Source organism: Phodopus roborovskii, unplaced genomic scaffold, assembly GCF_943737965.1.
Source record: "Phodopus roborovskii unplaced genomic scaffold, PHOROB, whole genome shotgun sequence".
Lineage (NCBI taxonomy): Eukaryota > Metazoa > Chordata > Mammalia > Rodentia > Cricetidae > Phodopus > Phodopus roborovskii.
The window spans coordinates 10,145,477-10,215,000 of record NW_026126571.1 but is presented as its reverse complement, the minus strand read 5'-3'; the positions used below and the strand labels follow the sequence as shown (position 1 = coordinate 10,215,000).

The 69,524-nt window shown below is 47.6% G+C and overlaps 1 protein-coding gene across 2 annotated transcripts; it reads left to right on the top strand.

The window, feature by feature from the left end:
• Positions 1-10,346: 10,346 nt before the first annotated feature.
• Positions 10,347-53,361, top strand: St3gal5 (ST3 beta-galactoside alpha-2,3-sialyltransferase 5). Of its 2 annotated transcripts, none has more exons than XM_051202910.1 (7): positions 10,347-10,528; positions 34,454-34,577; positions 35,732-35,843; positions 43,330-43,673; positions 47,959-48,145; positions 49,732-49,890; positions 52,127-53,361. In XM_051202910.1, the coding sequence occupies exons 1-7, from the start codon at positions 10,450-10,452 to the stop codon at positions 52,373-52,375; spliced, it is 1,254 nt and encodes a 417-aa protein (XP_051058867.1). In that variant the 5' UTR covers positions 10,347-10,449; the 3' UTR covers positions 52,376-53,361. The 2 variants fall into 2 exon arrangements, with proteins under 2 accessions (XP_051058867.1, XP_051058868.1); XM_051202911.1 differs by having other exon boundaries at positions 10,394-10,741.
• The last annotated feature ends 16,163 nt before the right edge of the window (positions 53,362-69,524 follow it).

The window sequence follows — 69,524 nt, the reverse complement described above, 5'->3', positions numbered from 1 at the left end:
GGGTCTTCCTCACATCTATTAACCCCATTAAGAAAACAACCTCACCTAGACAATGCCTCCTGGAGGTATTGTCTCAGTGCCTTGGCCCACGTGGTTCAGATTGAGGTGAACAGGCAAAACTACCCATCAAAGCCACCAAAGACTGGATCAAGAATATTCATAGTAGCATTATTTGTAATCACCTCGAAACAACTCAAATGCCTACCAATTGGATTTTTGAACAGACCATGATACCCTCATACTGTGCCGCAATGAAGATGACTACAGTTCAGTGGTAGAGTGCTTGCCTAGAACGGGCGAGGTCCTGAGCTTAATCACCAACAGTGAAGAAAGAAGGAAGACAGACTACAAATAAAAACAAATTTTATATACTAAATGAATAGAAAATATAGTATATACAAAAACAAACAAATGCAAGCTTCATTCAGCATCCTAGATAGGCTCCACAAACCAAGTTATCTCTTCTAAGAGAACCAGACACAAGGTGGTCCTGTTGTAGGACTTCCTTTATACCAGGTCTGACAGTAAGATAAACTAACCTATGGGGTGACAGGAGAGTGATGTCATGGGAAGAGGAGGATTAGGGTGGTGACCAGAAGGAGCCACAGGCTATCTTCAGAGAAGCTGTGCTGTTAGGTCTTGACTTGAGTGGCCACATGACGTGTTCTCTGAGAATCCCTCACAATTTTGAGAAATATTATATTTGAATGTTTGAATATTTTTCTTTTTATATGTATATATGTGGTTGGTATACATGCATGTGTGTAGGCACACGTGTGTATGTGTGCATGTGTGTGTGTGTGTGTATATACAAGGATGTAGAAACCCCAAGTTAATTTTGAATGTCTTCATTAATCACTTTTCGCTTAATTTATTGAGGCGAGGTCTCTAGCCAGCTTGGCCCATGGATTCCTGCCCCTGCTTCTGGAGTGTTGGAATTTCTGGAAGCTGCCAAGCCTGCTCAGCTTTTGTATAGGCTCTGAGATCTGAACACAGGTCCTCATACTGGTGCAACAAGTTTTTATTCACCGAGCCATTTCCCCAACCCTTACTTCAGGATCTTTCAACAATATTATATTTCAATTCAAATGTTTATTATTCACAACTTTTATATGTAATTTTTGTATATCAGGAGTATGAGAGTAGCCCTTTGCAAATGGGAGTTATTTAAAATGAATTTTTATTTATTGTATGTGTGTGGGTCCTTTGCCTGCATGAGTGCCTGTGCCCCACATGTGTTCGGTGCCTACAGAAGCCAGAAGCAGATGTCTGGTCGCCAGGAACTGGGGTAATAGACCATTGTGAGCACCATGTGTGATCTGGACTTGCACCTGAGTCCTCTTGAAGAGCAGCTGGCCAGTGCTCTTAATTGCTGAGCTATCTCTCTAGCCTCTGAGACTAATTCCACTAGAAGAAATGGCAAAACCAAAGCAGTGTCTAATGTGGCTTCAGGGGGAGGAGGTGGTTGTACTTCAAACCCAGTCAAGGAGCTTGTGGCAATCTCTTTCAGATTTGCATCTGATTGTTTGGAGGTTTTCCCCATCAGCCCTGATTTTGCTCATTAGGGATGAGTGCTGACTGAGAATGTGAGACAGGAAAACGTTCTCCAACGTTATATCTTACAGGGCTCCGGTTTACCAAGACACCCCCTTACAGCCACAGAGACAGCAGCTGCTCATGCTTCAGTAACCACAGGAAAACGCGCTTCAACACCTAAGTCAGATGCACACCAGTGTCAGAGTGCAGCAGCCGCAAGATCAGAAGCAAACTGGGCCAAAGCAGCAACCTCACCATCGGGAGCCAACTCAAGCTTCGTGCACGGTACCTACAACTTGCCTCATGGCCCTTGCTGGGACAGCAGGCTCCACATGGGATATATACAAACCTATGTGCTTGGCAGAGGGATCTCTTTATAGACTGTTTTCTATAAGATCTGGACATCAGTGAGGGAGGTAAGCAAATACATCATCAGCCTGTGTTTCTATACCTATCTCCCCCCCCCCACCCCGTCCCCTTGATCCAAGTATTATGGTAAGGGCAGATGATAGCATTTTCCCCTGAACCATCAGAGAGCACGTGTCCCTGACTGAAGGCTTTGTTGTCATTTCTAACTCCTTCCTTGTACCCTCTCAGCCAGGGAGCACCTGCCATCAATCTCCATTCTTGATGGAGCATTTGCCATCCACACAGGTCTCACAAATGTCTATACGGCAGACATCAGTGTTCTTATTGCTAAATACAGTTTTCCAAGTCTGGGTCTATCCAGTTGACTGGATGACTCGTGTTAACCTCTAGGCTTGTCTAATGCCAGGAAAATAGGTCAAGGGACCTGCTCCTTGATTGTAGTTGGCATCTTCGTAGTGTTTGCCTTTACTTCTGGCTCTGGACAACTGCTATTCCAGGAGTCACGGAGCTGCCCTCATCATGGATGGTTTAGTTACAAGCTTGCCCACAGATCCTTTAGTATGAGTAGAGCTGTAGCATTTAGTAGTCAGTACCCAGCATGCATAGACTTCCCCAGTATAGATCTCAGGGGAATTGAGCATGGGAGGGACTTGGCCTCTTCAATACTGCTCCATCCTCCTCCTCAAGGGAAACCCAGCTCTTCTGGGGGCATGGAGGGCAAACCAATGTATCAGATTCTTTGGGAACGGGACATAGGTATGAAAGAAGAAGACAATAACTTCTATTAGTGCCATTTACTAAAAGCCAGGAATATTCTTTGTCCCATGGAATGATCAAGAACCATGAAACTCCTATCCATCAAGATCTGCTATCCCAGTTGGGGGAATAAGAGCATCCCCATGGTTAACACAAACTAACCAAGATGACCAAGCCAATGGATGTTTAAGGAGGCATCAGAGACTCGGGCTGGTTCCTGTAATCAAACCTGTCTCAGTGTGTCTGCACACCATCATCTTAACCAGCCTAAGGGAAGATTAGGAGACTTCAGTCCTGTAACTACTATACAATATACTACTCCACAACCTGTGAGCTTGGATGACTCTGAGTCCAAGTTAAGAGCTGAAGCCCTGGCCAGCACCTTGGTTGTAGTTACCCTGGTTGGAAAGAGTAAGTTTGCAGGTGATTTTTAAATATTTATTTCCTTTATTATTATTGTTGTTGTTGTTGTTAGTTTGGTGTGTGACAGATTTTCTCTGTAGCTTTGGAGACTGTCCTGGAACTCACTCTGTAGACCAGGCTGGCCTCGAACTCACAGAGATCTACCTGCCTCTGCCTCCCGAGTGCTGAGATTAAAGGCATGCACCATCTGTATCAAGGTTTAATAAAGATCAGGGTAAACAATTAGGCCGAACAGATGTTTATTCAAGGAGAAATAACTCACAACATAGACAGGTGAACACCAGCAGGTTCCTGCTTCCAAGAATTCCTCTGGATGCCCTCCTGTCCCTGGGCGGCTGGCAAGAGAGCGCTCTCCTGTGCCTCCTCCCACCTAGTTCCCCAGATCACTTCCGCCCCTGGCTCCACCCCCCACAGAAGGAGAAAAAGTGAATATCTCACTACACACCTGGCATATTTATTTATTTTTATTTTATGTGTATGAATGTGTTTGCCTACATTTACAAATAAGCAGTGTCTGGAGAGGTCAGAAGAGGGTTTGGATCCCCTGGAACTGGTGTTACTGATTGTTGTGAGCTACCAAATAGGCTGTAAGAATTGAATTTGGGTCCTCTAGAAAAGCCATTCACCACTAGGCCATCAAGTCCCAGATTTTTGTTGTTTTGATGTCAATGTGTGGTCGTTTGTTACACAGCAATAGACAACATGTCTATCATATTCTTGAAACCAAGTTCAATTTCACTGGTCCTTATGTAAAAGAAACTAAAAAGCAACAGGTTTGTTAGTAGATTTGCCTAGGACACATTAAACCATACAAAGTAGAACTCAGCCACAGGAGCACTGCCTCCTAAATACCCCAAAGCTAAGCAGTGTGCTAACCAGCCCATTAGTGACAAGCAAAGTTTACCATACCAGGTTGTGAGTGCTCATCAGAATTGGCCAGCCATTAGGCCCATCCCCAGAGACCACGCCTCTAACAGGCAGCTCCAGGGGACTGATGCCCAGGATCACAGCTGCCATTAAGTCCCCTGTGCTCTTATCAGGAAAAGCATAATTCTGCCAGGTGGGCAAGATGACCCTGGGTAGCTGCTATTTGAAAAGACATTATTTGTGTGTTTAAGAAATCTGACAATATCCAGACTTGCAGTCTCCTGTCTCTGTTTGAATTGTTCAAAGTGTAACCTGGGGCGGGGACCCAAAAGAGATTTAAGGATGGCAGTGTGTGTGGAATGCAGAAACCTCAGGAATGTTCGTCTAAGTAAAGTCTTCTGTTCCAGGCTGGCTCCTCCTTGGGCATTGGGCACAGCTGGACAAGCGAGTAAAGATCTTTCCCTTCATCTCTAAGTGCGAGGAATGATGCCACTCTGGACTAGCACGTTAGTCTGTAACAGTCCAAGAGGTGTCCCTGTGCCCTTAGCCAGCTCCTCGTGGGCCTCAATGCCCCTGAGGCTCGTAGTTAATGTGGCTTGTTGGTTTGCTTCCTTGAAAATGTCTTTCTCTTTAGTTATGACAGTTTTGTCCTTCATGACTATGACTGGGGAAGGCTGTGAACAAATCTGTATGTAGGTGCGCATGATGCACATGGATGTGTGTGGGCACGTATGTGTTTACTCAGAAGTAAACTTCAGGCATTATTCTAGAGCCATCCACCTTGTTTATCATTTGTTTGATTTTTGGTTCTTTGAAACATCGTTTCTCTGTCCAATAGCCTTGGTTATTCTGGAACTTGCTTTGTAGACCAGGCTGGCCTTGAACTAAGGGAGACCTGCTTGCTTCTGCCTGAGTGCTGGGATTAAAGTGCGCACCACCACTCCTGGCCACCATTTTTATTTTGTTTGTTTGTTTGTTTGTTTTTTAATGCATTCTCTCACTGTGAGCTGGGACTCCCCAGTCAGGTTTAGCTGGCTGGTAAATGAGCCTCGGGATCCACCTGTCTCTGCTTCTCCCGCAGAGGAGTTCCAAGCTTCTGTCCCCAGGTCCATCCTTTTCACACAGCGGGCCACAGATTCAGCTCACATCCTCGTGCTCTCCAGGCAACACTTTGTCAGTTGAGCCAGCTTCTCAGATGTGAGTTCAAATCTTGCCTTTACTACTTCTTAAACAGGTAAACACCTGCAGTTTCCTTCATTGCCCTAAATCCCTCTAAAATATAGGGATAGGAAGACGGCTGTACCTCAAAAGAGTCACGAAGAGAGACTGAACCAAGTTACGAAAGGACTGGGCACTCTGCCAAGGAGCGTAAAACATACGCAGATGAGGGGTGAAGACCTGGCTGAACGTGGCCAAGTCTAACCCTTTGGTCCCACACTTACCAGAGGATTGGGCCCATGTTGGGGCATTCCCTCCATCAGGGCCTCCCTCTGCCCCACCGGAAGTTCTCCATTGTGTCCCATTGCAAGTTCTTTTTCCCCACTTTGTTTATCTGGCTCACAGGAAACATTCCTAGTAAAACCTCAAGGGACCAACTTCTTTTGTGCTCCAGGGTAGCAGACAGATGGCTGCCGGCTACCATAGAACTCCAACCCCTGGGGGCCCTGAGGAAGGGACTCAGAAGTCAGTTGGGATCAATTCACACCATAAGGCAAAACCGAGCCTAGCCTGGCACCCCAGGATAAGGTGGAGTCAGAAGATAAGGGATTCCTTCCTTCCACCCTAGACACACACACACACACACACACACACACACACACACACACACACACACACACACGTGCCTCAGTCTGGGCTGAGGCACATTCAGTCCCCTTTCTCTCTGCCTTCCTGCAGAGCGGTCACACCAGCCGCAGCCCTAACTGCTTTGAAGGCACCAGCCTCAGGGGAAACTCAGCTCCTGTCTTGGTTGTGGGAACAGAGCCATTTGGCAGGCAAAAAGAAATGGGCGTTCTGGAGAAGTCCGAGACCTCCATGAATTACCCCAGTGAGACTCTCCCAGCTCTTACTTATTGTAAATAACAACAACAACAACAACAACATGATGGCAACATGCAAGAGAATTTTTAAAAAGGGAATAAAAGATGACTCATGATTGGAGAGCCCTGACACCCACAAGTGTCTCTTCTGAGTTTTGGCTATAAACTTAGTTGCATGCTATCTGTATCGGCCATTCGCTCTTTTCTTTCTTTCATAAAGGGCACTGTGTATCTCAGGCTGGCTGGAACTCTATGTAGACAAAGATGACCTTGACCCTCATGTCCCTGCCTATGGAAGCTATCTATGTGCCGCATGCCAGTTTATGTGATACTGGGGTTGAATTCACAGCAAGCACTCTAGCAACAAACTATATCCACAGTGACTTCTTTTTTAAAAAATTTGTCATTTAGCTGGATGGTGGTGGCGCACGCCTTTGATCCCAGCACTTGGGAGGCAGGTACAGTTCTGTGAGTTCGAAGTCAGCCTGGTGTACAGAGCAAGTTCCAGAATAGGCTCCAAAGCTACAGAGAAACCCTGTCTTGAAAAACCAAAATAAAATAAAATTATCATCTAATATACTCTTTAAGTCCTTTTTTTTAAGTATTAATACAATTGGTCTCCTCCATTGTTTCTGTTTTTGTTTTGTGTCTGTGTGTGTTTATTTTTTTTCCAACTGCAAATATCCCAGCCAATTTGATTCAGGCATAATTAATGATCCCTTATCCCTGGAGCACTCCTTTTCATGGCTGGAATCTTGGCAAAGCTGTGAGTGAAAGGGAGTTTGTTTTCTGGGCCCATGTGCACCGCGGAGTAGATCTTCTTTCTTCTCTGCTAACATGTAACCTGAGAGTTCCCCGGTCCTATCCCCATCTAAGCTGCCCTCTGAAGCTGTGCCCTTGGTCAAGGGCTTTTTAAAAGGTAATGCTATATGTTTGATTTGTTCCTCCCAGGAAAAGCAATGTAAAATTACAGGGAAGCCAAAGAGAATAAAAATGTCATATGATGGTTATAGTGGTGTAGGCCCAAGGAGCTTGAGGCAGGAGAGTTGCTAAGAGTTTGAGACACATCTGTCCCTCCTCTCCCTCTGCCTGGGCTGCACAGAGAGTTCCAGGCCAGTTGGGGTTACACACAGAGGCAGCATTGCTATCGGGCCTATATGCCACCGTTTGACTGCGTTTCTTTTTTTTGTTTGTTTTTTTCCCCTTTCATATTTATATTTTATTTTATTTTATATAACAAAGTCCAATTAAATGAAAACAAACATTTATACACAATATTTGGGAATTTGGGCGTCGTTCTTTCCAAACTACTTCCTGCTGGTAAGGGGCGCTGTCATGGGGGATCATTTCTATAGTTCGTTTGACTGCGTTTCTGTTCTTTTTTTCTTTCCACCACCTTCCCAGTTTATCCCAGAGCTGACTTGTGTCATGAACGATGGCAGAATAGAGGGATTCCAGGAGAACAGGCTGAGGTCTCAGGCACTTGTTAGTTAAAAACATGCACAAACAAGCACAGGGAATACCACTTGCAGGGCTTGGGTGGTTAGTTCAGTCCGCAGAGGAACCCAAAGCCTCATCTATGGGGATGTATGGAGGCAGAGAGGAAATGGTTTCTTTCGAATCTTCGTACTCTGTGTTTCCACAGCACAACTCTCTTCAGATCCTCCTTCTAGTCCAAATGTTATCTTTTCTACATCTTCTGAGGCTACTCACTGCTAGCAGGGAAACGGAAGCATTTCTGGAGATCTCCTTTAAGTCATTCTGGTTTCTGTGGCCAGTGATAGGAATCCTTTCTATTTCTAGAAATTACTGCAGATGCCAAAAACAAAACAAAACAAACAAAAACAACAACAAAAAACCCCACAAATCCAAATCCCAGCCTTTTAAATATAGAATTTACCTTGTTTGTTGCCCTATCATAAATTAAAACTGAAGATGTTTAAGAACATTTATTACACCAGGTTTACTGGCATACAACTTTAAGCCTAGGCCTCAGGAGACAGAGGCAAGCCAAGCTCTCTGTGAGTTTAAAGCTAGCCTGGTCTGCTTCTAAGTTTCAGGCTAGCCAGGTGAGACCCTATTTAAAAACGAACCTAAAACAGCAACACCTTCCCTCCAACCCCAAAAGAATATGCATTGCTTCGTTAAAAATAATAAACAGAGGCCTGGAGAGGTACAGCTCAGCGGCAGAGCACTGGGCAGTCCGAGTAGTGCCCATCTGTCCGAATATAGCCCTGGATTTGGTTTCCAGCACTGAAAAACTAAATACACTGTAGTTACTGCCCTTGATTTATTAGCAGTCCTACCATATGCTAGAGTCTGAAGCTTCTCTGAGGCCAGCAAGTAAACCTTTGAGATCTAGTAACTGATTCTAGTGTGTTATTTTGGGGACTTGAGGGGCAGATCTTATCTCCAGTAAGTGTGAACCAGGGGAATAAGCTTAAACAGATGTGAGGCCAAGGCAGCCTTCACATCCTACTCTTCATCACCCCAACTTAGACCCCATCCTTGCAAGTTAGGGTACTTCAGGGAGATGTCACCAAAAGCCAAGAGGCAGCAGGACGTCTGACCCTGCAGGCAGGCCCCAGGCTGGTCTCCAGGGGACAGAGGGTGAGGTGCTTAGCATTCTCCATGCAGCTGTCCCCGATTCCCCGGCAGCTGCCCTGTCTGACCAGTGGGGCCAACTCTCTTCCATTTCTCCCCTTCTAGAATATTCCCAATGTCCTCACTTTAAAATCATACAGATATTACTATTTTTAATGAAAGCAGAATCCACCCACCCTATTCTCGCCTGCGTTTTTATTCTTGGCATTGACTAGCCAGATAGCATTCCCACCCCCCACCCACATCTGCTCTCCACCCTGGGGAAAGAACAAAGATGTGTTCAAACCTGCTACTCGGTTCGAGCTGTTGGAAAGGAAACGGTGATAGCACTCTTGGCTTGGGGCTGGGGTCTTGCTCTTCAAAATGAGAGAGGAGGTATTGTTTGGTCGGGAAAAGGGGTTCCTAAAGCTAGCCCAAGTCCGCTTCCTGTTTGTACAGCCTCTCGTGCTGTTGTAAACGCCCAGCCTGCCCCCAGCCTGCCCTCACTTTCACTCCAAAGCTTCAGCTTTCTCAGCTGACACACAGCCACAAGAACTATCATGGGACCATGAGCAGCCTCAAAACAGAGTTTGATATGTAGTAACCAAGAAAATTGGAGCGGTATCTTGGAAGACATGTCTCCAGACTGTCAGAATACCCCTTGAGGCTGAAGGCAAGCCGTTCCAAGTAACAAAAAGGAAGGCATCTGTGCCTTTCCCCCTATACACGTGCAAAGGGTCCACATCCTCAGAAGACCTTGGCTTCCTATAATATCATTTACTTTGTGGTTTGGATCCCTTTCTTGTCGGCTTTTCTAGAGGATCATGGGAAGAAATATCCTAAAAGGGAGATCCAGTCCAGTTTTAAGTGTTTTAATGCTCCAGATTTGAGATTTACTAGATGTGTAAATTGTATGGCAGTTCCTTTCCAGAATAGGGTGTGGGAGGCGAGGGGATCAGTTGTTTTCAGGCAAATGGATTTGAGTGCGCCAAGCCCAGGTTCTGATCTTGGTTCTGCCACTAAATGCCTCCAGTGGCTTAAAAGCTATTCATCCCCTCCCCCATCTCAGTTCCCCCTTCTGTTAAACTAGGTTGACTTGGGTAAATAGTGCTATGCCACTAGGTACAATATAAGGCCGTTCTGGCAGGGCCCAAGCCCGGTGGTTCTCAACCTTCCTAAGACTGCGACCCATTAAAATCGTATAGCCCCAACCACAAAATAATTTTCACTGCTACTTCATAACTGTAATTTTGATACTGTTATGAATAGTAATGTAAACATCTGTGTTTTCCGATGGTCTTAGGGGACCCATGGTTGAGAACCGCTGGTCTAGCCTGTCTTGGACCTTGTGTCGCGGGCGGGACTCGGTACCCAGGACCAGTAACTCTAAAGACCCGAGAACAGCTGGCGAATAAAGCACTTGACTACGCCGAGCCCCTTCATTCCCTGGCTCCGTGATTCCTAATTGGATGCTCACAGCCAAAAGCCCCCAACTGGTCCAAAGCCGCCTTTGGTTCCCCGGGCCGCCTTCCACCATCTAATCCCGGGCAAGCCTGGAGAGAGTTGGAGAGAGCCCCAGGCGCGGGGAAGCCGCGTCCCAGGCCTCCAGGCGCCCAGGCTGCTTCCCGGCTGGAGGCGCCCTGCTCCCCCTCGCTCTACTGGGCGGAGGGGGCTGCCTGCTCCGGGGCGGGGCCACAGTGGGGCCCCGCGCACTGTGATTGGTTCGCCAAGTCCTCGTGACGCGCGACCCCGCCCCCTCTCCGCATCCGCGCCGGGGAGCGGACCGTCCGGGGCTGAATGGGCGCGAGCGCGGCGCCGGGGGCGGGCTGGGGCGCGGGGCCTGGGGCTGGCGTGCAGCCAGCGCTCCTTCCCTAGCATGCGCACGGAGGCGGCGGGCGGCGCGGAGCGGCGGCCCCAGAAGCCGCGAAGCCGAGCAGCGGCACCTGCCTGCCGAGGTACGTGGCGCAGCCCCCAGCCGGCATAGCGGACTCCGGCAACCCAGGCAGCGGCGATCCTCCTTTGCCCACTCGTTCCCGGGGCCCAGCGACTCCTCCCCAGCCCTGCGACGCCCGACGCGCCTGCTGGGGGACACGGGCGGAGGGTCGCGGCTCCGGGCCGCCTAGATCGGCGCCCCCGCGGCCGGCGCAGGTGTGGATGCAGCGCAGCGGGTAAGGACGACCCGACCCGCAAGGCAGGTCCAGCCGAGGTGGCCTTTTTCCACGCCGCTTGATTCGGCGGTTTTTAATTCATTGCTGGAATCTTCTCAGCCAGCAGAGCCGAACTAAGTGTCCCCGTGAGTGGATTGGGGAACCCTCTGCAGGGTCACTAGTGGCCCCTGAACCTTCCCTGTGTGTGCAAATGGGTAGATTTCTGCTGATAAAAATCAGCTTGTGACCTTCCCCGCCCCCTCTGCGGCCAGTCCTGCGGAGGAGACAGTTGGGGCGACCTTTTTGGTTCCTTGGAAATTTTAAACAGTGGTTTGCGGAGAGGGTGCGTTCTTTGTGCATGAGCTGTTTTGGTTTTTGTTGTTGTTTTTGTTTTTGTTGTTGTTGTTGATTTTTTTAAAAAGAGAATATTTGGCAGGACCTCAGTGAGTAGAAATGAACTCCTGTCCCTACCCCACACCAGCTGGATGACCTTGGCAGACAGACACTCATCCTTCTGTGGGGGGCTTGCTCTCCTGGTCTGTACTGGAAAGCTTGACCTACTGTTTGGCTGAAGTCTTTTCCAGGCCAATGGGTTTGTGGTTCTAACCATTTAAAATAAATCTATCATCGAAGAGAACTCTGCAGAATCATTAACTGACTTGAAAATGAAATTTTTATACCTCTCCGTCTTAATTCATGTATCTGGCCTTTGCAAAATTAGGTGTCATTTACTTAAGGGGGGGGGGAAGCGGTTTTATGTGTTATGCTTTTTCTGGGACTGATGCAGGTTCCTTCAGCCAAGGGCTGTGCTGGGTTTTAGACTCACAAAGGAAGAAGACTCTCGTCTTCTGCCCTCTGGTGTCTAGCCAAGCCTTCCCTTGGTTTATTACTGTAAATCCTCGTTTACCTGCAGATAGACACACATGCTGGAGCTGGCAAGAGGTATCCGTGTCTGTGGAAAGAAAGGACCAGGCAGGGCAGATGTTGGTTTCATTTGTGCAATTCCCTGTCCCTGGCATCTCCCAGCGGTAGCTAACATTTCTAGTTGTGGAGCTGGGAATCACCTACTTCCAAGTGTTGGGACAAGAGAGAATTAATACCAACTCCCAGAGCCCTGTAATCAGAATGCTGAGCATCTTGACACCCATGTCTGCCATGTGGTTGACACCATTTCTGTAAGGTGGAGATTTTGGTTAGTGTTGATAGTGTTTCCTTGAGACTTTGAAAGAAATGAAGACGATTGGGGGTCTTGATGGCTGTTTGGTATTTTTTGTTGTTGTTTGGTTTGGTTTGGTTTGGTTGATTGGTTTTCGTTTTTGACATTGGGTGTCGTGTAGCTCAGGTTGGCTTTGAATTCACTGTGTAGCCCAGCCTGGCTTTGAACACTGATCCTCTGGCTTCCCCCTCCCAAGTTCTGGAATTACAAGCCTGTGTCAACATGCCTGGAAGACAGAATGCTGGGGGCCTGGCAGGAAATTATAAAAGCACACAGATTCTGGAAATCCATTCAGTTTGACGAGCATTGCTGTTTACCCCATGTCATCAAAATAGGTTAAGTGCTGAATGGTTCGGGAGGCAGTCAAGAAGAGACACCTGCCCTCTACTCTCTGCTCCCTCACTGGGCTGGCGAAGCCGCAGGAGTTAGCCGCTGTCTCTTGGGACATTAATGGTGCGCCTGGGGTCGCTTTTAATGTCAGCTTGATACAAGCTGGGGTCATTTGGGAAAAGAGAACAGCAATTGAAAAAAGATGCCCCCACCAGACTGTCCTGTAGGCAAGCCTGGCCGACATTTTCTTAATTAGTGACAAATGGGGGGAGGGCCCAGCTCACTGTGGGTGGTGTGGGTGGGCAGGGATTCCTGGGTGGTAGAGGAAAGCAGGCTGAGCAAGCAGTGAGGGGCGAGCCTGCTTCTCCATGCCCCTCCCCCGCTTCTCCATGCCCCCCTTCTCTATGCCCCCCCACTTCTCCATGCCCCCCGCTTCTCCATGCCCCCCCCCCCCCGCTTCTCCATGGCCTCCGCTTCTCCATGGCCTCTGCATCAGCTCCTGCCTGCAGATTCCTGCCATGCTTCAGCTCCTGTCCTGACTTTCTTCATGATGAACCTGGATGTGGAACTGCACGCTGTAATTAAACACGTTCTTAGTTGCTTTTGGCAGGGTGTTACAGCAATAGAAACCCTAGCAAAGACCTGTGGGAAGTAGAAAGAGTCACCCTCCACACCGTTCTAGCATTGGAGGAACACTTTATCCTGTGCTGCCGGTGGAACCAGGAGGATGGATGGCCATCACCCTCTGAGGGCATGCTCTAGGTTCTTGTCTAGCTGGGAAGGTTTGGCACAGAAACAACGAGGAATATACACGGCAGCTGCTGAGGATCGAGAAGCAAGGACTGGGTCGGTGTGGGTGGCATAAGTTAGCGGAGGCATCCACTGGAGAGGGTGTGACTCACAGGCCCAGTGTGACAGGAAGCCATAAATATGGATGGTGGCACAAGGGCCGTCCTGGAAGGAAACCCCAGCTCAAGCACTCCCATAGAGGAGTGGGGTGGGTGAGGGAGGAGGGGAGAAATGAACTGAGAGGTTGAAACCAGCTTACCGGACACCAAACAAGGTACTTGCAGCTGGAGGTGGTGTGCAGGCTTGTCAATCTTAGCACATGGGCAAGAGAATCAAGAGTTCAAGGTCAGCTGGGGTATTCGAGACCCTGTCTTGGTGTGTATGTGTGTGTGTGGTGTGTGTGTGTGTGTGTGGTGTGTGTGTGTGTGTGTTTGTACACATGCAGGCACATACACAGGTAAAGCCAGTGACATAATGCAGTGGTCTGAGGTGCCTGCTGCCCAACGATCTGAGTTAAATCTCCAGAACCTACACAGTGGAAGGATCCAACTCTTATGACGGCGTCTTAGAAACGTGTGTGGGTTCGGGGGAAAATAGACTAACGTGTATTCCCGAGCAAATTTCCATCCTGAACATGCACCACCTTCAGTTCAAGGGACAGAACATAACCAGGACCTGTTCTGTGCCCAGTCACTGCCTCTGTTAGCATTACCTGGCCTTCCTTCCTTCTCTCACACTGCATGAATGGAGACCCACGGGGGTGGGGGGGTGGGGGTCTTCTTTTGTAAGCATTAAGTGTCAGAGGCCTCCCGGGGCTGCCTGTAGTTATGCTCACCGTGGTTGCTGATGAGTTTAGTGCGGCTTAATCTGTGATCAGTTGTTGAATGTTTAGGCAGCTTCTAGTGTTTGTCTGCCCCAGATAGTGCTGCTCTAACTGCTCTAGTGCCTAGCTTTGGTGAAGTGTGTGTGCATTTCTGAGAATCTGTGCTGTGCAGTAGGATTACTGGGTTATGGTTTTATTATGGGCTTATTGCTCACCTGGGGGATCCCCAGGCAGACTTAATTTATTTTAGTCATAGCATTAACAATGGTGGGAGCTCCTCCATCCTGAATGATGAAGGGGACAGTTGGCAGTTGATGGTGCAGGAGTTGCTTCTACAGTTGGTCCTATAGGCTCCAGGCTCTCCTCCAGTCCCAGCACAGGGCAGACTGAGCTCCAGCTCTGAGCTCCATGGTCCTGTGGTGTTGAAATGTCTCTAGTCAAACTACTTAGTTCAATCTTAGTCTCCATACATCTTGCTGCAAAGAACCTCCACCCAACCACTATGACTCTGTTTACCTATAGGAAATAGTAGCCTTTTTCTTACTTGAGTTTTGTGATACAAAGCATTTTTGCACTTCAGTTACAGCAGGGAAAAATACCCAGGGGTAAATTTTTGGATCATGAACCAACACCTATACTCGTGAATTCTCTTTTTTCCTCTTTAGACTTAATAACATCTGGGATTATAATAATTTAAGATTGAGTGATTGGGTTTGATCAGCTCAATAAATGGCATTTAAGAGGTCTACTTTATGAGAGACACTTAAGCTTTTTAAATGTTGCCATCAGTTTTGAAATCATTTGCTTATGTATTTGTGTTTCTTAGTTTATTTTTGTTTGTTTGTTTTTGGCTTTGAATTTTGAAAGTTCCTGCCTCCCCTTCCAAGTGCCCGGGCTACAGCCGTGGGCTACCACACTCCATTGCGCTGTTTTGTAAGACTGTCATCTTCACGACGGCAGGTTTGTATATATGTTAACGGAGCAGGTGCAGCTCTTCTGGTAGACAGAGAATGTGTCCTTCATGGCTCTCTCCGCCCTCCCGTTCTTCACTCCTTTTCTGGTCTCCTCTTTCTTTATCTTGACTCCAGCAGGCAGCAAGACAGTTAGGAGGACAGAGTGGCCTCTGATCTTTCCTTCTCTTAGCTTGTCACTCTCTGTGACCTTAGTCGGCTGGGGCTTTTCAGCTGGCATAGGCTTCCACTTTATCTTCCTTCTATTTTGGTGCTCTCCAGTGGAAAGAACCTGAACCTGTAATTTAAAATTGTTCTAGTAGCCTACCTTTAAAAAAAGTACGGAGAAGCTGACTGGGACTGAGGAGCTGGCTTAGTGCTAAGAGTTCCTTTCAGAGAACGGGATTCCATTCCCATCACCCACACTAGGCAGCCTACAGGCAGGGTATGCAGGGTGGGCATACACACAAAATTACAAAATAAAAATAAGGGGCTGGCAAGATGGTTCCGTGGGCAAAGGCCATTGCTGCCAGGGCTGACAACCTTAGTGTGACCCCCAGGACCCAGATGCTGGAAGGAGAGAACTCAGAAAAAAAAAGAGCATGGCCTCCACAGGCATACAATACACAGTCACAATCAAAATATAACGAAGAAGAAGAATGCAATCAATCTCTGAAAAAGTAAAAAGGGAACCGGCAGATTCAAGTCTCCATGTCTCTGGAAGATACCGACTTCTAAACTCACATGCACCTAGCAACGCATAGTGACATGCTTCCAACCGTAGGTGAAACATTACTGAATACTATATACTCCATTAGTCACACTAAACCTTCAAACCCTGCCCCCACTCTCTACACTGTAAAGCAGGAGAAGCCATCTTCCCACTCTGTTCTCACCTGCTGTAGAACTGTTACACGGATTAGCTGACCTCACTGTAACCCGGTTTGGTACCACTGTCCCATCCATTTTACAAAGGAGGGCATTGAGATAAAAAAGACATTTCAGAGTTTGGAGTTAGGATTTAGACCTAGGCCTGGAGGTTGTTGATGAGGCCACTGTTCCCACAGCTTGGCAGCAAATAATGTATTCCCATCCCCCGGAAGGGACCCTGTCGGAATTGGTGGCATTGCTTTGAGGTGGCTGAGGTAGCTCTGTCCAGGTTTCTACGTCTCTAGTGCAGCATCATTGTTCCCCTGGGTCTCCATGGCAGCCTTCCAGCTGGTATTGCCTCATGAGGGAGTTTCTTCTACATCCAGTTACACTTAGAAAACCCCTTTTATCCCTCTAGCGTAATCTCAACACCTACGCTAGGGACTGCTCGTTTCTCCCTTAGGCTCAGCGGATCATCCCTCCGCTGCCGGCACCAGATACGTACCCCATGTGTGACTGAAACCTGGTGTGTCTGTTTCGGAGCCTGCCCAGATGCTGGCTTAAAATATTTGGGGCCCCTCAACATTTTATCCTGGGTGGAGGATAAAGTCCCTCCCCAAGGGACCATTGGTAATTAACGGTTGTTGGAGAAGGGTTGTCATTTTCTTCAGTGGAGTAGCTACTAATAAGTTGTCTTTGCTGGGGCAAGAAACACTAATTAAACTCTGGTCCACAGCAAAAGCAGTCCTGAAAGTGGAAGGGAGATTTGTTGGGAGGCAGAGGCCTGGAGGCGTGTATAAAAATGAGTACCATTCACTTATGTAATGTGTGAAACTGTCAAATGTAAGTGTCTCAGTTGGGATTTCTATTGCCGCGAAGGGACACCGTGAGCACAGCAGCTCTTAATTGGGGCTGCTGTACAGTCTCAGAGGTTGAGCCCATTCTCATCATGGCGGGAAGCGTGGTAGGGCACAGGCGGACGTGGAGAAGGGGCTGAGAAAGTTCCCCTCCTGGACCAGCGGTAGCGGGAGGGTGGCACTGGGCCAGGCACACCTACCAGTGCCGCTGCCCCGCCATTTTCACTCAGACTGCCACAGTAAGAAAATGTCTAATGCCACTCACTGCTGCGGCCATTTTCACTCAGACCACCACAGTAAGAAAAATTTGTAAAAAAAAATAATAATAATAATAATTAATTAATTAATTAATTAAACAACAACAATAATAAAGTGTTCAAGATAAAAGGCTTCCTGCCAGGCATAGTGGCGCACGCCTTTAATCCCAGTACTCTGCAAGCAGAGGCAGGCGGATCCCTCGTTCAAGGTCAAGCTGGTCTACATAATGCTTTCTAGGATACCCAGGGCTGTGTAGAGAGACCTGACTCAGAAAACAAAAAGTAAAATAAGTAAACAAAAGGGTGCACGGTTGGGGTGTGAGAGGCCACCTGTGTTGTGTCTCAGTCACTTCAGAAGTGGGGGCTGATCTGAGTTTGACCTGGCCCAGACACCGTCTCTTGCCTTTCATCTCCCGTTCGTTCGTTCGTCAGTTGCCAGGTCCTGCACTGTGCCTGTCACTTCATTGTGCTTCCTGATTTGGGGTTTAGCTGATGTGTTCTGCACCTGCCCGGCGAACTCGGTTTTTATCGGCACTGGTTAATGTCCCAACTGCCTAGCAAACCCCCAGCGCCCGTCCCCACCAGCCTGGCTCCCTCCGGAGTATATCTAAGGTCTGTTTGGTAATGTTATGGTCATACTTTACCATCTCAAGAACCTGACCTTTGCCGCTGCTTTCTGGGGTGGGGGATGGTGGCATCATAGTGCCTTGTCCATTGTCTCATCTGTTTTCCATTGTCTCCGAGCATGCGGGGGAGGTCCTGATGCTGGACCTTTATTTGTGTTGGCCTCACAGTTGTTTTTTCGAACGGTCTGTCCTTCTGGCTTTCATTTTCTCCTATGAAGTATGATTTATTCCGCCTACCAACTTATCTTTCCCTTTTATAGGGAAATCTTCCATTAAAAACTTCACTTCTGGAGTCCGCTATGTTCGGGGCAGGCAGAGATTGCCACAGACTTGTTTTACCGTAGCAGATTCTTTGACGGTGATAATGTGGTCATGTATGCCCCCCCCCCCCACACTGGAAAGCTCTCACATAAGCCACAAGGGAACTCACAAGGAAGGAGAAATCGTCTGGACAGTTTTCCCGTAGCGTCCTGTCTTGCTCCCTCTGTTCTCTTTGTCTTTAAATGTGTCCCCACTTCTGCCAATAAATTGTCTTGAGAGCTATACCCAGCATCAAAACCTTGCAGGCTCTATTACTTTAGGAATTGCTCCTCCCAGCTCAGCCACCAGGTTCTGAGGCGCCTCACTCCTGGGTGTCTCCTGCTTGACCGCCTTCTTGCCCTGCTGGCTTTGGCTCAGCAGCTCAGTCACCCTTCACAGCCACGAGCTCAGTGATCTCTTGACCACCCAGGGCCTTGGCCTTGCCCTGCTTAGGTTATCATCAACCACTGTCCTGCTTAGAACTGCTGAGTGGATGTCCCGGTGTGGTGTCTTCTTTGTTGACTCTTATGACCACTGTCCCTTAGACCTCCTTGTATCCTTCCTCAGCACACCTCCAAGCAATCAATACGTTCCATCTACAGCACACTCTGAAATCTTTTTCACCCTTGGAACATCCACTCACTGGCCACATCCTTGGGAGGCCTCCCCGATTTCCTCTGTCGGACCTGTGGCTCCTTACCCATCTGCCACCCCACTGTCTCATTGTTGATGCTGAGTATTTGGGAAGTTCCTGGTCCACTATTCATTGGAAGAGTAAAGGGATGATGCCCTATTTATTTTCCTATTCTCAGTCCCTGGTATGTAACATTTGCTTATTTAATGTTTATTTAAAGGGTTATAAATCTGGGCATGGTGGTTCATGACCCCAGGGAGCTCAAGGCAGGAAGAGCACATTGGATTTAAGGTTACTTAGTTTAAAACAAAAAACCAAAAACCTGAGAGTAGGGAGACTTGTTAAGAGAACAAAGAATGCCCTACCCTGCAGGGCAGCCCCTCCTAACTGAGGCCGTGTGGGAATTTAAGCCGTAATGCCCACAGGCAGTCTGTGTTCTACATTCACTTCTCTCTTATGCTTCTGGAAGGATGCTAGTTGTTGGCCATCCTTGGGCCGATTGACAACATTAGCCATTCTAAGCTCTTCGTTATGGGGATGCCTCCCTAGTGGAGTATCAGTTGAAGAAGCTAATATGGACGACAGCAAAATTCTTTTCATGTAAAATCATATGAGATAGAGGTTGAGCGGTATAGATAAGAGCAGTAGCAGTGCTCGGGGGTCAGACAACGCCTTGCTAATCTTCCCACTGTCAGATATTCCTGAGTTTCTTACTTTATCAAAGCCAGAGTTTGAGGCTGGGGAGATGACTTAGCGGGGAGGAGAGCTTGCTGTGCACCTGGGCGAAAACTGGGTGTAGCTGCAGTCTGGTAACCCCAGGGTTGTGGCTGGGTCCAGACAGGAGCTAAAACAAACAAACAAAATGGAAGGAATAAGACAGACAACAATAGAGGAAGGCACCTTATGCCCTTCTCTGGCGGAGAGAGGGGGGGTGAGGGAGGGAGGGAGGGGAGGGGGGGAGGCGTGGCCTCCCAGTGTGCTACTCTGACTCAGTGCATAACTTGAATCTAACGGTGAAGAAACATCAGATGAACCCCAACTGGGAAATGTTCTACAAAATACTTTGCCTGTACTTTTTAAAGAATGCCAAGGTCACGAGAGATAACAACCGTTTAGATTAAAGGAAGCCAAAGAGACATGACATTGGGCCTCACGTGTGATCCTGGACTGTGTCCTGGAAAAGGGGGAAAAAATCTTATTGTTCTTTTTGTTCACAAGTCATCACTGAACTATTAGAACCCAAGGCCTTTATGTTAGAGCCTAGTTTTGAAACCGTGTTCCTGCCCTGCCCTTGACCATCGTGCTGTGCTTGCATAAGGAGGGACTTTGTTTCTAGGAAAATAAAATATTCAGGCCCATCATGCCTGCAGCTTGCTCTCAGGTGTTTCAGTAAGTTATGCATATTACGCACTAACAGGACAGCAGAGCCTATGTTAGCCATGGGGGGTAAATGAGAATTATTGATGCACTCTTTCTCTGTGTACTAAAATAGTTTGGAAAGCAAAGTGCAGCCTCCAACTCCAGGTGCCCTGACACCATGGCACCAGAGGCCGTGGCATGGCTGCGTCTTACACGGCCACTGCCGCTCATTTTCTCTACTATTGACTACTTCTCAGCATGTTTCTCTCCTGGCCTCTCTGGGAATAGAATGAACCAAGTCTCTGCTCCGGATTCTTCCTGCCATGCCCGTTACTTCTGCTATTCTAAGAGGCTTCTGGTCTGTGGCTGGGCTTAGGGGCATCTGGTCAACCAGCTCTGACCAACCCATTTCCTGATTTAAACTGAACCTACCACAGTTCTATGACGGAAGTTTCCCACAGACTTTGTGTGCAGTGTGTTTAAAACCAAACACGGGATCTGTGCACTGTAAGATGTTGTGGTCCAGCCCTCGATAGCAGATAAAGTACAAGCCCCAGTGTTTGCCCGTTAAAGGTGGGTCTGCCCACATTGGCAATGTGGCGTTCATACACTTGTAATTCCATCACTCAGGAGGCCGAGCAAAAGGATCCTGAATTTGAGTATGGACTAATAGGGAGATGCTGTCTCAAAACAAGACCTTTCAAACAAAAAGTACCCCCCCCCCGTGCCTTGAGAGAGCCCCAGTTGTAGAAATCTTTCAGTAGAAATCTCACCCTTCTAGAGGTGGCATGTCTTCATTACATTTGGAGACTTTCATACGTGCATACTTTGATGGTACCCTTAGCTCTTCCCCCAGACTCCTTCACCCCTTCCAGATTGACTCCAATCTGTGCCGCCCCTACCCCCAACTCTTTTTCAACCCAGTCCCAGAAGCCTTTTATACTCCAGCTGGTTCCCCTGTGGAAAGGTCGTGGTGGGGGCCAGTTCTTGGAGCCAGAGGAGGATCTCCAAGTTGGGGCTTGTAACAGATTTGTTGGGGGTGGACTGCAGAGGGGCAGCTGCAGAGCTCTTCTGGACCTGCTGAGCTCCAGGGGGCGGAGGAAGGGAGGTGGTGTGTGTGTGTGTGTGTGTGTGTGTGTGTGTGCTGCTCTTTCCTACCCTTTCAGCCTACTTCTCCCTGCCAGCCTTCCTCTCCCACCCTTCAGGGCTGTCTGCTCAAGCCCAGCCCATAGCTGCATTCAGAGAGTGCGCGCGTGTGAGTGCGTGTGTGTGTGTGTGTGTGTGTGTGTGTGTGTGTGTGTGTGTGTGACTTTAAAAAATAATCCCTCCATTCTTTCTTTTTTGGGAGGGGTCTTTAGTCTAATTCTTCCGTTTATTCCTGCTTTCATTCTCTCCCCCCCATGACCCCAACATTTTAGTGCCCATCTAGCTGGCCAAGCTAGCTACCGTTCTTACTTTGAAAAGTTAGATGAGTGAGGATTCTAACGTCCCAGAAAGGAAGATGAGCAATAGGAAGCTTACTCCCAACCCTGTTCTTTGTGGATTAGTAAACTGTCTCCAGTGCAACTTGGCCCACATCAAATGAACAGACAGTTGGGCGTTTTAATCTTCCTGATTCCTTAGGGGGTGGTGGCATCAAAGAGATCCGGTTGCTTTTTCTCCCGGGCACACCCCCTCTAGTACATGGGATTTGATTGGTTTACCTGCCCCTTCCTCGGCTCACACACGTTCAAGTGGTCTTATTTGTGACACTTAAGAAACAGCTGGTGAGACTAGAGAGCAATATAGTTAGGGTGACCAAGAAACCGAAGGGCAAGGTGCATACATGCGAGGAAGAGCCAAGGAGAAGAAAACCCAGAGGCCCCAGACAGTTTTGCAGAGTTTTTCCAAGAAGTGCCCTGAGCGGCGGAAGAGCGCGTCCAGCAAAGAGAAATTGAAGTTTGATGAAATGGGAAAGACAGAGAAAGTACACTGTGGTCGGGAAATGAAAGAGTATGAACCAAGCTAGAGGAGGCAAGAATAAGACCCCAGATGCCCGCGGGAGGCCACCATTTGGGTATTACTCGGCACTGAATTCCACCCCAAGATCAAATCCACACGTCCTGGCATCTCACCGGAGATGTAGCAGAAAAGCTGCGTGAGATGTGGACCAACTTAGTGACAGTGGAAGGTCACCTTCCATTACCAAGGCTGCAAAGCTGAAGGAGAAGCATGTTGCTGACGTAAGTCTAAAGGGGAGTTCGATGATGTCAAGAGTCCTGCTGAAGTTGCCTGGAAAAAGTGAGAAAGAAGAGGATGGACAAACCTTTGTCTCCTGTGAATACCTCAGAGGAGAGAGTCGTGATTGGTGCACTTCTTATTTGAGCCGTATCTATTCCCCTGGTCAGGTTTAACTACACAATTGGTCACGCTCATATTGTAGTTTCTTAAAGTGTCAGTGATTTACATGAAGTGGCCGTGAGTGTCCGGAGTGCCCTGAAACTGTGTCAGAGTTGTACATAACTCCAAACATTTTTAGAATGAAAAGGCATACCCATGTTCTCCTCACTGTGCACTTTGCTGTTAGTGTGACAGGGTACTTGAAGATGTTTCCGGCATTTTGTTTTCAACTCGTAAGGTAGTGTTAACTATAAAGCTATTGGCTAGAAATCCTGAGTTGTCAACCGTACATATCCACAACAGAACAACCCAGATAGATGTCTTGTTTGGTGTGGAAGCCGTGAGGGGGAGATGTCTTCTGAAGGGGGCCATAGCCTAGGGCGTGCACTATGGGCTGGGTGTCTATCTGGCTTCAACTTGTCCTGTTTTTGTATATAGTGGCATAGCATTCTGGTGACATTCTCAATTGTGGGAAAGAGGTGAGGGTTCAGCTGCCATGGGAGGTGTTTGGGGCCGTTTTTAAACAAACAGTAGGATTCATCCTTGTCAGCAGAACAGTGGTTTTGCTCCTCGCGGAAGACAGACCCTTGTAACTTGGCTCTGTCTGCAGAAGAATCTTGACTGTCTTCAGGCCGAAACCTGTCGTTCTGCCACGTGTTTATCTCTGCTGTGAAAAGCTTGCTGAAGAGGAGGATTGCTTTTTAAGTGCTGCACCCACATAGCATGAGGGGACTTGCTTGAAAACAGGCATCTTCATCTGAGCCTGCCAGGTGTTACATTCTGGGCACGAAGCGTAGGAATTCCAGTGTTTCACCGACTCAAGTGGGTCTTGTGTCAGGGCCAGGTTGCTAACCCTGGCTGAGATAATAGAGGGAGGGCTTTAAGATTTATATGTACACATGCTTACTGGGAGACGGTTGGGGAAGCCTCAGCCACCAGCACTTTCTGTGGTTTTTGATACTGTTAGGAAACTGCATATTAGGGAAAGTCAGATGCGACCCTGCCCACCCTGTGGAAATGGGAGGGGGTATTGTGTTTGGGGTGGGCCCCCCAACTTGGGTGATGGGAGTAAGATTGGGTGAAGTACTCCGACAGCAGGAGTAGCCGGCTTTGTTCAGCTCACCTCTGTGTGTGGATTCAGGCCAGTGCATGTTTATTGTGTCGTATACCCTTGACAGGTAAGGGCCAGACCACTATCTTGATAAACTAAGAGATCCTGAAATTGAACCTTCCAACCCCAACACAGAACACTAGATACCGAAATGCAGACGTCTTTAGTTTCTCTTCTTATTTCCAGTGTTGCATTTCGTTCTGACTGCTATCTTGACTTTGAGACGAGGCAGTGTTGAAATATCAATACCTATAATAACTGTCCCAACGTGCCAAGTGTGCTTTTTGTCCCTCAGGAGTGTGGCAATAGCTAGGGACGTCTTCTAAAAATCACTACATTTTATTAATTGAAGTCGTGTGTGTGTGTGTGTGTGTGTGTGTGTGTGTGTGTGTGTGTGTGTGTGTGTGTGTGTGTATTTGTAGACCTGAATGCCATGGCGGGAGTCTGGAGGTCAGAGGACAACTTGTGGGAGTCTGCTCTCTCACCATGTGAGACTGGGGTTCACATTCAGGATGTGGGGCATAGAAGCAAGTGTTTTTTCCTAGTGAACCGTCCTGCTGCCCGAAAGACATTTTAAAATACGATTACTTTTTATTGTTATGTATTTGCCTGTGTGAGTTTATGTGCACTAAGTTGGCAGAGGTGCCCGTGGAGGCCTGAGTTCAGACCCCTGGGCTGGAGTTGCCTCATGTGTGTGGGAACCAAACCCAGGTCATCTCCAGGAATGGTAAGAACTCTAATTTTTTAACAGTGGAGCCATCTCGCCAGCCCCACCGGATCGGATGATGGATGGGACTGCCCCTTCCCACAAACTATGAAGCTGAACATGTCTTGAAAAGACCAATTGAATACCTTGTCTCTGTGGTTACAGGCTAGGATTCTAAGTAAGCCTGTGTGTGTGTGTGTGTGTGTGTGTGTGTGTGTGTGTGTGTGTGTGTGTGTGTGTTGCCTTCTAGAATGGGAAGAGAAGTTAGAAGTCAAGGGCTTCTTAAGGGTAAGGTTATGCTCCTGGGTGATCTTATTATGGCTCGGTGAGGTTTACAACACGTTCTGTGACACATAAACATACGAAAGTGGCCACCATAGTACAGAGTAATAGACCTGTCATCTCACAGTTTTTTTGTTGTTTTTTGTTTGTTTTGTTTTTGTATGTTTGTTTGTTTTTTTTTTTTTTGTGATTAGAGCAGCTGAAGTACACTTAACCTAATAGGAGTCCCTCAAACATTTTAATCTACTTTTTAAAGTTGCTTGTTTTGATTTAGGATTTTTAAGACAAGCCCAGGCTGGCCCAGAACTCTGTGTAACCCAGGCCTGCCTCATACTCAGCAGTGCTGGGGTTATGGCGTGTGTCCCACACCCAGTTAGTAGCATTAGCTTTAGCCTTCACATGTTACATTACATATCTGTACTTGTTCATTCTATGTTTCCCATGGGCTTTCTGTTTCCTTCCCCTAACCCAGCCCGTGGTAGCCGCTGGTGAATTGCCTGTATCTGTATTTTGAAGGTTTTTGTTTTGTTTGTTTTTCAATGCACGTGTAAGTAAGATCAGGTAGGATTTGTTTCCAGCTTATTTCACTCAGCAGTGTCCTCGGTGGGCCAGCATGTTGAAGCAATCAGGAAACAACCGTGTCCAGCATTGCTTCAAGCTGCCTCTCCCTTTGGGGTAAGAATAGAAGAGAATTGCATTTTTTACAGGCGCCTATCCTATTGCAGCCTGGCCCCTTCGTGTTCGTGCTAGCTGCAGCGCTGACTGCCATGCCTGCCCCCTGCCAGCTCTTAGACTGCTCTGCTCCGTGGGCGGCGGACACTGCTGCTGAACATCCCCTCTCCGGCAGCACACCCACTTACTGTCCTTGAGATCCGGCCACTTCCTGGCAGGTTGGCTTCCAAAGCAGAGCTCAGCCATTGTTTCCTCTCTGTGTCCCCTTGGGGACAGAAAGGAGCAGTGAAAATGGCCCTTTCCAGTGGGCATGTCAGGGTCCATGGCAGCCCCTCCCCTAGGTTAAGCAATTTAAGAGCATTCTGTTCGAGGACTAGTATCCAGCTTAAATGATGAGAGTTCTAGAATTATCTAAAGCCTACAAAGGCACCTCCCTTCCTTCTTTTTTTTCTTCCCTTGAACCCCAGGCTGTGGCTGGCAGTAATTCGACCTCTACCTCCCGATTGCCGGGATTGCAAGTGGGACGAACCACGCCCAGCATAGATTGCCTTTTTCTTAATACTTGGCTTCCTTCAGTCTCACTCCTTCAGGGTAGCCGTTTCCAAGTTAAGTTTGCACTTTGTTCTCCCACACTGTGACTTTATCTCTGTAAGGATTTTATCTTCCTTGTCCCTATCAGTTCCAGACTTACCTATTTCCTCCTTTACTGCAGGAACTGAATTTTACCTGGGCAAGCGGCATGCCCAGTTTATGAGAAGCCCCAGCCAACTCTGCTGTTTGGGAGGCCATGGCAACTTTGATGTTGGGGAGGCTGTGGTAACTCTGCTCTTGGGGAGGTCATGGTATGTTACAGGAAAAATAAGTGGAATCAGAGACTGATATTGGGGTTCAGGCTTCAAGCTGAAGATCAGAAAAGCAAAGCAGCGGGCCACTTGCTCTCACCTCGAGCTCAGGCTGAAAGGGCTGATCCACACGTGTGCTCTTCACCAAGTCTCAAACTCTAAATCCTAGGATTGAAGGTGTGTACGGCCACCTCCAAGCTTCTGGCTGCTGGGATTAAAGGTGTGTGCCTGGCTTCTGTAGCTTGTGGCTGTCTTTGCTTTCTGAATCCTCGGGAAAGCTTTAATAATTCATAAACAATGTGTCACCACAATGGTAGCTCTGCTGTTGGGGAGGCAGTGGCAACTCTGCTATAAATGGAAGCTGGGAGGGGCCTGAGAGGTTTGCCTCTCGTGACCCTGGCAATGTCCCTAGCAGAGCTCAGCTTGCTCTCACAGGTGACCCTACCTTGAGTTAAGGGGCTGACTCTGGCTGCAGAAAGAGGGTGGCTCTACAGAAAAGGGGAAAGCTGTATGTTGCATGCAGCCAGCATGGGCTTGAGCCATTTAGGGCTTGGGCAGGAAAGGTAGGGACAACCCTAAGTATTCCTATTCGGGCTGAACTAGGGCAACCAGGAGCTTTACTAGGCAACGATCAAATTTACAGTGTTACTGTAACCACCCCCATGCATTCGTTATAATTTCCTTTATAGTTACACTATAAAGTTACACTATGTAGTTACACTAATGAATTGGTGGCTTTGGTCCCATTAATAACTGAAGCTCTCGGCTTGGCATTCCCACAGGTAAATAGCATGAGCTTCTGATTACTACCCATCATTTCTGTTATTGCTGGCATCATCAACAGTAGCAGCTGGGGTGGAACAGGCTGAACTGTATACACCCCATTAGCTGAGACTCTAGCCCATGCTGGGGCATCCATTGGTCATAGCATTTTCTCCTTATGCTGAGCCTGCGTTTCCTCAATCTTAGGCACAGTTCACTTTATTATTACTATCATCAATATAATACCCCCAGCCGTAACACAGTACCAAACCCCATTGTTTGCATGGTCGCCTTTTACTCCTCTCCCTTCCAGTCCTAGCTGCCGGAATCACTGACAGATAGCTAAATGTAAACTCAGCATTTTCTGACCCAGCTGGAGTAGGTGGCACAGGCCTCTGCCAGCAACCTACTTTGGTTCTTTGGTCACCCCAGCGTTTATTCCTATTCTCCCAGGCTTTGCAATTGTTTCCCACACTGTCACATACTACTCATACCAGTTTGCCAGAGGGACCCTGTCATAGTTAGGTTTCCTATTGCTAGGACGAAGCACCATGACCAAAAGCAACTTGGTGAGGAAAAGGTTTGTCTGACATGCCATGGTGTTAGTCAGGGTTCTCTAGAGTAAAGAAACACAGAATAAATCCGTCCCCATCCCTGCCCCCCCATCTTCAGTATGTGCTAGAATGTCTTTACATAGACTTCCTGCAGAAGGCATAGTCTTCCCATCTCAAAAGATCCCCATTTAAAAAGGTGTCTTTCCATCTCAAAGATCCAGATTAGAAGTGGATCTTTCCGCTTCAAATTAAGCAAAAACCTGCAACAGGTCTGCCCCATTTGGGGGTTTTAGTTGATTCCAGGTGTAGTCAAGTTGACACCCAAGAACAACCATCACAGTCATCCGAGTCAGGGTAGGATCTCAAACCGGAGGATCCTGGAGCTGATGCAGAGGCCATAGAGGATGCTGCTGACTGGCTTGCTCTCCATGGCTTGCTCAGCCTGCTTTCATACAGAACCCAGGACCAGCAGCCCAGTGTTGGCCCCACCCACAATGGGCTGGGCCCTTCCCTGCAGACTTGCCTATAGGCCAACCTTACCGAGGCATTTCTTTATTGAGGAGGCCTCCTCTCAGAGGACTCTAGCTTGTGTCAAGTTGACTTAAAACCGGCCAGCACACACTCCAATTCTGCCTTCTTTCTGCCTGCACCACACCCCAGCGCCAATCCTTCTCAGGCATTTGCTCTTGTCCCCACAGTAGCCAGGCCTCTGGGCTGAGCTCATTAGCTTCGTGTGCCCGGCTCACATGTCCGCATGGCTCCCACCCTCTTCCACTGGAACTACATGCATTTGCATGTTTACTAGGAAGTGTTTTGTTTTTGGTGTTTGAGACAGGGTTTCTCCGTGAAACAGTCCTGGCTGCCCTGGAAGTCCCTCTGTAGACCAGGCTGGCCTCAAACTCCCAGAGACCCTCCTGCCTCTGCCTCCCATGCACCACCACCGCCTGGCAATTCCTAGGAAGTTTAAGGTACAGCCTTGTGATTTGAAAGAAAATGGCTCATCGGGCATGGCAGCTATTAGGCATGGCCTTGTTGGAGTGGGTGTGGTGTAGGGGTGTCTCAATCTCAGCCTGCTGCATTCTGATCTGGATGCAGAACTCTCCGCCTCCTCTCTAGCCGGAACGCCACCACGCTTCTCACCATGGCGACATGGACTAAGCCAGCCCCAATTAAATGTTTTCTTTATAAGAGTTGCTTGGTCATGGTGTCTCTTCACAGCCATGGAAACTAAGACAACACTCGATGCCCCCCTCCGTGGGAAGCTTGCCTGCCATACAATCTCTTCTCCTTTACCTTTTACAAATTCACAAAAGTAACTCTAGCAGCTGCTTCCATGGATGGGTAGTGACTGGACAGAGGCACAGGAAAAGAACAGTCCATTTGTTCCATGTGGTAGACGCCTTGCTGCTTACTTAATTCACTTGGATCTGTGGAGGAAAGGCTGGCTGTCAGGCCAGTTGCTCTGTGAAACCACAGCCCCTCTTTCTACCACCTCCTGGGTACCGGCATCTGGCCATCTCTCACGCCAGGTTCACTACCACCGGAAACCACACAAGCCTGACAACCAACTTTCTTTGGTTGAGGCCCAGATTCTTGGTGTGTTCTTTCTTCACCATCTTCCTTTCGTCATTTCTTAGTCCACCTGCCTCCTCTTCCTCTTGGTCTACCTCAGGATGCCCTCTGGGTTCCTTCCTCTTTCACCTGTACCAACACAGTAGTGAATACCTAGGTCTTGCCTCAGAGCCACTAGGAGTGTAGCATTCAGCCAACTGGACTAATCCTTCGTCTCTTGTGAAATCCATTTCTCATAAGCCTCCCGTCCCCGTGGGTGTAACCTCCACTGACTAATCCCTCACCCTTCTAGGCAGCCCTCTCCAATCATGCGGACTTACTCGCTGATTTCCCGACTCCGGATGTCGTTTGGAACAGTATCGCCCTAGCTGGCGCTCACTGTTTAAGCACTCATGTACTTGAGTTCCACTGCTGGGTGTTTAGGATCTAGTCAGCTCAGCTCAGCTCTAGGCTTGTCCTTCCCGATCCTTCCCTGCCTACTCTCTGTCAGGTCGGCAATTATCCATAGGATCAATTAGCCTTTTCAGATTTTACTGCTCTGAAGCATCTATACTGTTATGTGTAGTAGTTGATTCTTGATTTCATGAAAGTTTGGGGGTCATCCAATCTCCACAGACTCATGGCTTCCCTGGGCTCCTCGCAGCTACCCTTTTAAGTGACAGTTCCTCCCATTGTTTTTATATAACCGTATTCACTTTTCTCCTAGCAGCGCAGTCAGTCCTTAGCCGTGCCTAAAATCCTTTCATTTCAAAGGTAAATAACCGGGTGCCAGTGAGATGGCTCGGTGGGTAAAGGTGTGAATACAGTACTTCCTGGGGACTGTTGGGTCTCACCTCCTGGACACTTGCTAGTCTTGCGCCTCCAGCTCTGTGGCTAACAGCTGGTAGTCCTGTAACAACTGATTTCAGCGTGGTCAGTGGGTCTCCTAAAACATCCCCGTGGGAGCAGTGGACAGTGATACTGCTGCCATGAGTGAGGCAGAGAAGTAAGACCCAAGGGCTGCCGTTTCTATTGCCCCGCAATTCAGGGAGGGCTGCTCAGTGATTTGTCAAACACAGCAGGGGCCTAGGACTTGGAGCCTGATAGAGATAGTCTCCTGGCACCGGGACTTTGAGAAGCCAGGAGAGGGCTGTGCTTGAGAAGTGAAGCCTTCCATCCAGGGGAAGGGTCAGAGGCAGGTAGCCCCACCAGAGACCCAATCGCCAGTATCGAGTGGAAGGCCTTCCCGCCAGTAAGTGGGAATGCAGATTTGTTGCAGATGGAAGAGAGCAGATCTGTTGGGGTAAAGCAGCTGGGTAGGGTCCCAGCATGAAGTGATTACCTTCTGGTGGGCCCTGCCACTAGACAAACCTGCCTCACTCAGCAGAGTCGTTGCAAGAGGTTTACTGGGGGAGGGGAGGCAGAAGACACCTCCTTCCACCAGGACTTAGAGTTCTGGGAAGTGGATATTTGGTAGGCAGAACGAGATCCCATGGCTTTTTATCCCGTGAGGATTAAACGAGAAAGGCACACGCTGCCTGTTGAGTCCTCACACACAGGGCGGGGGGGGGGGGGCCTCTACGCCTGAGAGACCTGTGGTTGCAGGTACCAGGTCTTGTCCAAGAGTCGAGGAACCACAGTCTCGAGATGAGTGGGCAATGGCCAGACGTGGGGGGAGGGGGAGACTCGCCAATCTTGCCCGTGTTGGGTGGAGGGACCAGGGGATGTGGAAAAGAGAGGCTGTCTCATGTGGACTGGGTTCTGGGGTTCTGGTGTGTCTCAAACTGCCGGTAGGCAGGAGGAAACTCCAGGAGAGCCTTTCTGGATCAGGGAACCAATGTTGTAATTAAAAAAAATAAATAAAACACCATGCAACACGGCTCACATAGGAGGACGTTTATTTGAAGAGGAGAGAGAAGAGACAAAGCGGTGGACAGAGACCAGTCCCTGGGGACAGGGGGACAGAAGAGAAGGGAGAGGGGGGAAGAGATGGCTGCAGCTGAGGGCGTATCCTGTCAGGACCCCAAGGGCAGGCCAGTACAGATGCCTGAATACTAACAATTGTCTTTAAATTTAATTTCTCTCAGATTCTAATGGCATGGGTAAATAAGCCAGATTGTTGGTAAATATCACACGAGTGGCCATTGCTTCCGTCCCAGATAAGCGGTTCTCTTCTGTCTGTGGCTTCTGAACTCCCACTAGAACAGGCCACAAGCGCTGTCCCAGCATGCCTCCTCTGCTTCTGCTCCCTAGGCTGACCATAGAGTTTGCAAACTTTCCAGCCTTGGCTGTTGTGGCTTCTCATTTAAGGCTTCAGTGTTATCTTCAGCAAAGGTTTCCTAATAAGGTCTTTGACACTGTTTTTTGAATGTACTTCAAGTAGAATGATACACTGCGGTATTAAATATTTTCAGTGTAGGGTTGGTAGAATATCTGCTGAGTTAGAACTGGAGTTCAGGGAGAGGTTATTTAGAGTATGGGGGTGGGGAGGGAAGGGGAAAAAGGAAATGACTTGAGTGTCAGTTTACTTATGTTCAGCTAAGATAAGGAACCACGTTTTTACTCGGGCCCTCTGCAGGAGCAGCCAGTGCTTTCCAGTGTCTTAAATCAGTCCCTGCCGGACTGAACAGACCTTTGGTAAGGAGAGGCAGCCTCTAAACCCTTTGCCACTTAGGTCATTATTTTACTAGTTAGGAATATCCCAGTTTCTGGTGTTCTTAGTTGTGGCCCTAACTCTTTAGCCTTTTTATTTTTTTAAGATCACACAATAATAATGTAAAACATTTTGTAAATTTAACAGTCTTATAAATTGAAATATTTTAAAAGCTGTTCCTTTTTATTTAAAAAAACCAGTTTTAGCTGGGTATGGTGGTGCATTCCTTTCATCTCGGCACCCAGGAGGCAGAGGCAGGAGGATCTCTGCGTTTGAGGCCAGCCTGGTGTACAGAGTGAGTTCCAGGACAGCCGGGGCTCTGTTACACTAAGAAACCCTGTCTCAAAAACTAAAAAAAAAAAAAAAAAGAAGAAGAAGAAAGAAAAATCTAGTTTTTTTTATTTAAATTTAAAGCTCCAAAATTCCCTCCTTTTTAATAGAACATTCTGCCTCCATGTACATCTGTTCACCAGGTCTCATTATACATGGTTGTGAGCCACCATGTGGTTGCTGGGAATTGAACTCGGGACCCCTGGAAGAGCAGCCAGTGCTCTTATCCTCTGAGCCATCTCTGCAGCCACCCAAAATTTCCTCTTAAATTTAAAGTGTCTCAACTGTGGGCTCCTGCAATATCAAACAGTGAAGTACCGTTTTGACTTCCAGAGGGAAGAAACAGAGCACAGCCACAGTCTGGACCAGGCATAACCAACCTCCAACAGTGCAGGCATCACCATGCTCCTTACCGGGGGTCCACCCACAATCCCCTGGGCTCCCCCAGGGACTTGGACCACCTCTCTGGCCTCAGCTTCAGCAGCATCAAAGCATGCCTTCCGGGTCCCAGCCAGGTCCATTCATGGCAGCTGCTGAGTCTGGTGGCCATCGCATGGTACAGGCATCTATCTCCAAAACTGCTAGGGTCCCTTCCCGGGCTCTCCTTAGGAATGAACAGCCCTGCCACACACACAGTGACAAGAATCAGCTGTTCTCTATGACCCCTTCTTATCTTTAAAACCAGTACCACCTGGGCAACTCTTACTTTACAGAGTTTGGCTGCCAGCACAAGGTACGTTCTTGTATGTGAACACATGAAGATACAGCTTTAATACCTTTTTTAAAGACAAGCCTTGTTTTAAAATCCTATCTTTCATAAGCCTTGTTTTTATAGCTTTGTTTTCAGGACAGGATTTTTTTATACAAAAATCCATTCTAATCCAAAATATCTTGGAGACCTGTGGCCTCCTTGGTTGGTTTATGCCATGTGGTCACCTTTAATCTAGACAGCAGTGAAGTCACATGACATCTATCGTCTCCCACCCTAGCAAAAGATGGCTGTCAGCCACATAGCTGCCTACTTCCTGATGGGGACAGCAGCTAAGATGGTGGCAAACCACATGAAACACAATCCAGCAAACTCATCAAACCCACATGGAGTTTATTGGGAAAGGGAGCGGGGTGGGGGTGGGGTGTAGGTGTTAACTGATCAGGAAAGAGAAAGGGCAGGAGGGAGGCGCTTACCTACATAGGGCAGGGACAGTTTAGAACAAGTCTCAGCAGTTGGGGGTGTCGAAACTGGAGTCATGGAGCTGCCATTGGCCCGGCTCCACATGGTGTCTGCATGCAGAGCCCTTATGCAGCCACCTAAGGCATGCACCACCTAAGGCTTGCACGACCTTTGCCAGCCTTTGAGCTGCCAGTGAGGAGCCATCACCTGTCAATGATGAATCCCGGGCAAGGGAAGGGAGCCCAGAGAAGATCAATCCTGGGATGGGGGAGAACCCAGGGACTAGAGAGGCCCCCAAGACCAGGAAGGGCTCCCTAAGGAGAAGGCACAGGTCCAGAAGAGGACTAGCATGGAGGGACAGGCGGCTGCTGGGGAGAAACCCTGGAGCCGCGGGAAGGAGGAGAGGAGTCAGGAGCAGAACCCGGGGAGAGGGAGAAGCCAGGGTATCAACAGCATGACTTTGTATTCCTTTGGCTCCCGACTGCCGGGATACCTTTCCATCTGAGCTGTAACATTTACTGGGAACCTACAAAACAAAGTAAGGGTGCTTGTCACCCAAGTCTGACAACCCGGGTTTGATCCTCAGGACCCACATAAAGGTGGAAGGGAAGGTGAATGCCATGAAGTTGTCCTCTGATGTCAACACAGGTGCTCACACACATGCACACACACTCACACACACACAACACACACGTGCACACACATACACAGACTCACACACATGCACACACACTCACACACACAACACACATGCACACTCACGCACACAACACACACGTGCACACTCACGCACACAACACACACGTGCACACACATACACAGACTCACACACATGCACACACACTCACACACGCACACATGCATATGCACACGCATACGCACACGCACACATGCGTGCACACCCACTCACACACATACACACACTCACACATGCACACTCACACACATACACCCGCATACACACACTCACACACGCACGCACACTCACACGCACACTCACACACTTGCAGAGGGCAGAAGACAACTTTCAGGTATTAATTCTCTCCTACTAAGTGGAACCCAGGGATCAAAACCAGGTCACCAGATTTCCTGGCATCAGACTTGCCTTGTTCTAATTAGCCATCCTGCCAGTCCCCTACCCCAAATTAAGATTTTAAATTTTGGAATAGTTGTAGATTCATATGTGACAGTCTATAGATTCTCTGTAACTTTACCCCCCCCCATGGCATTTTGCAAAACAATAGTGCTATGTCTTAACAGGCATGTCAGCACGGATACTTCAAGGCCCAGAACATTTCCATCACTTCAGGGCCCTTCACAGTGCCACACCCCACACTCCTCCTCATTTATTTATTTTCCCTGAGACAATGTGTGCAGCCCTTGTACTCGCCATCCTCCTGCCTCAGCCTCCCAAGTGCTGGGATTATCGGCATGTACTAGCACACCTCCTTTTTCCCTTCACACCTGGCAACCCATCCATTGCTGTCCGCTCTGGTTCTGTGGTTTGTCATCTGAAGAGTTTTAGGTATCATACAGGTGTGACTCCTTAACACCAGCTCCTCCTAACTCCCGTAGATTAATCCAAGTCATGGTATCAGAAAGCCGCCCCTGTTACCACCAAGTAGCACTCCAAGCATACCTGTATCATTTTAGCATCTTAGTGTATAATCTGCCTGACGCTGCTTCTTTCTTACCCTCTCTCCTCCCAGAAATGCCAGCTGAGTTCGCCTCTGCAGATCTGAGAAGAGATTGCTCAAGGACCTCCCTGCAATGGTACACCCGAACCCAGAACAAGATGAGAAGACCCAGCTTGCTATTAAAAGACATTCTCAAGTAAGCACAGTGTCCAGGTCCTGTCCCCTCTCCAGGTCAACAGCATAGGGTTAGGAAAAGTGGTTAGTGAGGTTCCTACCTGTTGTTAGGGGAAAACCCTAATTAAACCTCAGTTGGGGGAAGACTCCGGGTATAGATTAGCTGTTGTGAGCTAATATAAATACAACAAATTAAAGTGCCCTGAGGACTCCTAAGTACCACTAAATACTGAAAATCAGAGACGACAGCACCAGGTGACTCTTATTTCCCAGCGACTAGAAGACCAGCAAAGGAAGAGCTTGATGGTTCTTTGCTACCAGCCAAAGTTGAAATCTTCCTCCTTTCTTCCTCCAGATTAAAGTACTCTGGAGATCGTTTTTTTTTTTTTTTTTTTTTTAATGTTTTGCCTGCAAGTGTGTCTGTGTATCATGCACATGTCTATGCGCATGTGTAGTGCCAGAGGCCAGGAGAGGGTCCCCTAGAACTGGAGTTACAGGTGGCTGTTAGCCACCAGTAAGATCGTTTTTTAAACTCTGAGAATTCATACCTAAGAACTGCCTCTGTGGTTTTCCCGCCTCTCCCTGCACGAAGATTGTTTCTTTTTTAAAGGCCTGACTGTTTAAAGAAGCAGGAAAGAAAAAAAAAAAAAAAGATCGAAGCCAAGATTCTGTGTGTATCTGTATGTAGTTCGGTCCCATCATCAGCATTGTTATTTGGATTGTCTGCCCTTGCAAAAGAAAGTTGGGGTGGGAAAGGATTCTATATTTGCTTATTTAAAAAAAAAAAAAAAGACAATCATAAATGGCTAATTTATCTCACCAGATGACACCTGGTGTCCCCTTTACCCCTGGTGACCCTTTGTCGGTGGTTCTCAGCCAGCCTGTCTGCTGCTTCGACCTCTAATACAGTTCCTCGTGTTCTGGTGACCTCCAACCACAGAATTGTTTCCATTGCTGCTCCATAACTGTAATTTTGCTTCTGTTATGAATCATAACTTAAAGGTCTGCTATGCAGGCTGTCTCATATGCAGCCCGTGTGAAAGGGTCCTCTGACCCCTTGGTTAAGGACCACTGTCTTAGATTCTACTTTTATTCCATTTGAACTTGGATTGTACTTAGTTTATGTTTTCCTCTGGGCGCCACAGACTGCATTTACTGTACCGATTCCCCACCCAGGTGTACATCGGTTGTGTTTGCAGTGTGGCTGCTGTACATCCTCAAGGTAAATTACACTGTTGAAGAATGTGACATGAAGAGAATGCATTACGTGGACCCTGACCGCATAAAGGTGAGCTATGGCATGGGCTTTAAATTTCAACACTTCCAAGCACACACACTTTAGCTGCTGTCCCGTCTCTACTGCGCGACCTAGGCATGCTAATGAAAATCTGAGTAAGAAGTGTTCTGGCTTCGTATCTGTTTCTGTTTTTAAAAAAAGAGTAGGGAAGCCTTATTTCAGTTTACAGGCCACAGTCCATCGCTGGGGGCAATCAAGGCAAGAGCTCTAAGGCAAGCCTGCTTGAGGTTCCGTGCAGATTGCAGTTCCGTGCAGATTACCTTCTGAGCAGGGAACTCACTCAAAGCCAAGACAGCGCATCAGAAACCATGGAGGAGCACTGCCTGCTGGCTTGCACATTCTCATGCTCGGCTAATTCCCCTACACAGACCACTTGCCCAGGGGATGGTCCTTCCCACAGTGGGTTGGGCCCTCCAGCATCACAGTCAAGACAGGTCCCCATAGACATACCCAGAGGCTGATTTGGGCAGTTCCTCCATTGGGACTTCTTTTCTCGAGTGACTCTCTAAAGCTGACTAGGACAAAGGGAAAACCAATCTCAGCACTGCCAAAGCAAAGACGCCACTTTCACTCGGTGGTAGTCTTCTTCATTTACCAGTGGGCTCTACTGGACACGTAGTGTGGTGCCTACCGTAGAGTTTATTTGTCATGATGCTACCCATCATTCTTCTAAAACATTTCTGTGGGTGTGATGTGTCGTTCCTGAGCTCTGATTATTGTGGGGGGGGGGGTCTCTGCAAACACCCACAGCCAGCAGAGTAATGCTCCAAGTGAAGCTCGAAGGAAATCCAGTTCAGCATGACTCAGTAGCTGGTATTGGTCCAAACTTCTGGAGTCTGAAACCGGGCATTTTATTGTAGTCATAGTTAAGTATGATACAATCTGGAAAGTTCCCTGGTGTAACACAATCCCATGTACACAAAGGTGGCATCATTACATATAAACTTCTCAAAGCACATGTCACCTCTTCCGTGAAGATGGGTTCTAAGGACAGGTTGCGTGTGTTAACTTAAGGGCCTGAGGGAGGATCTGGTATGGTCTCAGTCATTCAGATAGCATAGAGGTCATCTGCGCTGTTAGCCACCTCCAGCCCTGTTTGGAAGGAGTTTGGGGGTTCCTTGACCATACAAATAATGCAAGGATCATCTAAGCTATTATCACCTCCATTCCCAGCCTTCTGGGCAGAAGACAGTTGTGCATCTCTCCCACTGAAGAGACAACAGTGTGTGTTTAACATTCCTGGTTTACCTAGCGCTTATCTGTGAGCACCAGGACAGGTTTTACTTTTAAAGGTTTTCATACAGTATTTCAATTTTCTTTAAATTTTTATCAATGTTTCTAAGGGGTTTGTCACATGAAATGCAGATTTCACTGGTAAGCTGAGTGGTTAAATTTGACCGCAGTGTTTAGCCCAAGGTTCTAGATAAGGTGATTTAAAACAAGGTGGTGTGGCTGGGGTGCGCTCCAATAGGAACAGGTGTTACATGTAGTGTGACTCACTGTGTCATTGTCCTACCTCATCCCAGCATCATGTCTCTGCAGACAGTGGCCTGCAGGTTTGACCTGCCTGCACGCCTGTGCCTAAAGTAGGTAGCTAGTGTGGTTAGTCTAGTTCAGTGTTTGGTGCCCGCCCGGAACACACCGGGGATGCTCTGTGCTGTCACCTCAGTGAGCACGTCACCCTTCCTGTCCACAGCTGAGATGACCGGATTAAACCAAACCAAATCCATTGAATCCGAATCCCTTGGCTTCAGTCCCAAGTTTTCCCAACGAGGAAAATGTCAGGAGTGATGTGTGTCTGTGTAGATACTGCCTTTCTTGTTTGATTTGCATTCGCCCATTTCTGCTTTTACCCTGTATTCTTCCGATGCCCCGGTTTTTTAGGGTCCAGATAGATAAACATGCCACGGAGGAGCATACCCCTGTCTGGTCATAGATTTCCCTTTTCCGTCTGTCCCCTGGTGTTTGCTGCTTCCTCTTGCTTCGTCAGTATCCCACATCCGCTTTGGAGCCACATGTGTCTCCATCCTCTGCCCATCTGTCTGGCTTGCAGACATTCCCTGAAGCCCGTTCAGTTCCAAGGCCTTTCTCAGGGCTCTTGGATCAGCGTTTTTGACACTCTGTCTGTTTTCTATCTCCTGGGAAAGGCCTAAAATAATGGCATTTGGTGTGGTTTGCTGAATCACTGTGGATTCTTCTGTCTGATTCTTCCCTGAGCTTCTCCACTTTCTGGCACATCTTATTTCCCTGTCCTTTTATTTACGTGTGCCGGTGCCTGCCTGCCTGCCAGCCAGTTGGAGGTTCTGGAGTCTCTCACATGAGGCTGAACATGCTGCATGGGCACAGAGTGGATGCTTTGTCATAACGCTGTACACTTGGCAGAAGTAGAGACCCGGCTGCCTGCCTTCACTGTTTCCCCCCACAACTACATTAAGGATGGTCAGACAACCGTACATATGTGTCTTTCTGTGTGTGCACGCCACCATGCCTGGTGTTTCCCATGGGTCTTCAGGCTTGTGCAGCGAGCCCTTTGACACTCAGCCGCCACCCCTGCTCCTGCTCTGATTACGTAGCTGTTGCTCTTCTTTTGAGATTTTTTTTTATGTATATAGATGTTTTGCCTGTAGGTGTGCCTTTATATTACAAGTGTGCAGTGCCCACAGAGACCAGGAAAGCACTGGATCCCTAGAACCGGGATTACAGATGCTGAGCCTCCAGATGGGTACTGGGAATCAAACCCAGGTCCCCTGGAAGAACAGCCAGTGCTCTTAACCACTAAGCCATCGCTCCAGCCCCATAATTATTGTGGTTGTTTTCTTTAAAGTTCTTCAGCGTCTTAATGACTTTTGGTAGAGACCAAAGAGAAACTGGGGCACCATCACAAGAAGGTGAACACTTGCATAGCCTAAAAGATCTGACTTGGGGCAAATGCCTATGTGGCCTCACTGACGGGGAGGTGTATTGGACTAGCAACCAAACTGCAGAAGGAAAGGCTTGAGGTCTCCTGCCATTCGCCCTAGACCCTGTCATATTAATTCACGTGAGTATATTAGCAGTCTGTCCGAACTGTAAATTATTTGAGAGTGGAATTAAGTTCATAAAGTCCCCGATAGTCTAAGGAAAGGCTCACACGCCTAGCTGGCCCTTGGGAGTGCTCTGTTCTACATGTCGTCTGTTTCCGGCTTGTCTTTGCCCCAGACGTGCCTTGTGATAGCACAGTAGAATTTCTGAAAACTGAGCCTGCCGTGTCATCGTTGTCAGAAGCACACAGAGGTCCCTTTGTCCACCTGGGAGACTTCCTGGTCCATCATCGAGTCCTCCCAGTCCATCATCGAGTCCTCCCAGTCCCTCATTGAGTCCTTCCAGTCCATCATCAAGTCCTCCCAGTCCATCATCGAGTCATCCCAGTCCATCATCGAGTCCTCCCAGCACTACCCCTGCTGTGTGCACTGTGTGGAGCTTCTCTCTCTTGTCACCTCTGAACCTCTCTCTCTCTAGCCATTTGGTCGAGATACAATTCACACATCATGAAACTCACTGTTCGGGGCATATGGTGCGGGGCCTTTCACATATCCACAGAGCTGTGCTACTTGGTGATGCGTGTACAGAGCCTTTTCGTCGGCCCCCAGAAACTCCAGGACCATTAGCAGTGACTCCCTCCCCAAGCAGCACGAATCCCCTCTCTGCCTCTAAGGCTGTTTCCCTGTTTCATGTAAATACAGCCCATCGGCTTTTGTTGCTGGCTCCTTGCACTTAGCACAAAGTGGAACAAACAGGAAGTCCTCAAAGCCGGCAGATAGCACTGGTTTGTTACATGCTGTAACCATGGACTGGGAGTGCAGATGTACACACACTCCTGGCTTTCCATGTGGGCAGATCTGAGTGATAGTGCATGTAAGTCTCAGAAGAGTGAACTCTGCTAGCTTCATTCTTGCATCCAGCATCTGGAAGCAGGAATGGTACCCTGCCCTGTCAGACTCCTGTTCCCAGCTGCACGGTTGCCCAAGTGGCATTCATTCTGCAGGGGAGGGAGAACAGATGCCAAGCTGTGAGGTTTGTGGGTTTTGTGGGTGTTTTTTTTTCTTAAAAGTGTCATTTAGTGTGCCAGTTGTTAACAAGACCAGTCGTGGTCTCTGAAGAGATGCTTAGGCATATGGAAAGTGTGGTTCAGATTGAAATTGCACTTAAAAGATATTTGAGGAGAGACTGTCATGTTGTGTTAATTTAGGCTTGGTTCCAGTGAGTGGTGGAGTGCTTTGAGAGAGCCAAAGACCAGAGATCGCCCTAGGGACAGCATTCCGTGCCCTATAGCTGGTAACCGTGGCCCGACTCCTCGGCTCGCTCAGCTCCACAGAACCCACTTACTCAGGCTCATCCTGCTGAGCTGCTCCTCCAGCTCAGGCAGCGGCACCCTGCAGGCTTCTCTGATAGCCTTGGTACCATCTCCCACAGACCACCCCAAAAGTATCAGAGGTGAAAAAGCTGAAGTCTCCACCCAGTGCCCACTGGTATGGCCAAATGATATACTGCTTGTGATTAAACAGATCTGAAACCGCCCAGTAGGGCTTACTCCTGCGGGCTGCTCTCTGAGTTATACCAGCTGCACCCTAACTCCTTCTGCGGTGTCCTGTCACCCTGATTAGTTCCCTCAGAGCGCTTTTTATTCAGTTCTCAACTAATTCTCCACGGGGCCCCGGTATCCTCTGTCTCACCGAGGTTTCACTATGGCGTCCTTCCCCTGAGTACCCTGAAATTTTGTCTGCTTAGGTCCCAGTGAGCCTGTGGGCAGGTGGCTGTGCCTGAGAACTTTGCTCACAGTTGTACCAGGAACCAGGCACCAGGAGGAGGCGGCCAGTGTGCGATTACAGATGTGGGGACAGGCATTTCTATATTGTTTTTCCTGCCGGCCTAGACCCACCGCGGTGCCAGTTAACACACCGCGACTCTGTATTTGATATAATGCTGTTGGCCAGTTACTAGTTTCTTATCCGCTAGCGCTGTCTTAAGTATTAACCCATTTCTATTAATCTAAGTGTTTCCACGTGGTCTCATCTTCCCGGAGAGAGGGCTGGTGTTCTGCTCTCTCCAGTCTCTCCATGTTGACTCCCTACTCCTTCCTCTCTCCTCCATGTCTCCTAGTCCCTCCTATCCTGCTTTCCTATTGGCCCACAGTGATTCATTAACCAGTATGAGAAACATAACTGTCCTCAGATCCCAAGAGCTGTGGTGGAGCTAGGCTCCGCATATTTAGTTATCCTGAAGTTCTTTGACCTAAATTCCCCCCTCTCCTGAAATTATAAAATCAGTAGGCAATTGTGTACTTATAAGTGTGCCGCTTGTATTTCTAAGAAGCAGGGTCCTTCAGGTTAAGGAGTGGAGATGACATGGAGATTTTGCTAAGGAAATTACCTGACCTTAATTCCCTTCAGTGAACTTCCATGGTGTGGTGTTTCATGGCAAATTGTCACATCATTAAACAGCTGGGCCTTCAAGATGCCTTTTTTTCTTCGTTGTTTGTAGCTTGCAGCTCAACCCGGAGACTTTGAAGAACTAAAGCCCTCGTTTCCACCCTAGATTTGACATGGTGTCTTGTATCTTACAAGAGTAACACTAGCTCTCTGCACCCCACAGCCACCTGGATGGTGCCGTCCAGGCCAGGGGCTGGTGCCTGCCAGTCAACCCTCCCTCACTTGGGTGCCGTGCTCCCCACCTACCTGTAAGCACCCCAGCTCCTTAAAGTGAGCTGCTCCTTGTGCGTGTGTGCATGCGTGTGTGTGAATGTGTGTGTGAGTGCGTGTGTGCGCGTGTGTTTTATTTTATTTTATTTTATTTTTTCCGAGCTGTGAACCCCATGTAGGGAAAGGAGGGAAGACACATCGAGAGCTCAGCGTGGCTTTAAACAGTGGGAACAAGAGTGAGGAGGAGCTGGCACCGGCTGTCATTTAGGTGTGCCTGCTTGCTCTCCTCAGATTTCCTGCCCTGGCTGTGAAGCGGGCACAGGAAGAGTTCACCGCAGAGGGTGACAGCTGGGCCTTGGGCTCTGCTCACAATATACCAGATTAAATCTGAAGCCTGAAATGGAATGCTGTGTCAGGACAGGGAATGGATTGAAATTTCACTCCACTCCAAAGGAAACTTCTAAAGAAAAGATTTGGCAGCACGGGAGAGCTGTGCACATGCTTCTAGCTTGCTTGCGACCTCCTTGCAGCCCAGACAAAGTGACACGTCCCTGGGTCTCCTGGTTCCTTTGGGTCACGGGTGGCACATGGGCAGGGCGTATGTCATAGGGCCACACTGGGCCTTCAGGGCTCCAGAAGCAGCTGTTTGTGACCACCAGACCCGGCGTCTACAGAGGTGAATGAAGACCCTAGCAGGGACCCTCTGTGGCCTTTGCCGCCCCCAGTGTGGCCTTAACGCCCCAAGCCTTATGGTGGAGTCGTTCCTGAGGATACAGGGTCATGTATGATAGGTTTCTTCCTTGACTTGGCCATTTGTCTTCCACGCTGCCCAAAGTCGATTAACCCTACTGTTAACAAGACTGGTCCTGACCCTGCTAGGTAGAAAATACGAAGCTCTTCATTATTGTTGTAGTTAAAAAAAAAAATAAACAAACAAACAAAACACATAACACAGTTTACCATCTTAACCAGGAGGGGGCAGTGTTGAGCCAACCAAAGCCTTGCAACATGCCAAGAAACCATACCACTAAGCTACATTACCAGCCCCAATTCAGCATGGTGAAACAGACCTCTAGAACTTCCTCTTACTTAGTGTGTGTCTCTCTGTCTGTCTATACCATAGCATTGTGTGGAGCTCAGAGGACCATCTTTGGGAGTCACCTCTCTCCTTCCATCCTGTGGGTCCCAGAGATTGAATTTGGGTTGTGTTGTCAGGTTTAGTTAGCCCCAGCCACCTTGACCTCCAGAGCCATCTTGCTGGCCCTCCAGAACCTTTCAGTATCCGAAGCTGAACACCATGCCCGTTAGACGCATTTCCTCTCCATCACCTTTTACCCTGGTTCCCCCCACCCTGCTTCTGTAAATCTGTCCACTTCTTAATGCCCATCTTCATGTGACTGGTTTGTCTCGCTGCCATAATGAAATCAGTACCCTGTAGAATTTTTATTCTTGTCACGTGATGTGGCCTCTTGTTCCTTCCTGTTCCTGAGAAAAATCTAACCCTAAAAGGCAAATGCTCTGTGTTACCAGATGGCAACCAACAAGGGAATAGTGACTCCAGGCATTACGGGAAACTAAGTGTCTACACAGTGCTGTTTCTAATGGTGGAGAGATTTTTGGTTTGCGTTTGTTTGTTTGTTTGTTTCAAAGCAGGATTTCTCTGTTTGCCTTGGAGCCTGTCCTGGAAATCGCTCTGTAGACCAGGCTGGCCTTGAACTCACAGAGATCCGCCTGCCTCTGCCTCCCGAGTGCTGGGTGATGGAGAGGTTTTACAGCCTGTGTTGCTCTTCCCCTTTCAGAGAGCTCAGAGATACGCTCAGCAAGTCCTACAGAAGGAATGCCGGCCCAGGTTTGCGAAGAAAGCCATGGCTCAGTTATTTGAGCACAGGTACAGCATGAACTTGGAGCCCTTTGTGCAGAAAGTCCCCAAGGCCAGTGAAGCCGAACTCAAATATGACCCTCCTTTTGGATTCCGGAAGTTCTCCAGTAACATCCAGAGCCTCTTGGACCTGCTGCCTGAGCGTGATTTTCCCGAGCACTTGAGAGCCAAGCACTGTAAGCGCTGTGTGGTTGTTGGCAATGGAGGCATCCTGCATGGACTAGAGCTGGGCCACGCCCTCAACCAGTTTGATGTGGTCATAAGGTATCTGCACTCAAAACCAGCCTTTCTTTAGAATTTGGTCTTGTACTCTGGGCCAGTGCAGCTCTGGAGGCAGAGAGGGGCCCTGGACGCCTTTCAGCCTCCTTGCTTCAAGTCTTGAAACAAAACCACAAAAGCATCCCAGACTCAAGGGGTATGCTGTGGGCTGGGGTCACCTGCTAAGCCTTTCAGAAGAGGGAGGTTTGGAAGGCTGGGAGGGCTTGGTAAACAGTATGTCAATTAGGCAGGGATGATGCAGGACAGCAGGGATAATAGGGGACACCTGGCTTGGGAATCAAGGTCTAAGGCTAGTGAGCCCTGGGAGGCAGTGCTGGCTAGGGTAGACTCCTCTAGGGTAGTTACAGCTCAACACAGGCAGTAGACAGCCATCCTAGAATTCTCCGATTTACCTAACTCTTTAGAGGAGGTTTTTTCCGTTTGTTTGGTTGGTAGGTTTTAGGGTATTGTTTTTTTGGTTTTTGGTTTTTGGGTTTTTTTGAGACAGGGTCTCTGTAAATAGCTCTGGCTGTCCTGGAACTCACTAATGTAGCTCATGTTGTCATGGAGCTCCCGAGTGCTGGGATTAAAGGCACGCTCCAGCACATTGTGCTCAGAAGTTACTTTCCTAGGTTAGGGGTGTAGCTGAGTGGTAGAACACTTGCCTACAGTATACCGGGTCCCGGTTTCAGTGCTAGCACGGGAAAGGAAAAGGTTTTCTAATGATAGAAGTAAAATATGCCCATTATTAGGAAGAAATTGCAGCTTCCTGTAGCATGAGTCACTGCTGTGCTGTTGTTCATATTGCCGTGGACATGTGCCTGCCGCTCTCCAAAGATGGTTTTGTTTTTTACTTGTGTGTCTGTGTGTGTGTGTGCGTGTATGCAAGTGCCCGTGGAGGCCATAAGAGGTCATCAGCAGTCACAGGCTCCTGTGAGCCACCCGGTAGGGGCTCAGGAACTAAATTGTGGCCCTCTGGAAGAGCAGCAAGCACCCTTAACCACTAGGGCATCTCTCCAGCCCGGCTTTACAAAGTATTTTAAACTTATTTATGATTAGCTTCTGAAGTAATTAGTATCTCAGAACTCCTTTAGAAGAAGACAAATGTTTTGGCGACTCTTGCCACACATTAGAATACTCCCATCCTTTTACTTTTTATTATGAAACTGCTTCGCATACATTTATCCACATGCCTTTTTATCCATGCCTTAGACAAGATGTTTAGCATAGAATAGGTATCTTCCAGGCCTCAGTCTGTTTTTCCAACCCTTTATTTATTTATTTATTTATTTATTTTATTTTACATGTCGATCCCAGTTCCCTCTCCCTCCCTCCCTCCCTCTCACCCTCTCTCCCCCCTCACATGCACCCTGACCACCCTCCCCTCCCATCCCCCCATCCAATCCTTTTTTTATACACTGCAGTAAATTAACCACAAAAGCTGGGTCCTAATTCAGTCTGGGCGGATTGAGGACAACAGAGCCCGGGGATGGCGGTGTGACATCCATGGTTGGGAGTTACACACAGAGAGTGGAAAGATGACAGGGGACTGGATCTGAGCAACGTACTGAACAGTAATCGGCAGCACCTTTTCATGGTCTGAAAACTAATGTCGCGATGCCAAGATTGCTGCTCCAGGGGCCTGAGGCGTTAGTGGAAATACTGTCACCGCAGAAGCGGAAGGCGACACGACAAAATCCACTCCAGCCGTTTTGGTCCCGCAAGTGATGATGTTCACATGGGACCCACTCCATGGTGCCTCGGTGTCCTCTGCCGTAGCCTAGAGGCAGTGGGGTTCATCCACTGTGGCCACAGTGCGCGGACAGGTGTAAAGCGCTAAGAGCAGAGACTGACAGAGTCTGTTCGGTGTTCGGTGCTCAGGAAATGCCACTGCTGCTTCAGGGCGAGCATGGGAAGCCGAGGGCTGCAGCAGGGGCCAGGTGTGGACAGGAACAAGGAAAAGCGACTAGGAAGCAGCAGAAGTTGGGCACAGACTGCTGAGAACAGCAGAGTGGGCGCTCTCTTCTCGGAAGTAACCCCAATGGCTGATGCTGTCATGCCTCGCGGGTGCCACAGAAGGGCACAGGTGACAGTCCGTCCCTCGCTGCTTAAATGCCGCGTCTGGAGGCTTCCACAACCTTGTGCCCGGTCCCACCGAGCAGATAAATTAATATCTGTGTGCGAGTAGCAGTGTACAAAACAGGGCTAAGAGCCCCACCCACCCAGCCATGGGGGCCAGGCTGTGGGAAGGAGCCCCGCCCACCCAGCCATGGGGGCCAGGCTGTGGGAAGGAGCCCCGCCCACCCAGCCATGGGGGCCAGGCAATGGGAAGGAGCCCCGCCCACCCAGCCATGGGGGCCAGGCTGTGGGAAGGAGCCCCGCCCACCCAGCCATGGGGGCCAGGCTGTGGGAAGGAGCCCCACCCATCCAGGAGTGCAGGGCCAGGCTGTGGGAAGGAGCCCCGCCCACCCAGCCATAGGGGCCAGGCTGTGGGAAGGAGCCCCGCCCACCCAGCCATGGGGGCCAGGCTGTGGGAAAGATGGGGTAGGAGGATGGGTGCTATCAGCACAGACCTTCAGTTCCAGGACAGAGTAGCTAGAGGGGGCTGCACATCAAGCTGACTTTGAAGGACAGTGGTGTGTCTTCTCAGAAAGGAAGCAGTTGGGGATGGCTGAGTGAGGAACACTGCCGGGTGTGGGGACAGAGCTAAGACAGTGGGGAGGGGCCAGAAAAGAGGCTTGGTGTCCTGGGGTGGCAGGGCTGCGGCCGAGGACATAAGGGAAGAGGCATCTGTGCACCAGGGACAGTGAAGGGTGCTTGGAGCCTGGCTACAAAGAGGAAGACTGGTTAAGAAGCATTTTTTCATAATTTTGTGGAAATAGTACAAATAATTCCCATTTACCCTCCCTCAGATCTTCTGGCTGACCACACTCCATCCATTGCTTATTTCTCCTGGATCTATGCAGATGCTCTTGGCTTTTGAGGAGGGTTCCACCTGTCCACCCAGCATAGGTTTCCTCAGGAATATAATAAGAGGCAGGGGGAGAGCTTGGTGCATAAGGCTCTTGACGCAGGACTGGAAATCAGATCTCTAGTGCTTGAGTAAAGGCCAGGCAGGCGACCTGTAGATTCCGTGCTCTGTAATTCCAGGCTCAAGAGGCAGAGGCAGGGGACCCCCTGGGCAGGATGGCTAGCTAGACTAGCCATACTGGTGAGCTTTGACTCAAATAGAGAGACCTCGTTTCATTCGGTAAGTTGGAGAGCATTTGAGGAAGACTCCTCGTGTCAACCCATTCGTGCTTATAAGGGAAGGGGCAGCGTGGGATGCATTGACTCTACCTGCCTACTGCACAGCTCAGTGTAGAGTGCCAATCATTTCCTCTCACCTGTGGCATCGTAAAAGGTTTCATAGCACAAATGGTAGCAGCCCAGGAAGAGAACAGATGCGAAGTTCAGAATTGGGTTCTGTCAAATGTGCATCGCTTTGAAAGGTTTTAAGTTGAGTCGGTGAAGGCCCGATACCTTCTCGTACTGTTACTCTCTGCTCAACCCCTTTTGAAAGTTACAAATATCAGGAGCTTGAGTGTGCTTTTCCTGAGAACAGGAACATGACACTCAAGATCAGAATGTTAATATAATAGAATTAACGAATTGTATCCATACATCAATCTACTGATCTAATCTACAGACTTCATATCAATAATGCCCTTCCTTTTAAAAAGAAGCAGAAGAAAGAAAACCATCTGGCCCAGTGCATGCTTTGGCATTTATTGTCCTATTGAGTAGCCTGCATTAGTAACCATGGGATTAGGTGTTTAAGATCTGGAAGAAGCGGCACGAGGCAGCAAGGTTAGGCACAACTGTGTGTCGGGTATTTTTATGAGATTTCAGAAGACCTGGGCACAGTGGCATAGCTCTGTAACCCCAAGTGCTCAGGGGACTTTGGAATTCTGGAAAGGACTCTTCATTATCTGAGCAAACAGGAGATTTTCAAAGAAAGGAATATCCAGGAAAGCTCCGGATGTTAGGTTTGGGCTGGCTTCAAATACTGGGACATGACAGACTGCTTAAGCTGACAGGGTCATATCTTGGTGCTCCATCGTGGACTTCAGGCTGCACTCAGCCAGTACCCTGAGGGACAGTGCTGTGTAGAGCACTAAGGCCCCTGGGAGGGAATTCTACTCCAGCAACGTCCTGACTCGTGGAGGACATGGCATAGGATGTTGGGCTGCCACATGGTGGGACAACATAGTTAATGACTTCCTTTTCAAATTTTTCCTTGTCTGACTAGGTTAAACAGTGCACCCATCGAGGGTTATTCTGAACACGTTGGAAATAAAACCACCATAAGGATGACTTACCCAGAGGGAGCACCACGATCAGACGTGGAATACTATGCCAGTGACTTGTTTGTCACCGTTTTATTTAAGAGTGTTGATTTCAAGTGGCTTCAAGCAATGTTAAAAAATGAAACCTTGGTAAGCACCCAGAATTCTTCTGGAAACCTGGCACTTGTAAAAATGAGGGTATCTTAGAGTCAATTGTGGACTTCCACTTTTTAAATAGACACAGTAGACTACAGACTTTTGTGTTGTCTGTGAAGGTTATGTCCTCCCTCTCTGTAGAAACCTCAGAACTCTTCTGCGCATTTGCTTTCGGAACCTGACTAAGAATCGGCGTGTGGGACTGAACGTGTCGCTCAGTCTGTACAGTGCGTGCCTAGCATGCACACGGCTTGGGGTCAGTCCCCAGTACCACATAAAACCTGTTGTACCTTTATTCTCAGCACTTGGGAGGTGGAGGCAGGAGAATCATCTCCAGGCCATCCTCAGCTACATAGAGTTTGAGGCCAGCCTGGTCTACCTGAGACAAACAAATAAATAAACAAAACTATGAGAAGAATTTTATGTGAAAATAGTGGCCATTACTTATCGGGAATTATCAACTTTAAGAGCATGCTTTCTATTCAGGGGTTGATTGCCTTGTTCTCCAGACATGGACTTGAAGGAAGTGAGATTTGCCCAAGGATGAATGTCAACCATGCTGAAGTTTATTATACATAATCATCCCAGAGATGTTCTCCACAATGCTGTAGGCAAGACCCTCTCGTTGCAGTAGATCCAAAGCACTCTTGAAGGGCAGAGGCCTCCACTTGCTCAGATTCCTCTTGTTGGTCCTTATTGAATCAGTTAATGCTACTTTGTAGTTCCATCCATTAAAGTGAAATAATTTTCAGAGCTCAGTTATCAAGCTGATCACAAATAACAATCTCCAAAACTAACAGAATAGGGTCCACAGAGATGGCTCAGAGGGTAATGGTGTCTGCCACCATGCCTGACAACCCAGCTTCAATCCCTAGGAGCTTCATGGAAGAAAGAGATGATTTCCAGAGATCGTCCTCCAGCCTCCATGCATGCGCTATGACCACACACGCACGCACGCACGCATGCACGCACCATGGTTACAATATACTTTTTTAATTAGCAGACTGTGCTGTATGATAGAACAGTTTATATGTCCAGAGCCCAATTCTCTGCAGATGAATGTGATCTTCTGGATTTCCTATTGTGCAAAACTTCTGATGGGGGATGAAGCGGCCTATAGTCAGTTGCTAAGCAACTTTATGAGACTAGGAAATGGAGTCAGTGGGAAGTAGGCACGAGGCGAGAGCCCATCCAACAAGGCACTCATCACACTTACTACCCTTAAGTCGAGCCTGTTCTCTGGCCTTTCCTGGGAACACGTGGCTGTGGGTTGGAAAAGAGACACCATGGCTCAGGTCATTCTTTAGGAATTTCTTCCTCTAGCAAACAAGCTGGTTTTGTCATTTCTGTTCAGATCTGCACCACCTATGTAAATTGCAAGTTTCAGGGTTACATTGTTGGGTTGAAATGCTCGGTTTCCGTGCATTAGATGACTGTACTCCAAGGTGCAGGGTACAAGGCCCCGGTGTGCCCATGACCTTGGCACAGCTGGCAGTGAGTGCCTTCTCACGCTCTCACCTTCTGTTGATGGGATAACGGGGTTAAGCATCCCTAACTATTGCTTGCGCTCTGCTCCTCAGCCTTTCTGGGTTCGGCTCTTCTTTTGGAAGCAGGTGGCAGAAAAAATCCCACTCCAGGCGAAACACTTCAGGATTCTGAACCCAGTTATCATCAAAGAGACTGCCTTTGACATCCTTCAGTACTCAGAGCCTCAGCTGAGATTCTGGGGCCAGGAAAAGGTATTTTTGTTGCTACTCGATTAACTGTCCTCTGTGTGCTAGAGAAAGTGTGTTCAGGTTCGCTGTGAGCTCATCTATACCACTGGAGGCGTTGACCAGACAAGCCCATGTGTGATTATCGTTACACCCCTTGGTGCCAGGGCTCCTTGTGGTTGAGTTAGCTTTCTTCGTAGGTGTACCTTTTAGAATAGTGACACTTCCGTTTCCGAGATGTTAATTAAGGTATCTTTGCCCCAGGGCCACATTCAACTGCCAGACACTAAGAGAGGTATTTTGTTAATCTAAAAAAGGTTGTGTATATTTTATCCCTACGAGATACTAATAATCGGTACTTACCAGTACATCACAGGTGACGATAAATGAAGTCAGCCCTCTAAGACAGTGCTTTTCAGTCTGGTCCCACCCCAGACAGTCAGACTTCATTGGTCAGGGTGTGGTCTGTACATGGAGGTTTTCAAAATTACCCAGGTGATTTGCCTCACAGCCTAATTTGAGAACCTTTGCCTTCTAGATTTCCACTGAGGAGGTTGTTAACCTGCAGTTAGCGTGTGCTGCCAGAAGGGGGTGCTGTGGAGAATGCTTTTATTGTAGCTTGGCCCATGTCTTTAAAACTTATAAGACCAGCGTGAAAATCCTTCTTAAACAACATTTAGCACATGTATACATGAATGATGAAGTAAACATGCTTGAAATAAAAAAAATCTTTCTTGAGCTAAAAAAAAAAATGAGCCTGAAGAAATAAAAAGGATGGGCTGGAGACATGGCTGAGCACTTACGGCTAACCTGAGTTCCGTTCCCAGCACTTACATCAGGTGGCTCCCAACTGTCAGTAACTCCAACTCCAGGGCATCTGGTACCCTCCTCTGCCTCCTCTGGCCTCCTTAGGTACACACACACACACACACACACACACACAGAGAGAGAGAGAGAGAGAGAGAGAGAGAGAGAGAGAGAGAGAGAGAGAGAGAGAGAGAGAGACCGACCAAATACACCCAAATAATAAAGATAAAAAGCCTCTTAAATCATAAGAAGTATCTCGGTTGGGCACTGTGGTATACCCACCATGCCAGTGCTCAGGAAGTTAAGGCAGGTTCAAAGCCAGGCTCAGCTACATAGTGAAACCTTGCTTCAGAAAGAACGGCATTAGTAGCAAAAGGCTGAATGAAGGCTTTAAGGGTTTAAAGGAGTTCACCATCACAACTGCGCTAGCAAGGCAAGATACCACTGCAGCTGAAGACAGCATCAGCCCGAGTACTTAGCACTCTAACAGGGTGTGGGGCGCTGGGGTGTAGTTCAGTTTTACAGTGCTCAGCCAGCATTAGTGGATCCCTGAATTCACACAAACCAGAAGGTGTTACAGGTCGGTAATCCCAGCACCAGGAGATGGAGCAGGAGGGTCAGAACTCTAAGGTTGTTCTCTACTTCGTGGCAGGTTCAAAGCCAGCCTAGGTCAGCTCTGAAAATCTCCACGTCAGAGATTTCTCATTCATGTGCCCTTCCATCATGTGGAGAAGTTTTGTGGGCCTCAGACAATTGAGGAGGTTCTAGTCTGTCTTTGTGTGGGTGTGTGCGAGTGTGTGTGAGGGTGTGTGGGTGTGTGTGAGGGTGTGTGTGTAGGTGGGTGTGTGAGTGTGTGTGTGAGTGGGTGTGTGTGAGGGTGTGTGTGTGTGTAGGTGGGTGTGTGAGTGTGTGGGCGTGTGTGTGTGTTAGAGGACAGCTTGCAAGAATCCTTTCTCTCCTTCTACTTTGTTGGCCCTGGAACTGAACGCAGCTCCTCAGGTCTGGCAGCAGGTACCTTTACCTGCTGAGCCTTCTTGGCAGCCTCTGCAGCCCTTTCTGATCTCTCGTCATGCACTGTTTGCATGATTGCTCACACACTGGTTGTGGAGCTCCTGTGTGTTCCAGGCTACATGCTAGAGGACACAGACAGTGTCACACAGCCATAGCAGAGGGCCGTCCTTGTCGTCATCTCTCCTGGCCTCTGCTTACAAGCACGCAGACTGACTGCGATGGTCCTTTTTACACCAAGGTTGACATTGAGAAGTGGGTACCCGTGGCGCTTGAAGCGATTTAGAATGAATGGTTAGCTGCTGGAGGCGAACCTGTGAACTCTGGGGGACTCTCCATGAGTTCCAGGACAGCCAGAGCTCCATGGTGAAACTCTGTCTGAAAAATAGAACAAAGTGTTGTTTTTAAAAGTGAAGAACTGTATTAAATCTGTCTGTGTTCCTTTCAGAATATCCCCACAATCGGTGCCATTGCCATTGTCTTAGCCACACACCTGTGTGACGAAGTCAGCTTGGCAGGCTTTGGATATGACCTCAGTCGGCCCCGGATCCCTCTGCATTACTTCGACAGCCAGTGCATGGGTGCCATGAACTTTCAGCTCATGCACAATGTGACCACAGAGACCAAGTTCCTCCTGAAGTTGATCAAGGAGGGTGTGGTGAAGGACCTCAGCGGGGGCATCCATTGCGAATTTTGAGCACAACAAACCTCAATTAGAAACGCAGCTGAGAACCGTGGCGAACAGCCCTCGCTTGCAGTCACCCCGCAGCTGCGCTGACTCGCAGCTGCTTTTAAACTTTTAATTAAAAAAGAAGGAAAAAAAAACAAAAACAAAAAACAAAAAAGTTTAGCTCCTCCCACCCCTCACCTCTTTGCCCTATTTATTTGAAGTCATTGTTGGGTTTTGCACATTTTTATAAATTAATTTTAAGAATGGGATTGAAAAGACTTTTCAGAGAGAATCTTATTGTATTCTAAGGAAATAATTTAATTTGCAGAAACTGTACACATGTCGTCTGCACGGTGAGCAGCAGGTGATGCGGTAGCAGGAGAGGGGCCTCTGTCCCTTTGGTGATGGCCCTGGTGCCTGCGTCCGTCTGGATTCTGCTGCTCTGTTTGGTAGAACGGACGGCAGAGGGGACTTCCCAGTTCCTGGATGCAGGGCTTCACTCATCACCACTGCAGCCGCAGAGGTGGAGGCCACTAGACAAGTCCATACCCCTTTCTGCAGCTCCATCTTCCGCCAGGCAACCAGCCAGAGCAGCTGCTTGGAGGTGGCTGGCTGGAGAGCCACTGTTTGCTGAGTCCTGTGACATTGCCTCAGGCTGCAGGAGCCACGTCTATCCCACGCTGCCAGGACACTTTTTATACTTGGAGAGGATTTTTCTTTCCTGCTCTTCCAAAGCACTTATGTGTCATTATGACACTGCTGTTTGTCTGAGGTGGCACATCGAAATTATGACAAAACCTCAGTTATCCAGAGCCGTGGGGGAATGAGCCCTTCCAGGGATGAAGGATCACATTTCTGAAGCACTGGAATGAAATCCTCCCATGATAACTTGCTTAATTAAACAAAAAAGAAAGAAAGAAAGGTTTTCAAATGCCTGACAGTGTATACAAAGTAATGTCAAAAAAAAAAAAAAAAAAAAAAAAAAAAAAAAAAAAAAAAAGAAAAGAAAGAAAGAAGAATAAAAGGTATTGGGTCCTGTGATCTAGTTACTTTGAGTGTTTGTTCCTTCACTCGTTCGTTTTAGGAAAATGTCCTTTCTCTGCTGAGTGGAGACCCCACCCTGTCCGCTGCATACTGAGGGACAATTAAGGAGCCTCGCTCTCCTAGCTCTTTGATCCAAGTCCAGGGGCCTCTGGAGAGGTGATGGGCATCGTAGTTACTTTTCAACACTGTGACAAAATTCCATGACCAAGACAACCTGTCGTGATGAGGGACATGGGAGCAGGCAGGCAGACGTCATGCTGGAGCGGTTCCTGAGAGCTCATATCTTGATCCACAAACATGAGGGAGGCAGGCGGAGCTAGCTAGGAATGGGGACTTTTGAAACCTCACAGCCCGTCCCAGTGACACACCTCCAACGAGGCCACAGCTCCTAACCCTTCCCAAACAGTTCCACTGATGGGGACCACGCATTAAAATAATGAGCCTGTGGGGACCGGCCCCATTCGGACCACTGTTGCCTCGCCCCCAAGCTCTAGCTTGCCTTTTTTAGTGGTCTGGTGTCAAGCCTTTGTTCTGTAGTCCCTGTCACCTCCCTCAGTTCACTCTCCTGCCTTACAGCCTCAGGGAAACCTGTGCCCAGCGCCTTCTAACGTCTGTACCAACTGCCTTCGAGGGAGTAGAAAGAAGGGACAAGTCATGGCTGCCAACACAAAATCACATCTCTATGGGTTATAGGCTATAGCTCAAAGGGATGCAGAACAAAATAGCGTCCATGGTTTCTTGCCTCTCTTGGCTTCTACTGTGGAAGATACTATTTACTTTTAAAACAATGTTTCTGAACTCCCGGTTCTATGATTTACTTGAAAACACTCTAGCTCAGGTACCACATGGTCCCACCCCTACACTCAGGGCAAAGAAGCCAGATGTGTATGGGCTAGTGAGATGGCTCAGCTGTTAAAGATGTGTGCTGCCAAGTCTGGACCTGAGTTCAGTCCCCAGGACCACATAATGGGAGGCGAGAATCCACTCCTTTGCCGTCAGGAAGCAGAGGGAGGTGAATACTGCCACCCAGCTGGCTCTATTTTTATGCAGCCCAGGACCTCGTCCATGGAACGGATGGTTCTACCTACAATTAGGGTGACTCTTCTTCCTACCTCAGCCAATCTAGAAAATCCCTCAGACGTGCCCAGGTGTTTGTGTGCTAGGTGATTCTAGAGCCTGTCACAGTGATGATATCAACTCTGTGTGTGTGTGTGTGTGTGCGTGTGTGTGTGTGTGTGTGTGTGTGCGCGCGCGCGCGCGCATGTATATGTACTGTGGTAGTTTGGATAAAAATGGCTCCCATAGCCCATAGGGAGTGGCATTAGAGGGTGTGGCCGTGTTGAAGTAGGTATAGTCTTGTTGGAGGAGGAGTGTTATCGGGGAACGGGCTTTGAGGTCTCAAGCATTGCAAGTGTGTCACTGTTACTTCCCACAGCCTGTGGATACAGACGTGGAGCTCTGAGCTCCTCCTCCAGCACCATGTCTGCCTGCACGCCGCCATGACAATAATGGCCTAAACCTCTCAACTGTAAGCCAGCCCCAGTGACATGTTTTACCTTACAAGAGTTACCATGGTCGTGGTGTCTCTCCACAGCAGTAGAAACCATAAGACATACATACATTTTTTTTTTTAATTTTTGAGAATTTCATATGCAAACACGTTGTATTTACATCATCGCCTCCCTTCTCCCCTCCGATTCTTTCTGTGCCCCCTGCACTACCCCCTCAAATTTATTAGTTCTATAATTGTCAAATACACGTGTGTATCTATGAGCATGGGTGTGGTGTGTGTGTTGCCCTGTATACATGAGCTTAGGGCTGAGCACGTAGGATCAGAAAACCTATCGGGTCTTTTGTCCCTGTCAACAGCTATTGATTGCTTATAGCTCTTCATCTAAGAAGGGGGCTTTCTGAAATTTTCCCCGTACACATTGCCATGTTGACTGGTGTGGTCTTGTACAGGTCTTGTGTAGGCAGCCATACTGTCGAGATTTCATGGGTGCAGCTTCCCTGTAAGGTCCAGAAAATACTACCTTGAGGTAGGTGTCTTGGTCCTCTGGGTCTTACAGGCTTACTGTCCCCCTTCTGCAATGTGCCCTGAGCCTTATTCTCTGCATTTTGGCCTGGTGGGGATCTCTATAAAAGCTTTTATCTGCTGCAAAGAAACGTGTTCGATGAGACATGAGCCATCAGGGATGGGTGTAAGGATAAGCATGTAGAATACAGTTGGGAACTATATTGATTTAGCAAAATGGCAGTAGTAGGTACTCAAATAGGGGTTTGTGACCTGTGCAGTCACGGGTTCTTGGATGGGCTTGTGGTATAAGCATGGGATTCTTTCTGTTGTGTGGGCTTTCATCTAATCAGCTGTTGGTTATCCCCACCATGTACCTGCCACTGTTTGAACATCGGTATCTTGCTGGGCTAGTCTTCTGGGCTCTTCAGCTTCACAGGTGGCTAGGACTGTTAGTAACTTTTCTCCCTTAGCTTCCATAGCCCCTTCCTTCACGGAGGAGACGTCCAGGTTAGTACACGCTTGCTTCCACCAAGTCCTGTGACAGAAGTGTGTGATTTTATAAGTCAGCTTTGTCATGGGAAGTGAGTCCAGCAGCAAATAGTTACAGCTAAGGTTCAGTCCTACCCAAGGAGTCTTGGAATGAAAGCCTGAAGATGGGTGGGAGCTGTGACACAGCTGCTGGAAGATGAAGTGATGTGCTTAACAAACTTGCAGGCAAAGCACCCATTAACATAAAATACAAATAACTATGTTATTTTTAAGAAGATTAGCAATGATTAATAATAACATAGAGCAATTGTATTATAATACAAAATTACTTAAAATGTATGAATTATTTATTTTCTGGAATTTCCTACTTACTACTTTCTTACCATAGCCATCCACAGGGCACTGAAACCACAGAAAATGGAATTCTGCATAAAGAGAGACCTACTGTACACTAAGAATTGGGATGTTCCAAACAAGCAATATATTACCACTTAGTCTTGACATCTGGGTTATGCTTGGCTTATTGAAGAAATTCAGTTCCAATAGAAGTTGGCATTTAAGATATTTAACTTAAAATGTTAACTTCCTGAGTGGGAAGGTCACACCCTAAATGAGCAAACAGTCAGGTGGCCAGAATGATGGCTGAAGTAGCTGTGTGCGGGGAAGAAGGTTATGGCTGAGGAAGAACAGTAGGCCAATGAAGACAGCTTCACAGTTTCTCAGCTCACAAGGCCCTAACAGGGCCAGCAGGAGGACCAGGTGCTTGCCACCAAACTGGAAGACGTGAGTTTGAGTCTCAGATCTCACACGGCAAAAGGACAGAATCGGCTCCTGCAAGTCATCCTCTGACTTCCACATGTATGCTGCCGTGTGCTTGTGCATGCCAACAAACAAATTTTATTAGGCTGGGCATTGGCGTGGGAAGGAACTGACTGTTAGTTGTAAGGAACTGAGAATCCCTGTGTTCACCTGTAACTAAGGCATGCGCTCTTTGCTGACTCTTTGTATCCCTCTAAGGCATCCGTAATAAGGTCTTGTTTATCTTAGGCATTCAGGACGTGGTCTCATGTAGCACAGGCTGGCCTCAGACTTTCTGTGTAGCCAAGGATGATCCTGAACTTCTGAGCCTCCTACATCCAGCTCCCAAATGCTAGGATTACAGGTGTGTCGCACCCCTGATTTGCAGGGTGCTGGGGATCAAAGCCAGCGCTTCCCAAGGGTTAGACAAGCATTTACCCTCTGAGCTACATCCTAGCTCCAGTCTTGACTTCACATCTTTGATGGAATATAAAGTTGGACACTGATGGTCTAAGATCATACACGATGAAGCGCTCAAGCCCAGGGACCTCCTTTTTTTTTTCCCCCTCTGTGTAGCCCTGGCTGCCCTGGAACTCACACTGTAGACCAGGCTGGCCTCAAATTCATGGAGATCTGCCTGCCTCTGCCTCCTATTGCCCGGCTGTAATGAGCTTCTTACAGCAGATTTAGGAAGCAAGATTCCTAGCTCAGTTGTATCACACATCTCTCTATTTGTATTGTGGGAGATATTCCTTGTTTCCTCAGTAAAGCTTGGTAGTATTGAGGACAGACTTGGCCATTTTCAGTTAGGTAGTTGTCTCTTTGAAGTGAGGAGACAACAGATCTTTTCTGCTCCTCCAGTGTGCTGCTCAGTAGGAGGAGAGAGCGGGGTAAAGCGCGCACACACACACACACACACACACACACACACACACACACACACGAGCCAATAAGCAAAATTAAAGATTGGAACCTACCCCAAGAGTTTGGGCTCACAGAGAAGATTTTGTTAGACAGACTATCCTATCGATGGCTTTTCCTTCCCTGCTTCTGCCTGTGTCCACCATTTACCACTTTCCCCCACTGGAGAACACTGTGTGCTCTGTGATCTCGGGAGGTCAGCTGAGGGGAGGCCAGGAGGGTCAGGTCAGAACCTCGGCCTTCCTGCTAAACTCCCTGCTCGACTAACGTGGCACAGTTCATCACGGAGGCTGACCAAGATGGAGAAAGCATCTGGCTGACTTCAGGCTTCACAGACCAGCATTTCCTTCTGAGTCTGTGCTCAGGAGCCTGGCATGGCTTGTGTGGAAGGTGCAGGCAGTCTGTCCATTCATGAGCAGATCGGATGTCCCAGCGTTGCCTTGGACAGCATGACATCTTACCCATTAGGGAATCTACTTCGTTATTTTTAGATTTATCCCCAGAGTCTCTTTCCGTGGTCTCACGACCTCATCCGTCTCAGTCTGAAGCAACTTAAATGTCTGCAGGACTTTTCCCGGGGTTCATATCCACCCCCTCACCCTTCCACCCCCCTCTGGCAGAGGCTTTTACAGCCCTGTGTAGTCTGTCCATGGAGAATGCACCCCCACGTTTTCCAAACTGACGGTGGCTTGATTTTCATACACACTAAACACAGCAGACCCTGGATTATGGACAGGACACCGAGCACAGGCCCCTCTGCAGGATACTCTCTTCCACGGCTCTGGCTGACTCTCTGGATGGGCCATTCCACTGTTGATGCTGTGTGTGCAAACAAAACACTTGTGGCTGTATCTTAGTGTCTTGTAGGGTTCTCTCAAAGACACTTCCCTGGGCTTCTGCTCTGCTCTGTCAGACCACTGCCATAAGCCTCCAAGCCCTCTGAGAGCCAGATCCCTATGACAGGCTGCAAAAACACAGCCTCAGATCCATCACACCAGAGTTTCCATCGGGGAGGAGGAGGGTGTAATTAAGTAAAGGTAGTGTAATGAGGGCATTGGCATCAGGGTTCCTCCAGGAAAATTCCATGCTGGAGATAAAAATGGGCCGACCCTCTGGCAGAGGCTTTTACAGCCCTTGATCTCTCTCTACCTTAGTCATTGAGGCAGCATCTCTCAATTGATGCCAGAACTCACCAATACTAGTTAGTCCAACTTGCCGGCTGGTCAGTGGGAGGCAAAACTAAGTTCAGGTAAAGTGAGCGAGCGTTCCTTGCTAAGAAGAGGAAGTAAGACACGAAGATACACTTTATCAAAGCATAAAGCCAGATGGCAAACGCAGGCACAGATATGAGGGCTGAACCCTTGCAGGCCAACCAGAGACCAATGTCGGGGTAAAGGGCATTTGAACTCCTGGGGCAATATCAGTGGGAGAGTCCCTTAACTCATACTTAAAAATCAGTAATATGACTTCAGCTGGAAGAGGCTGTGAGGGTCTAGGAGTTAAGTGTAGAGTGTGGGGGGGAGGTAACTGGGGGGAAAACAGGGGCCTGGCTTCACCTTGGGCAACACTGAACACTGATTGGGGCTGGTGGTCTGGACCTCACCACCCTTCAGGCTGCCTCCTGACTCAGGACTGTTAGCTATTTATTAGACCGGCCTTTGTCAGCCTGTGGGTCCAGACCCCTTTTCTGTCCAATGACCCTTTCACAGGGGTCACACTTTAGCTATCCTGCACACCAGATATTTACATTATGATTCGTACCAGTAGAAATATTGCAGTTGTGAAGTAGCAATGAAAATAATTTTACGTTTGGGGGCCACCACAAGGCTGAGAACCACTGATGTGTGTATACACACACACACACACACACACACACACACACACACACACACACACACATCCCCTTTGAGAGCCAAGAAGGGAAGCTAGGACCCTCCCTGTGTGCTGGAGAGGCCGTGAGGCCGTTCACAGCCCCTGCCTGTGCATTAACATGCCCATGGGTCACAGCCGGTCACAGCCCCTCTGGCAGATCAGTTCCTCACTGCTGTGAAGCCTCAGCAGAGCTGGGTTCATCTTGACTCCACCAGACTTTTGGAAAGTGGAGTGACTCACTAATGGGTCGGTATGCAGCGCCACCTAGTGCTATGAAGCCATATGTACAGTTCATTTTTTGTATTTTTTGTTTTGTTTTTTTGTTTTTTTTCCTTTGGTTTCTCGAGACAGGGTTTCTCTGTATTGTTTTGGAGCCTGTCCTAGAACTTGCTCTGTAGACCAGGCTGGCCTCGAACTCACAGAGATCCACCTGCTTCTGCCTCTGGAGAGCTGAGATTAAAGGCGTGGGCCACCAACACTGGGTCATGTGTACAGTTCTTAGCACTGTGCTCTGCTTTGCAGGGTCCCAGCCCTCTCTGGCAGCTTCACATTCCTGCCCTACCTGCGATTTCCCTATTTACTCCTCTTGCCCATCTCAGTCCCTGACCTTTCTCTATCATCTCTTTCTGGAAGAACATCTATCCCCGTGGGTCAAACCACACACTGAAGGGGGAAAAAAAAAAAAAAAGACAGCTTTGTTATGAGTAGTTTCCCACTTGCCGGTCTTGTCCCTCTGCTACGCCAGCCCCAAATAATACACAGAGACTCTGTATTAGATATAACACTGTTGGCCAGTTACTAGTTTCTTATGGGCTAGCTCTGTCTTAATTACTAACCCATTTCTATTAATCTAAGTGTTTCCACGTGGTCTCATCTTACTGGACAGAGGGGCTGGCAGTCTACCTCTCTGTCCTCCATCTTGACTCTCTTCCCTACTACTTCCAGAATCCTCCCTGTCTCCTACTTCTGCCTATCTTCCTTTCCTATTGGCCAACAGTGCTTTATTCATTAACCAATAAGAGAAACATATTTACAGAGTGACATCTCCCATCACAGCTTCTTCAATGAATGGTGCCGGTCAAACTAGATGTTCCCATGTAGAAGAGTGCATATAGATCTATACTTATCACCCTGAACAAAACTCAGATCCGTATGAATCAACCTCCTCAACAATAAAGCCTTGCGTTTGCAGTTTGGTGAGTCTGTCTTGGTCACTGGGGTTCTTCAAGACTTGGGCACAACAAATATTTGTTTTTCTTCTGTTCTGTGTCAGGTGGCTCTTCTGACATGAGATAGATTTTTGATTTTTCTTTAACAAGCATGCTTGGGTTTAGAGTAGGTGAGAGCCACACTCAAACTCCAAGCCAGCTTTAATCTTTAGTTGAACTACAAAAAGATCCTTTGCATTATATGTCTGTAGAGAAAAGCAGAAACAAACATTAGGGAAGACATGAGATTTTATCCTGTTGGAAATATGATAAACCAATAGGCCAATTTACCCCTTTACTTGGGACAATTTTTCTGGATGATTTTCCCTTTTCTTCAGATGTCTCATTAGTCCAGTGGGCTCTGGATTCCTTAGCTGGATCCCTTTATTCTCCTGGAAAGACAAAAATAAAACCCTTTCCCAACCCTAATTTTGGGGAGGTTCTCTTTTGGCAAGTTATATCTGATCAAATGAAAAACATTTGTTAGTTTTATAGGTTAGTTGATTAAATGGTCATACGGCTTAATGAGCTGCCATCTCTTCTAATTAAGAGGTATCTTGTTCAATTCAAATTTTTATCGATTTTGATGATATACATAGCTTTTCCTCACCTATGGAAACAAAAGCAAAACCTCTTACCCGGTGTAATATATATCCTGGTTTTCATTTGGAGGTCAACACATCTTCAAAGTTTACTGACTCATTTAATTCCATGGTTTTTTCTATTATCCAGTGTCTCTCTGCAGCTGTTGTTAATTTCTCCCTAGCATTCAGAAAATTCAAAGTTAATAAAGCACTATGCAATCATTTCTGGGGTTCTTTATTATCCCTTTCTGTTTATTAGCATATCCTTTAAAGTTTAATTTGATCTTTCTGTAACTGCCTGCCCTGTAGGATTGTGTGACACACCTGCCATATGTTGAGCATTTATTTGCTCCTGTACCAGCTCTTATAAAGCCGGCCACTGTGCAACCCATACAGATCTGTCTGTCAGCCATTTTAAAGGTAGGGCTGTTGGTGCCTTTAGAAGATTAGCAGCTGTGTGTCCTGTTCTTGAAGTACTTGGTTGGTGATTGCTCTTTATAATACCCTCTTATAAATTTTCCAGAACGATATGTTAATTAATGTTTTGTTTCTAAGATTGGGAGAATGTTTATCTATTTCTGTAACAAATCATGTTCCCACAAATGTATTGCAATATTGCAATATATGACGTTAATATTCCTCTCTGTCCTTCTGGCCCTATACATCTGAGCCATCTCATGCTTTCTTTTACCTGAAATAAAGTTCCAATCCCTAAGAGTTGAACATTTACTTCCTGAAGAGGCCAATTTGGTTGCCCAAATTCTTGTGATATAATTGGTATGTCCACACCTGTGTCTACCAGACCTTCAATGATGAGATCATTTATTCATACTTTTAATTTTGGTCTCTATTTATAGACATTTGCCAATATACTCACTTTCTGTTTTTTCCTGACTTCACCTCCTCTCTCTTTTATGGCTTTTCTATCATCCAGAGCAGTAAGATTCCTTACAATAGATACTAGGTTCTTTAACTGCTCTGGGAAGGAGTTTCCACAGTGACAGTAGTATTGCCTTGAATGTCTCTTGTTGACTTACATTCATTAGTCCAATGCCTGTCTTCTCCACACTTTCTGTGTCATCCATAAGGGATGGGCATTCTGTTTGGGTTATGTTTATAAAACAGAATTGTTTCTAGAAGTGCCCTGTTTACAATCCCTTTTAAAGTAACTTGTCTGCTACAATAAAACATTTTAATTTTTACATTTCAATTTTTCTTTAAACCTCTTAAAAATCACCATGAATTTCAATATTAACTGTATCTCAGATCCAATCCTCCGGTGCTGACCTTGCTTTTAAAGCCTAATTTTCCTTTCATATTGGGCATTAGCATTTTCAAAAGCCATAGTTTCAATTATTACTTTTCTAGCTTCTAAATCTGTCATCATTCTATTTACTGCTAAGGCCAGCCTTTGTAAGAAATCCTTGAAGGCTTCCTTTGAGCCCTGTATAACTTTTGAAAATGACTCAATTTTCTTTCCTACTTCTCCAATTCCAAGCATTCAAAGCTGCTGTATGGCATAAACCCAAGAGGTGATCATCATATAGACATGCCTTTTTAAAGTAGCATAATCTCCTTCTCCAAGAATTTGATCTTGGAAGAAATATGTAACCTCTAACTTTAGCCCATTCGTTCAATATTCTTAGCCTCTTCTGTGAACCAGAAAGCCCACTGTAATTGTGGGCCAGGCTCTAAAACAGCTCTAATCCATCTAGTCTATGCAGTCTATAGGGATAACTCTGGGTCACAAATGGTGAACCATATGAGACTACCACTTCCTTGGATTTCCCTGAATCTAACCTCGTCACAGGCTTCTAAGTAGCTCTTATAGAATCTCTTTCATTTGGCCCTTCTTGTAAGGTTACTGGATATGTTAAGGGTGGTTCTCTTAAGACCTTAGATTCCCTTTTAAACTTAAAATGCAATGCTGAATTTGGTTCCCCATTAAATGCTTCTGTCTGGGTCTGAATATCTCTATGATCTGCTCTAATAAGTTTTCTAAGGCCTGCATCGTGGCACTCATATCAACCAGCTTTTTTTAGAGAGAAACCAAGTATTATCAAAATGGTAACAGTATGTCAATCTCAGCTAAGTTGATTATCCCTTCATTCAATTTTTCCATTTTTAAATCACATATTGTGTAGTCATACAGAGACCTATTTTACATTTTTTTAGTGTAGGGAAAAAAAACCTCTCTTTTTTAAAACTAATTCCTCCTTTAAGAATTCCCAAAAGACTTACCAACTCTGCCAACGATGTCAGTGAACTGTGAGGGTTAGCACATCTGATCCGAGAACTAGCATAGGGCTGTGAGCTAATAGTAGCAGTCCAAGGATAGTGGCTCAGAAAAGCCAGAAACCCATGGGGTTGGGTGGGAAGAGAGAGAAAAAATGAGCTGGATGTCCAAAAAGAAAAACCGCACACAGGATTGTTAAAAAGAGGCACCTGTGGTGGGTGCCGCCTGAGAGCAAAGCCTCCTGAAGACAGTTTAGAAAAGCTACAACCCCCCCAAAAAAAAAATCCCACACTCACTCAAAGAAACCGTAGCAGGCTGGGCAGGGATTCAGGCTGGAGTCCTGCCTGCAGCTCAGGCCTGGGCCTGGGCCAGAGGCCTCAAAGTAGCCTTTTCGTGACTTTGTACCTTAACGTTGGATGCCAATATGTAACTTGAGTTCTAATTGTCTTAATAATAAAAGCCCGGAGTAAGATATAGGGGGAAATGCTGAGGCATCAGAGAGAAGCTTGCCAGTGGAAAAGAGTGGGTTCCTGCTTCCTCCTGCCTATATTCCTTTCTCGGCCCAGCCACCTCACTTCCTGTCTGTCTGTACAGACCTCCAGACTGCTGTGGTTAGCTATGGCTAGCTCCACTCTCTGATCTTCAGACAAGCTTTATTTGTACAAACAAGGTATCACCACGTTTTTTTGTTTGTTTGTTTTTAGAGACGGGGTCTCTCTGTGTAATAGTCCTGGCTGTCCTTGAACTTGCTTTGTAGACCAGGCTGGCCTGTTATTCCTTTCTTAGTCTGTTGGCATAGTGTATTAGAAGCCCAAAGTGGCGGGGGGAGGGAGGGGAATCTGAGCTTCCAGTTCAATGGAATGTTTGCTGTGGTCTTGGCAGGAGTACTCCCACCTCTGGAACTAAAGCTTCTAGGCCGACAGTGTCTTTTGGATTCTAGAATCAGCATTAATTCAGAACCAGTATCTAACAGACCCCAAAAGTCTGATAATATCCTTTTCCCCAGTGTGCACTTACCCTTGTGAAAGGCCTGTAGGTCCCTCTGGGGAAGGACTGGAGAGAGGCTCACCGTAAAACTTTTGGGTATTTTATCAAGGTCCTTCCTTAGGGGACCCAGCAGTCCCTTCATTCAAGGGATTCTGGGTCTGCAAACTGGCTCAAGTCTGGAAACTGATTCGCTGGCCAGCACTGCCTTCTGCCATGACCCCATGCAGCTAACCCTTTCACCTGAGAATGTTTTCTGCTTACACAGATCAAACAAAAATTCAGTAGCCTTCTTCCTCATTTCATGTCTGGGAACACCATGATTAGCCAGCACTAACGGTCTGTACCAGTCACGCCACCATAAAACCCACTTTGCCTGAGCTGAGCATCACGGGTTAGGCCATTGAGGGCATTGCTTTGCCTGTGATGCCCACTATGACTACGATCACTCTGCCTTTGGCTGTTCAGTGCACCCACTTGACTTCATGCCCCCTTGGGGCCCAATTAAAGCCCATTGCATTGAATTCGTTCAACTGAGAAGTAGCATCTCCATCCCTCAGGGCTGACACAGGAAAGGAGCAACAACAAGGTCTCCAGACGTGCTGGTGCTCTTCTCTCCACTTGGTGTTTTGTAGGGCTAGTGAAGGGCATGTCTTTGCGGCGTTCCCATTGTGAAGGATTTGGTTTTACCCAGCACACCCCCTCTAGCATTGCAATTTCCCTGACCCTTCAAATCCCTTCATCGATACCAAACCAAGGAATATTAGGCATCTCCAACTCCTTTTCGCTGGACCGTCTTTTGACAAACGCTTCAGTAACCAGTCAAACTTTTGACACCTGTTTAACTGTGTGAGCTTCCATATTAAGCCTATAATCTCCACTTAGACGGTCCCTATTGATAACCTCACACGTTCCCCAGACTTCTGCGTGGATGAATTAGCAAATTCATTAAGCTCTTTAGTAGAGTCATGTACCTCCTCATGGAGGTCTTCCTCTAGGAGTCTGCTTAGCCTTGAGTCTGGTTATAGGTCTAGAAGCAACTATTGGTGGCCCTGGGGGATATCAGTATTATCTTGCCTGGCATTCTCTTCAGAGGAGCTCACTACTGGTTTAGCAGACAATGAAGGATTAATTTCCTCAGTCAAAGGTGAAAATGGGGGATATTTTAAGGGGTGGATCTGAAGGTGAAGAGACTCCTTCATCTTGTGAGATAAACGCTTGAGAGTCTGAGGGTTTAAAGTTCTAAGCCTCACTAAGGTCCTCCACACATTCCCTTCACAAGTTTAGGACCTTCTTTACCAAATGCCTTTACTTTAAGCTGACACTCTCTGAAGCTGGGACTTGAGTTTTTGCTGTAATTCAGCCAACCTTACAATGAGGGCTTTGCTTTGATTTTCCAACATTTGAGCTCTGTGGCTGCTGGCGAGAAGATTCTCTTCCAGAGCACACTCAAAAACGTCTAAACTATCTATTCACAACTGGAGCGGGTCAGTTTTATCACTGAGTTAGTTCTTTGTTCTTCACTGTTACTGATATGTTAGAAGCTAATTTTATCATGGATCTCATTCTTATCCTTTGTCCATTTACCCGGAGACGCTAAGAACAACTGATCAGCACTATCACGCCTCTCCTTTTTCCACAAACTATCCCAAGTTTTATATGCACAGTGAACAAATCCATTGCTGCTCACAATTGGTGAATCAGGAAAAACAATACATTTATCTCCTTATGTTTGTAAATAGTTCACACCATGGCTTTTAGTACTCTCTGCATTCCCAGGAGAGACTTAGCAACTGGAGAGGCTTTGGTAACTGTAGATGTTGGCAAATTGGAAAGCCTATGCCAGATGCTTAAAAGAGTCATCCTTATATTTCTGCTGCTAAAACCACTTCTGGCACCAAACTCTTTGGATTCTATAGAGTAACAGAACTTACTATATATGGGGGGGGGGAAGAGTTATTGGAATGACTTTGCAGGCTGTGGTCCAGCTAATCCAACAATAGCTGGCTATGAATGGAAAGTCCCAGAAGCCAGTAGTTTATCAGTTCACAGAGCTTGATTCCTCGGCTTGTCTTCAGTCTACACTGGAATCCCAAAGAAGAAGACTCTGATGTCAGTGAAGGAACACCCTGCTAGGAAGGTGAGGGCAAGCAAATAAAGAACAAAGCTTCCTTCTTCCAAGCCCTTATACAGGTTCCCAGCAGATGGGGTGGCCCGGATTAGAGGTGCGTTCTTCCAGCTCAAAAGATCCGGATTAAAGGTGTGTATTCCTGCTTCATAGATCCAAATTAGCAGTAGATCTTCCTACCTCAAATTAAGTAAAACTCCCTCACAGGTGTGCCCTCCATTTGGGGGTTTTAATTAATTACAGGTGCAGCCAAGTTGATAACCAAAAATAGCCATCACATTCCCCATGGCTGGTTAGCCTGCTTTCTTTATAAACCCCAGGATGGTCTGCCTGAGGGTGGCACCACCCATATCAATCATTAATCAAGAAAATACCTCCAGTAGGCTTGCCTACAAGCTAACCTGATGAAGGTATTTTCTCTTGACGTTCCCTCTTCCCAAATTACAGGAGCTTGTGCCAAGTTGACAGAAGTCCAACCGGCACAGAGGCCTAGCAATTGTGGATATTCCTTTTTTAGCAAGAAGCAAGGGGGCTATCTTGTGTTTATTCATAGAGATCTAAGAGACTGGGTCAATCTGTCGAAGCATGAAAGGACGTCAGGAGAGACGATGGTCACAGACATGCAATCCAGCTTCTGAAAATGGAGTGACAGAGCCACAATACCTCCACAAGGGACTTTGTGCTCCATGTCCTCACTCACCATAAGTCCTTTAGGGCCTCTAAGGCTACAGTGAAACACCTGGCACCTTAGAAACTGCCCATAGTGGGACGGAAGAAGCAAAAGGAACTAAACACGGGTGGGCCTTGGTGCTTCTGACCCTGTGACCTTACGCACATTCCATCGTGTTACCTTTCTTTTAGGGTCCCCTTTTAATTACCTGAGTAGGTTGTACATGTGAGTGTGGGTTCCCAGAGGCCTCAGATCTTCCTGGGCCTAGATTACAGGAGGTTGTGAGATGCTAGATGTGGGCACTGGGAACTGAACTCAGGTCTTCAGGATGAACTCTTAACCACTGAGCACCTGTCCTCCACTGAGCATCTCTGCACTGAGCATCTCTGCACTGAGCATCTCTGCACTGAGCATCTCTGCACTGAGCATCTCTGCACTGAGTACCTCTGCACTGAGTACCTGTCCTCCACTGAGCACCTGTCCTCCACTGAGCATCTCTGCACTGAGCATCTCTGCACTGAGCATCTCTGCACTGCACTGAGCATCTCTGCACTGAGCATCTCTGCACTGAGCATCTCTGCACTGAGCATCTCTGCACTGAGCACCTCTCCAGTCCCTGTGTTAAATCTTGAGTCATGCTTATGTCAGTCATTTTTCATCACTGTAATAAAATACTAAGAAAATCAGCTTAAAGATGTTGCAGTTTGTTGGGGTTTTAAGTAATTTATTTTATTTTAATTAACATAATTATATAATTTCCCCTTCTCTTTCTTCCCCTGCAAACCCTTCCCTTGCTCTTTCAAATTCATGGCCAATTTTTCTTTAATAATTGTTATTTTTGTTATAACTATTATTGTGTTACACAAACATACACAATGAAAATTGCTGAGTTGCTGAGTTCATTTAGTGTAGTGTGTGTGTGTGTGTGTGTGTGTGTGTGTGTGTGTGTGTGTTTAGGACTGACCACTTGGTGTTGGATAATCAGCTAGGGGGAGGCAAATTCTTCTTTTCTGAGTAGTTCTTAAATGCCCATAGCTCTTCATCTAGAGTTGGGGGCCCTGTGAGATTTTTGCCATCTATACTGGTATGTCATTATTCAGGTCTTGTGTGGGCAGCCATATTGCTCCCCTGCCAAGTCTAGAAGAGGTAGTTTGAAGTGAAGAGCCTCCCATAGGCTCACATGTTTGAGCAATTGGTCTCCAGCTGCTGGCGCTGTTTGGGGAAGGTTGTGACATCCTTAGGAGATGCAGCCTTGAAAGGAAGCAGGCTACCAGGGTGGGCCTCTGTTCACTGCTTCCTGAGCTGGCTGCATGTGGCCAGCTGTTCCGATGTGTGACACCCTGCCTCTCCAACCTTTCACGGACTGTATCTCCTAGAATTCTCAGCCTGTTTTCCCTTGAGTTATTTGCCTCAGATATTTGCCACAACAAGAAAAGTAGCTGGTGCAAGGGGAAATGTTTGTCTTGGCTCATGGTGGCCAGAAAGCAGAGGGTAGAGGGGGGGAGAGAGAAAAGAGTCAGAGGAAGGATGGAGCGTGTGGAGTCAAGGTCTGCCTTCCCAAGGCGTGCGCGCCTTCAGTCAAGTACTTCCCCCCAGTGAGGAGCCGCCTCCTAGTTTCTCCCATCTTCCAATAATGCATCAAACCACGACTCCATCAATACATTGGTTAATAACAAATTAGTTCATCTTCGTGATCAGTCGCTTCCCCAAAGCCATACTCCTAGTCATCAAGGCTTCAACACATAAGTTTTGCCAGGCTATTGCATATTTAAACCATAACACACCAATTAAACCAATGGTTTGGGCTACAGAGATGACAGCCATTCAGAGCACATACTGCTCTGAGAGAGGACCAAGGTTCAGTTCCCAGCATCCACACAAGTAGCTCATAGCAGTCTGTAGCTCCAGTTCTAAGAGACCTGGCATCCTCTGACCTCTTCAGGCTCCCGCATACATGCAGTACACAGAAAGCACGCACACATACACTCAATCTAAATCTAAATCTAAAATGTATTCTAGTGGCTATGTTTTCTTTCAAAAACTTAAATATTTTATAGCATTATGCTCCACTTGGTTGGCTTCCAACGAGAAGCCGGATGCAGTTACCATCCATTTCGTCTGAAGTGTTCCTCTGCATTCTCCGACACCCCCACTTCTCAATTCCTTGCCGGCTTTGTGTTTCTCTTTGGCTGTCTGCACTTACACAATAAGCCGAGGCATAGAAT

Bases quoted from the DNA above. Each gene is read 5' to 3' on its own strand.
- St3gal5 (XM_051202910.1), top strand. From the start codon at position 10,450: ATGCGCACGGAGGCGGCGGGCGGCGCGGAGCGGCGGCCCCAGAAGCCG. The intron at 10,529-34,453 runs GTACGTGGCGCA...CTCTCCTCCCAG, and splicing joins AGCGGCACCTGCCTGCCGAG to AAATGCCAGCTGAGTTCGCC. The intron at 43,674-47,958 runs GTATCTGCACTC...TTGTCTGACTAG, and splicing joins CAGTTTGATGTGGTCATAAG to GTTAAACAGTGCACCCATCG.